This window comes from Nicotiana tabacum, chromosome 15 (assembly GCF_000715075.1).
Source record: "Nicotiana tabacum cultivar K326 chromosome 15, ASM71507v2, whole genome shotgun sequence".
NCBI lineage: Eukaryota > Viridiplantae > Streptophyta > Magnoliopsida > Solanales > Solanaceae > Nicotiana > Nicotiana tabacum.
Window position 1 is genome coordinate 133,463,314 of NC_134094.1, and position 72,089 is coordinate 133,535,402.

A 72,089-nucleotide genomic window follows, 5' to 3' on the forward strand; every position below is an offset into this window, starting at 1 on the left:
TTAGGATAGGTTTTAGAGGACCAAAAGTTTATAGATGCAATTATATATGTATAACAATACTAAAATTAATGAAATGCAAGCTCATATGTATGTTAATGCACCAGAAAAGTTACCTTATATCAGATTACTTAATTTATCATAAGCCTATCTAAAAATTATGGTAGAAGAATATTTTTTATGAAATATGCTAAAAGAACATGAAAATCACAATATAAGATGATGTATCAGTACATCTCATAAGAGTAATAAAATGGAGATATTGTTATCGAACCATACAATCAATAATAAATAGACAAAAAGGGAAAGAAAAAAAAGAAATAAAAATGAATACAGTTATTAAATTATTGTAAAGCTTAAAGAACCGAATAAAAAAATAAAAGAATAGAAATAGAGCAGACCAAAAATAATTTAAAATTTCAGACGGTTTCATGAATTTCTCAAAATTCCTTTTATCATTTGATTTATCGGGAAACTTTTACACATAACATAACAAGGTAAAATACCACTAATTAGTTATAGAATTAGTAAAAGACTATGGAAAGTGACTAAAAAAAAAAATCAATTAACCTGATTTGGCACTTGTAGTATGGTTTTTTGTGTAGCTGATGCTAAGCAATATGCATAATTTTGAAGAATGATGTGTTTAATGGATAATGGTTTGACATAAAGAATAATTATTTAATAAGTTAACTGTCCATTTTTTTTAGGTTTGAGTAGGATACAAAAGGTACTGAAAAGGTTCACCTTCCCATTTGTAGTTATTATAGAAAGTTGAAAAGAATTAAAATATTAAATAGGTATTCTAAAGATTGCAATAAGTATTGAAATATGAAAGCAGTTGCAACGCATTGAATAGGCTGTAGTAAGTGAGAACTGCACCTGGACAAGTATTGGTCTATTTATCTAATTTTATTTTAATACAATATTATTATTTTTTGAAAGGTAAATTTACTTTTAAGTACCAAAAATTATAAGAGTAAATGTGTAAGTTAAGGGCAAAATGGTCACTCGGCTTTTAATGAGTAATATGATCATTCAACTTTTAATTTGGGGCTTCCCGCTTATAATATAGTATGATTACTATGGATGTTGAAAAAGAGAGATTTTCACTGGCCTAGAAACGACTCGGGTTTTACATACCAAAAGATTAATCTCTGCATCGACTAGATTTTTAGATTGTAAAAATAAGAGAATTCAGCCGTCTTGTGAGGATTCCCGACGACAGGTGATACAAGTCGTAGTTGTTGCATATCTGCTTCCGCAAAGGAGAATCCATAAGTATGCTAAACTAGTCTTTACAGTAAAATACTTCAAGATTGATTCGTGTAAACAGCGTTAACTTATTATCAATGATACCATAATTTGACTTTGAGAAATATTTGGGTCATAAAGTTTTATTTCGTATCTCAAATTGATATTTACTTTTCAATATCATAACTGATAACCTCAACATGTAATCAGCTAATTAACAAACCTTAAACGATCAAGCGAGTTGGCATATATGTTCTTCTTTTCTCTTCCAAATAAAAACTTTAGTGGCGCCAAGATTTTGAAAATGTTAGACGTTTGGTAATTTTTTCTCCGACCAAAATAAAAAATCTCATTGAAGCAACTAATCTCATGCATAAAATGCAATAGAAACAAAGGCATAGAGTGAATTACCTAATCTGAACAAGCAACGTAAGTTTCTTTATTTTGAATTGGGAATTATCGCTTATAGATAAATTCAATATAATAAACGCCTATTGATATTCAAGCCTATGTCCTTAAATTTGGTCAATGTTTTAATATCACATTAATTGGATCAATAGCTTTCTAAAATCTCAAGCTAGGCCGGTGCAAGAATGGTAGATATGCTGATGTTTCTTTGTCTAGGATTGAAAAGGAAAAACGAAAAGTGGAGATAGAGATGTGTTGTATAATGCATCTTTAATTTTACTGCTAAAATCACGTTCTTACCGGCTGGAAAAACCTTTTTATAGTAAAATTTAATTATAAACATACATATTATATTTTGCCTTTTTTGTCCATTCCCATTTATCTCTATCGCAGGTAACCATGTTATGCATTTAAACATATTTATCAATCTTTAATTAGAGGTATCTGGTTTAAGTCTTGAGAATAAAATCATCTTTGATAGAGAACACTTTACCTCCAACTGAGATTTCTTAATATGAATCCAAATTAATAAGACAGAAAGTGGTAATAGATATTAGGTGGGAAACCAAAAATAAATAAAATTAACTTAGAATATTATCGACAAGAGAATATCTCCAAACTGGAAAATTGATGATTAAAGGTTAGTAATTGAGCTTCCCAAGTGATAAAGGCAAATATTTAATTAAATAACTTTTCTTTATAAAAATGACCTATAACTTAGAACATGCAGGTTAAAAGAAAATCTTACAATATGCTCAATAATACTTATGTATATTTCTCTTTAGAGAATATCAGTTGCTTTTATTGATAATTTTCAACTCAATTTTGCGTAATGTAACTCTTAAGGACCGGTTCAAGTCAAACCTTCTATATTAAATTTCTTTGTTTACAAATTAAGAAAAAATAATAATTAGTTGCTTCAATAAAACTTGGTTTACCACTTGATGTTCAGTTATTGGAACCCGACTAATCTGGTTTCGCTGTGCGTAAAGCCTTTTAAACGAAGAAACTTTCCTTACCAATTTATTTTTTTCATTCCGAAGGTTCAATTTGAGATATCTGGATATAAAGGGATTATATCAATCTTACCACAATCCTTAATACTTTTGTTTAACAAAGTAATCATAGAAAATATCCAAGAAAAAGTTTAGGACTCGTTCTAAAAAGATAAAAGAGAATGTATTTCATTAAAAAAGCTAGACATAATTAGTTAGAAGCACCTTTGATATTGACTTGTGTGTCTTTGTGAAGCAATGCATAAAGAGAGATAGGGAAATAAAGAAATCTTTGGAAAACCATTGCTATTTTCCTCTTTCCATAAAGAAAGGGAAAAGGGACAAAATGCATTTAGAAACAAGATATAGATTACCATTATGGAACCAAAATGCTTCCACATGAATGGAAATAATTCAATCTCCCAAAAAAGTCCTATTCTAAATAGTTATCCTACAAACATGTTTAACAAAAGGAAGACTTCCAATTGAACTATATATTATTTTTTTTGCATAAATTAGATAATTCTTTTGGACTAGGTGCTCGGTATCGTATTGCGGTCCCAATTAATTTGGATTCGCGGCGCGCACAATCCAGTTTATCGGAAAAAGTCATCCAGTCTATCAGAAACAATCATCTACTCTATCAGAAACAATCTCTTTATCTTCACAAGATAAGAGTGAGGTAAGGTTTGCGTACATACTACCCTCCCCATACCCCACTTGTGAGATTATATCGGATATGTTGTTGTTGTTGTTGCCGCGCAAAGCTCATTCAAGGAGGAAACGTTCTCTATAAAAAAAATAATAATAATTCACCCTCACGATTTGAATCGAAAATCTCAAATTAAGAGTGGACGGATCATACCCGTCCAATAACAAATATCTTTTGTGGTATAAGTTTTATGATCTTATCCAACCTTTGACATAACTTTTAAGAACTTTGTTGAACTATCAAAGCTTTATCCATCTACTCAGCTTAACACTTCTATTATTTTCTTTGCTTTTTTTTTTTTCCCCATTTTAATATACAAAAATTGCCATTGCCGTGGGCAGAAACAATAATTTGGGAATTAGGTGCCCTCTACGTAATCAAATTAAATCAAATTAAATGTACATTCATAAAGGACAACTCTTGTTGGACTTAGCTTTATTTAAATTATTATATGAGGACTTTATATTTGCTTAGAGATATTTTGGGGGGTCTATTTTCTTTTTTTTTTTTAATTTATAAATATTTGTCCTCTTAACATGAGTGAGAGCCTTAGCGTAACTGGTAAAGTTGTTTTCATGTGATCAGGAGGTCACGGGTTCAAGCCGTGAAAATAGCCTCCTGCAGAAATGCAGGGTAAGACTGCGTACAATAGACCCTTATGGTCCGATCTTTCCATAGACCCCCCGCATAGTGGAAGTTTAGTTCACATGATTGCCTTTTGTTTTTGCATTGGTATGTTCTAATAAAAAATAACACTATTGCATTAAAAAGAATACTTTTTCCATCCTAATTTTTTTATTAATATTTGACTAGATACATTCAAGAAAGAAATAAAAACTTTAATGCTAAGATAAATACACATAACCTAAAATTCATTTCAATGAGATCCATAAGAAATATATCAGTTATTATAAAAGTATAGTAAAGTAAAAATGTTAAAATAGACATTTTAATTTTCAAATATCAAAAATATCAATATGTACATGGAAAATGCTAAAAGGTCAGCAAAGTCTATGTTGAGATGAATAAAATATTTTCTTTTAATAAACCTCAAGGCCACAAATTTAAATTAATCGAATGCTAATGACACCCGATTAAAACTAAAAAAAGGAAAAGAAAAGGTTAAAGTGGTAGAAATAAAAAATAGCTAGATTTATACATGTGGTAATTGAAAAATAGTCACAGTTTTAAAAGTAATCGAAATTTAGCCACTTTTTATGTAAAGATAAATCTGAACGAAAATACTGTTCAAAATTCGAAAAATATTCCAACATAATATACTGTTAGTTCATACACAAGTGCTCCAATCTCTAGTATATTATGCTGGAACTTTTCGCGTGTTAGAGTATACTGGAAATTTATACATATGTAAACCAATCTCCAGTATATTATGCTGGACCGGTCCGTATTGTATCAAAATAGTGGCTATTTTTCAATGACTTTATAAACGCTGTTTATTTTTGAATTACCAATCCGAAAATTAGCAATGGCATGTCATTTTTACGGCAAAAGAACAAAAACAAAAAAAGAAGTAAGTACTCATTTTCACGCACATAGTTCTATCGTGAACATCCTCCACCATATAAGGTCCAAATATTATCATTATCATTGGTTGTTGTGGCGCGTTAATCAAACGCTCGTCATTTGAGAGTAGGATTAAGATCACTCGGCGGTCATAGCTATAAACAAAAATTCTGTAACTCAGTTGAAGGAAGAGAGAGAAAAAGAAGGCAATGAAAGAACAAAGAAAGGAGAGAGAAAGTAAGAAGAGAGAGAACGAGCTGAAAAGGGTCGTTTCTTGAGCTCAAAGGGTGTCCATTTATGTGCATTTTTCAGCTAGAAATGAACTCCAAGTTTGTTGATTTTTTATTTCTATATGATTACATAGAAAAAAATATAGTTGGGTTTTAGTGCAATTAGTCATAGATCCATACATAGAAAGTAAGAAGAGAGAGAGAGAGAGAGAGAGCTGAAAAGTTGGTGTCTTGAACCATAAGGGTAAGATTTTTGTGCATTTTAGCAAGAAATGAGCTCCAATTTTGCAAATATTGATTTTCTTATGGCTATATAGAAACAGTTATATAGTGGGGTATCAAGACAATTAGTCATAGGTCCATACCTAGAGAGAGAGAGAGAGAGAGAGATGAAAAAGTGGCTTCTTGCAAATTTCATCTACAAAATGAACTTGCAAATTTGCATATATTGATTTCTGTATGGGGTAGCAGTTGCAATTAGTCATAGATCCATACATAGAAAATAAAGTGTGTGTAAGAGAGAGAGCTGAAAAATGTGGTTTCTTGAACACAAAGGGCAACCATTTTATTCATTTTCAACAAGAAATGCACTTCAAGTTTGCAGATATTGATTTGTATATGGCTATTTAGACATATATATAGTGGGCGTCAGTGAAATTAGTCATAGATAAATCCTTTTGGTTTCTTTTGTTTTTTTTGTTTTTAGTATCCTATTGGTTCTTTAATCTGAAGTTGGTGTTTGATCAATCTTGGAATCTTGGATTGAAATGGATAGTAATAATAATACAGCATCAGCTCAAGGACCAACACCACCAGCTGAGGAGCTGTTAAAGAAGATTAAAGAACTGGAGGCAGGTCATGCCCAGATGAAGCAGGAGATATCTAAGCTCATGATTTCTGATGATCAGAGATCACATAGACAAAGGTCCCACTCTATCTCCCCACAGCGGCCGCCTCGTCTTAGGGGTGGTGGTGGCTTTGATGGTGGTACTGCTATGTGGAAAAGGGGTTCAACCTCTTTCCGCCATTCGTCACCATTGCAAAGAGAGAGTAGTAGTAAAGGTGAGAGAGACAATGGTAATGGTGGAAGCTCTGCTGCAGTGAAATTTACTGATAGACAGTATTTGAATATATTACAGTCAATGGGACAAGCAGTGCATATATTTGATCTCAATGGTCATATAATTTACTGGTGAGTAATTGAAATGTACTTCTTATCTTTTGCCTTTTTATTTTTCCTTTCGTTCGTTAAGACTTGAGTGAGAAAAGAAGTAGGGTTGGAGAGATTGAGCTTGTGTCCTGTGATTATCTGAGTTGACTTCTTAGTTGGCTAGTCCATCGTTGCAGTATTGACCACTAGAAACTTTGTGTAAATAGGTAAGAACATTTTATTTGGCCTTAGACTTTGATTGGTGTTTGTCATGTTTGTTTAGTGTTATCAATATAGGAATGTAATTTGAGCCTTTGTTGCACAGGAATCGAACCGCTGAAAAACTATATGGTTATTCTGCTGCAGAAGCTCTTGGACAAGATCTCATTGAGCTCCTAACAGATGCTCAGGATCACGATATTGCTAATAACATTGTATACCGAGTGCTAAGGGGCGAAAGTTGGACTGGACAGTTTCCAGTTAAGAATAAGAGAGGGGATAGATTCGTAGTCGTTGCTACCGATACCCCTTTTTATGATGATGATGGTACATTGCTCGGTGTTATTTGTGTATCGAGTGATATGCGGCCTTTTCAAGAAACAGGTCTTGCATCGATGGGAGTGACGCAGTTGGAAGCTGATACAAGATTTAGAGCCAGAACCCTTGCTTCTTCCAAACTTGGAAGTGATCCCCAGCAGCCTCTGCAAGTTTCAATCGCCTCCAAAATATCTAATTTGGTTAGTACTGTCTTTGTTTGGTTAGTTGCCTGGTTTTCTTTTGCTGTCATTTGGTTTCCTTTACTATCTGTATGGTGTATACAAGGGTCGAATATGCTGACATGTCGAAACCTCATAATAGGCCTCAAAGGTGAGCAACAAGGTTAAGTCAAAAATAAAGACAGGAGAGAGCATCGTGCTTCGTGAAGGTGGAAGTGGAGATAGTCATTATTCTGACCATGCATTTTCTGAGGCTGCTCTCTCAGTCTCAGATCACAGGGAGGATGCAAACTCAAGTGGAGCAAGTACGCCTAGGGGAGATGTTCACCCTTCTCCTTTTGGAGTATTCTCTGATCTTTCAAGAGATTCTGGGGATGAGGGTGAGGGCAAACAAGGGATTTCTAAGATCATCACCTTGAAGGCAGAGGCGTGGATGGCGAGGAAGAGCTTATCATGGCCATGGAAAGGCAACGAGCAAGAAGCGTCAGAAGCAAGGACTACACGATTTGTATGGCCTTGGCTAAACAATGACCAAGACAATGAGTTGAATCGCAGTAACAGTTATAATGCATTGAAACCAGAGAATCAGTTTATTGATACTAACCGGACAACCACCAATGAAGCTACTGGATCCTGGTCGTCTTCATTTAATGTCAACAGCACAAGCAGCGTTAGTAGCTTTGGAAGCACCAGCAGTAATGCTGTCAATAAGGTGGACATGGATACTGACAGTCTGGACTACGAAATCTTGTGGGAGGACTTAACAATTGGAGAACATATTGGAGAAGGTATGCTGAATTCCTTTTACAGGTGAATTGTCAAAAACAAGTCTATCAGTTATTCCAAACTTGATCATAGAATCTTTTGGTATCAGGCAAGGATATAATTTACTTTAAATTTCTATTTTCCAGCCATTATAGATGCTTCTGTTGTGCACAATAACCAGAAGTTAGTAGTCAACTGCACACGTTAATTTCACAACGAATAATCCATACCAGCTTTATAGCTATGATATTCTTATGTATTTGACAATTTTTATCGCCTTCTCTTTTACTTCTTCATTCTCACTTCCTTTTAACTGTGTTTCTCTAGGTTCTTGTGGAACTGTTTATCATGGGCTGTGGTATGGATCGGTATGTTCTTTGCCTCTTCTTTTGTTACTGTTTTTTCTTTGCCAAGAGTTTTTGGCCTCTGCCGTTCATTAAATTTCCCGCAGAAAGAATCTTATAAGCAATAATTTGTAAGTATTTCTAAACATACTACAATGTTGATTAGATGTCATTGTATAACATATCGTTTGTTCAAATATACATTTGTAAGTATCATTTGCTCCGGAAGCCTATGCCTATAGCCTGAAACACAAGGGCTAAATTCTGGCTTCTTGGTCCTCTCATATGGATGATGTCGAAGTATAAAATTTCTCTAAGCCAGTATTAGTGTTGTATATTACATGAGGTTCCTCATACACTGTTACTACTAGCTATTTTTCTAGAGGGAACACCCAGATAAAAGGTGACTGCCCTGGTTCTCCTGTGTACCCAGATGATGTCTGTATGCCTTACCTTATCCAGAAAGCATAATGATATCTTTGTTGTGTAGGATGTCGCTGTTAAAGTATTTTCCAAGCAAGAATATTCTGATGAAGTGATATATTCTTTCAAACAGGAGGTTAGTTTGTTTCTCATAAATATGTCATTAAATGCTTTCTTTTTTTCCCTGATCGAGTATTGTTTCTCCATAGAACTTTAAACTATATGACAGTCACAATGATGGACTTTCCGGTTATTTCACCTCTAATGAGGTCTTGGATTCTGGTAATGATGATGATATGAGTTGAGATTAAAGAAAGAATTGAGGATTCATATCGCCGACCCCAACTTGTTTGGGACTGAGTCATAGTTGTTGTTGTTGTAATGAGGTGTTGGATGCAGTGAACCAAGGTCGAACTCACCATTAATGCATTGTCATTATATGCCTTGAATTGTTGAAGAGGACAAAACAGGAAGATACTCACCGAGCACTAAGAAGAGCTTTTTGTTTGCTCTTCATCAATGAGATTTCTGGAAAATTTGAACTATTTTAGTGTATGAACCAGTTGGTGCAGCACTAATGCGAACAGAAATCTGCGATGAGAGCTAAATGTGTCTAAAAACAATACTGTCTTCCTAGCTCATTAGAACTGTCACAATTTATGTGAAACTAAGTCTATACTAGCACGGCAAGAGTAGTACGTTAAAAAGTGGTAAAATTATTTGTTAAATGCTAATAGAGAATCAAAGTCCTTCACCCCCCTGCCATTACGCTCCACATCACTTTTGAAGCCCTATGCACTTAAACAAGGTATACTGATTGGGAGCTGTCTGTCTTGGAGTTGTCTTGCTTGGGTCTTGGTTTGTCTGTAGAATCATATCATCCATTAGTCTGAGTGTATCTTTTGCATTCTATTAATTTCGATCAACTTCCACTTGGAGTTCCTCCTTGCTTTCTGATTTTGTATTAGAGGATAATTGCCGCAGAAAATAGTTCTACAATGAGAGGGCTCATCCATACTTCGTCTTGGGAAAGGTTCTTGTGCCTAATATTAGTGCATGGAGACTTAAGTTTAATGCTTTTTTCACTTTCTAATTAGTACAATGAAAGCATCTCTGACGGGCCTTGTGCTTACATTCTTTTGAAGGTTTCCCTTATGAAACGACTTCGACATCCAAATATTCTTCTTTTCATGGGTGCAGTAACTTCACCTGAACGCCTCTGCATTGTCACAGAGTTCCTGCCACGGTAAATCCTCTTCCTTCTTCGTACTGAATAACCTGTTCAAGTTGTTTTGCTCCTACTCCTTGTGACTGCATCAGTCTTGTTCGTGTGTAACTGATAAACCATTTCACGTTTTCCGTTATTGCAGGGGAAGTTTGTTCAGGCTATTACAGAGGAATTCATCCAAATTAGAATGGAGACGACGGGTCCATATGGCTTTAGACATAGTAAGTTCCTAGGAGATCTGTAATACCAGTTATATTAACTATTACCAAGAGTAGCATCCATTATTTTTAGCGGATTTGCCCATATCCTTTTCCTTTTTATTTTTTTGTTTGTCTTTTTTCCTTCATGTGTGACTGATCATCTAATTCTTTGTATTAGTACTATAATATTTTGTCTCTTAGGTTAACTATCATGTTTCTGTTTTGCTGCTTCTTTCAGGCTCGTGGTGTGAACTATCTTCATCATCTTAATCCTCCTATAGTTCATCGCGACTTGAAGTCTTCAAATCTTCTTGTGGACAAGAACTGGACTGTTAAGGTTTGGCTTCAGTTCATTTAACTGTCATTTCTTTCTCTTTCTTACCAATCTCCTGAATGTCTATTACTACAGAGTTTTTAGTACTTTGAAAAAATTCTCACCATGGAAATATCAATAGGTTGGGGACTTTGGTCTGTCACGTCTTAAACATGAAACATATCTAGCAACAAAGACGGGTAAAGGAACGGTATTCAGCTTGAACTCAGGAACTCTCTTTCTTACTGTATCAATATGAACTATTTTAGTTCACCTATTAAGCTATTTTAGTTCACCTGTGGTTCAACATCAAATGACCATCTGACTTTCTACCTTAATTCTCTCGCAGCCTCAATGGATGGCTCCAGAAGTTCTTCGCAGTGAACATTCAGATGAGAAGTATGCCAAATATGCTATATATCCGTTTTTATGCAGATTCTTGAATATTTAACTGATATCGATCCTTCTTTGGATGTGCATTTAGGTCTGATGTATACAGTTTTGGAGTGATTCTATGGGAGCTTGCCACTGAAAAAATCCCTTGGGATAGCCTCAACTCAATGCAGGTATTTTCTCATCTTCCTGAGATCTCACTTGGATACATTCCATAATATTCGGTTATCTGGATTCTGGCTCAAGTTGATGAAAAGCAGTGGCATACCAGGAATTATCATAAGCGGTGTCAACAGTTGAAAAAGTGAACAAATGAATATTTTACTATTACAGCAAGCGTGTCATTTTTATATTTGTACCCAATATTTTTATTTTTCTTATTATCTATACATACATATTTACAAAAAAGATTTGACGAAGACAAGGTGCCTACGCCCCTGGTGAAGAGGGCCCCGCTCCTTATGCATACGAAAAGTAAAAGATAAAAATGGATAATTTTTCATCATATTATGGTACATAAAGAACAACTTTTTGGAGTTGATTGCAGGTGGTTGGAGCTGTAGGATTCATGAATCAGCGGTTAGATATCCCGAAGAATGTTAATCCACAATGGGCTTCTATAATTGAGAGCTGTTGGCATAGGTTTGCATCTTTGTTCATTCTGCCATCATAATTTGTTTTGTTGAAGAAAATAGCTGGTTAATGTTGTGTTCACATTATTCTCCGTTTTCATTGTGCCGGGCCTTATTTACTGGGGTTATTGTTATTGCTTTTCATGTATTTTCCGGTTCTTATGATGCTATCATTATTTCTTGGTTTTCTGTTGATGGTACTGATATAGTGTTTCTTTTCATCGTCTTGAGCCGAGGGTCTTTCGGAAACCTCTCTACCCCTCGGGTAGGGGTAAGGTCTGCGTACACAGTATACACTATCCTTCCCAAACCCCACTTGTGGGATTTTACTGGGTTGTTGTTGTTGAAACAATTAGCCTTATGATGAATATATTGTCATGTCAAAAATGTGTGCCGAAGATTATGAATTATTCTTATTATCGGAAGGAAAGCGATAATCTAAACACATTAGATAGCGCATAAATCGTAAAACGAGAACTTGTTCTTCGTGAAGCGGAAGCGAAAATCTGAAACGAACCGCGGCTAGAATCATTAGTCGGTAGTGGTTGTCACAGTGTGTTGGAGCAACCCCTATTCCACAGTCTAAACCCTACTCTCACTTTAGGAGAAGACTAAGCGTAGGAAAATACTGTATTATGTATTTCTAGAAGTATACCATATGTGTACTTATATAGGGATAGCTAGGGTTACAGTAATTATTAAAATTACTGGGCTTTGACCTAGTGGGCCCTAAGAGCACCCCTTATAGGTGGACTCTATTTCCTACATTATCTTATGGAGAACTTAAGTTATAACGGAATAGTCCTTAGCAAACCAGACTGATGTCCGGGACATTGAAGTTTTTAATATGGTTAGGGATGAAACCATTTTAGGAAAAGGAGGTTGGAGTCCAATGCATTTTATTTAGAAGTGACGAATAAGTGTTATTGGCTGAATATGATTCTCTTGACTAAATTTTTGGGTAAGCTTATCCAATGACTTGATCAATTTGGCTGCAACCATTAATTTTTTTCTATTACTACGGCGTTGGGGTCAGCTTGTGCAGCTCGACTATTTCCGACTACCTGCCACCCTCCACCAGCACAGGGTGGTACTTTACCTACCAAACTTAGTCTAGGAAGAAATAACATACTTTTTTTTGTTTATACTGGAATTTGAACCCTTATCTCTCATGGTCTTCACCTACTTCGTTAGATGCCACGTCACTCCCTTGGATGCGGCAACCATTTTGCTTTTAGTCACGTTAACTTCACTCATCATTTGAACTGAACTGCTATCTTACTGATAAAAAAAACCATCTTTTCAACTGAGCTGATAACGACCTTACTGTTTTGTCCAACTCAGTGAGCCACAGTGCCGACCTTCATTTCAAGAACTAGTGGAGAAACTTAAGGATTTGCAGAGGCAGTATATTATTCAGGCGCAGACAGCACGTAACGCTGGAGGAGATAGCAGCCAGAAGGAACAGTAAATACATTTGTGCTCGAGTTTCATCTGATGATTACTAGCAGATGCATTGCTAACTCTTCAAAGTTTTATGGCTGTCGCATGAAAGTTTGTCACAGTACACAAATGGCTTGTGTTGTCGGATCCTAATTTCAGAGTAAAAAATGACAGGATGGCTGTTACTAATTACAGGGAAGTCTGGTAGAGAAAAAGCAGCTGCTCTTTATTGGATTAGTCGAGTCAGTCGGTAACTACATGAGTCTAACATGATTCTGTTCGATGGATTCACAGTTTGCATCGTTAAATATTTTGTGGTGAAGTGAATTCGGCTTGAAATCATTGTGGGTTTTATATGGTTAAGGCATTCAAATACTTGTATATTGAGTGAAAAATTAGTGTTCAAGGTAGCAAGTCTTAGAAGTTGTTGATTTTCTGATCTTGTTGTTGCTCCTTTGACCTTCGCGTAGTTGGTAAAGTTGCCGCTATGTGACCAGGAGGTCACGTGTTCAAGTCGTGGAAATAACTTCTTGTAGAAATGACTGGTAAGGCTACGTACAATACACCCTTGTTCCCTGGACCCTACGCATAGCGGAAGCCTAGTGCATGTTGCTCCTTTGAATGCAACCTTTAATTTAGTTTGTCTAGGGGACACCACACAAGGCAGTGGTCAACTAAGTGATGGCACTATTTTTAAGGCTCCATTGAAGTTAAACGAGGTTGAATCTGTAACAAAGACCCTCGTCATCCAAGTACCAACCTAAAGCATTTGGGGCTTCAGTATACGTTTTCTGTTTTTTTTTACCTGCAACCTTACACCAGTACAAGCACCGACTAAATCTGAATGCAAAAAGTCCTCCAAGCATTATTTTGGTCTGCTGGAATTTTTACTTAATTTCCCATGATATTGACCTACATTATTGATCCCATGGTATTTCACATATACTTCACAACATTTCAGCGTAGTTCTATTCCAAAAGCTGAATATGGAATGGAAAAAGGGCAACCTTAGCTATCAAGTCCTAAGATAACCAAGATTTCCCTCAAACTAGCTCACACGTTTAATTTTTCACTTAAGTATTAGGAATGACCAATCGACGTAGCATAAACATTTGATAGTCTCTTTGTTAATACATTTCAGAATGAAAACAAAAATTTCTCTTATCTTTTGCATTACATTAATTCAGCAAATGCCTTATTGCAGCTACAGCATCACCTTTATGCTCTCTCAAAGTCCTTTCAGCAACCTTCTTGTCAACCTATTCCACAATTAAAACAACATGAGACTCAAAATAAACCAAAAAGAAACAATAGGTGTAGATGTAAGAGGAAACCAACCTCTAGTTCATTTGCAATTATATCAATATCAGCAGCATTGATCTTAACAGCAGCTAGTTCCTTTTCCCTGTAATAAACACAAATTCTTGATGTCATCTAGTTTATCAAGGACTATGAGACTTCACAAGTAGGGGCGGATTTACATTGAGTAAAGTGACACCGCTTCCACATGACACCGCTTCGTCGGGAAAATTTAACTAAATATATATATCGAAATAATATCTGAGCAGTTAAAAGTGATAAAAAGTAATAGATGACACCACTTGACAAACTCATCCTTTTGGTCCAGCAGGATAGATGCCAGCTTATATCATGGATGTTAGGGATCGATCTTCTGTGCTGTGTTTTTCTTTTAGCAAATTAATTTAATTAATTTCTGAACTGGTTCAGCTTTACTTTTTGGCTTCAATATTTTTTTCTTTTTTCTTTCCTTCTTTGTCTTAAATATTTTTTTCCTTCTTTGCCTTTCTTTTTGAACATTAATGTCAATTACATTAATACTTCTAAATTGCCTTTATTATATGATCTTGTTTCAATGATTTATTTATGTGTCTATTTATTTAGATACGACACCACTTACGAACAATCTTGCACAAGGCACTGTTCACAAGAAGCATTAGAGACACTATCAGAATAGGAAAAAGACGCTGAAATAGATTCAAATGCTAAGTCACATATGGAAAGGTAATATCAATGTTAATATGACTTCATAAAAAATTATTGCTGTTTATATGAATGTCATATACTGGTGTCTAATATGTTTTTTTTTTTCTTTGCGGATCTGAGAGACAATGGACTAAATCTTAGTGGATCGTGGCAGCAGTTCCACTCTACTGTTCTGCCACTCTATCAATTTCAGTTTGAGCATCGTACTTGAAACAAATGAACTCATATTCACTATTTTGTTATTTCCATGATTGAGTAGTAGCTCTTCATTTCCCTCCAATGCACGTATTATAAGTATGAGAAGACATCTCAAACAAATTCACTTATTTATTTTGGATTAAGTCAATGTCCCTTGCACATATCAACTAAGTCCATGTGAAAAAACTTGTGGACTTCAAACTCATCTAGGTGGTTTGGTCATGTTAGGAGGAGGAGCACAGACGCCTCAGTGAGGAGGTGTGAGAGGTTGACATTGGAGGGCCTACGGAAAGGTAGGCCAAAGAGAAGTGGGGAGAGGTGATAAGGCAAGACATGGCGCAGCTTCAGCTGACCGAGGACATGACCCTTGATAGGAAGGTATGGAGATCGAAGATTAGGATAGTAGAGTAGGTAGTCTAGAGTGTTCATAACAGTAGTATTGGCACACAGTCTCGCTTTATGTTGGTAGTAGGTTAACCGTTGTTTTTTTTATTGTTGATCACCTTACTGTCTTGTTGTTTTTATTCTGCTTTTATATGGCTTTTTGGTACTGTCCCTTCTTGTCTATATTTTCATTAATGTGGTGCTTATATTTTTCTGAGCCAAGGGTCTATTGGAAACAACCTCTCTATCCTCACAAGATAAGGGTAAGGTTTGCGTACACACTACCCTCCCCAAACCTCTACAGCGTGGGATAATACTGGGTATGTTGTTATTGTTGTTGTTGACCTTTAAATATTGAACTATCACTATAGTAATCTTAAATTTTTTAGGTTTCTTAATTGTAGGTTTACAAGACTTTTTCACACAATTCAAGATGCATATACTTAAAACTTGATATTATCGTTCACTGGTTTTTTTTATTACGATTTGTGCAATTGATATTTTGATGCGGCAGATTTAGGTACCAAACAATCATGTCCTCGTGTCCAATGGACATGATTTATTCGAGATCAATTGTTGGGTTCAACTTTCAATTAAACGTATCAATTTTTTAATAATAGCAACTCGGATGAAGTCGAAATATACGTATTTGATTTTACCACCTGTTAATATTAAATGAAGATTTTTTCTTTTGAATAACATTGTAATTACAATCAATTTTGGGAGTTCCAAAGAAAACCCATTCAAGATGGGACTCAATTCTTTAACTTAACCAAAAATAGTAACGCTAAAAGTTTCAAAGCAATATTTCTGTTGGGACTGATTTCCTTCCGTTATGTAACCACTAATTAAAACATAAAGTTCCGAAGTCAAACTTTATTTTTGTACGGGCTAACTTAAGCAACGAGTAACTAAAACTACTAAGCTCTAAAGTAAAAACATTTTGTAGTGGAATTTAAAATACACAATTTCTTTCCTTTTTCTATTTGAACTATAATCCTTTTACGAGTCATGTATTTATTTATTTGGTGTAAATATTCAATAAAATAAATTCTTACCTAATTTTATATTGGTATTTCATTACCAAATTACTTCATTATATTTTCTTGTGTGTTTCTTCTCTATGAATACTAATATCTGGTACACCATTTCCTACAACTGACATTAGTGTTTCATCATAATGGAACATTCATGCGTCATAAGAGAACATACACGAAAATATTTATTTACAAAGAAGTACTTATTAGGTAATAAAGATACGAATTAGTACATATAATATCTAGCATAACTTAATAATATTTATCTCTGTTTTAAAAGGTGTTTCTGGGGCGAGCCCTGGGGCGAAGTGTACCAAAAACGCATCGGGACGATGCTGTGGGGCGAAACTCTCAAGAGGTGTACGCCCGGGCGTTCGGGGCGCGTTCTTTTAGTAAGGAGTAAGCCCCAGAGACTTTTTCAAATTAAAACAAAATTTATTGAATTAGTCCTTCATATAATACCCAAATTCTCAAAAGTCAGTTTGGTAATTACTCAAAAGGTTTAAAAAGGAACTCAAATGTATTAAATTTAAAAGTAAAGAACTTTTTTATTGATTTAAGCCTTATTCATGGTTTTTCCAATTTTTTATCTTGTCCGCTAGTATGCTAATATCTCCCAAAAGCAACGAATATTTAATTTTTTTTACAAATACAAAGAGAACTACATTTTTCTTCATAGCAACAAATTCAAAGTTCAAATTGCAGGTTAATCATCCTTTTTGTTCTTCCATATAGAAAACTTTATTCTTTTAGACTCAAATTACTTGTACTTGTAAGTAGCGTATAATAGATTGTTTTGATTAGTTTTTTTGTGGGGATGGAACACACATATATATAGTTTTCTTCAATTTTTATGCAATTTTACCTGTTTATAAATATTAACTGTCATTATATTATTTTATAAAATATTAAAAATTAAATACCTATGGGGCTTACGCCCCGCTGAGGCATATGTAAAACGCCCCGCCTTACGCCCACGCCTTTTAAAACACTGAGAAACATGACCTTCTTAACTGTCAAATCCAAAGCTCAGTTTATATATTTGAATGTAATAACATTTTTTCATTATTGCATTTTCTTCCACATTAATTGTTACATTTATATAAATAATATCTTCATAAATTTAATTTATTTTTCCACACGAATAACTAAGGCAAGATTTTGATACACTGAATATGTACGTACAATTGATAACGTGCAAAGCACGTTCATAGAAACTAATATTTAAAAAAAAGAGGAAATAACTTATGAATTTACTTCAAAGTTCAAATGATGTGATTCTTGTATTTGTTTCTGAGTGATAGAAACTATCTAAGACTTAAGAGTCAAACCCATCCACCAACTTTCCAACTACCAAGATTTGAAAAGGCTATAGCCTAATTATTAGCGCATCAATTTTAAAATATAATTTACATGGTTATAATCTATATAAGAGATACTACAAATGAGAAATTTCTAAAATTAAAAATATTTGAAACAGCCATTGTTAATGAAAAAAAAACTATTTGACTCTCCAAATTGTAATTCTCAAGATTCTCTCATTCTTTAGCACAAGTAACTAACCTTATCCTAAATTACACACCCATCCAACCCCTATCCCCCAAAAAAAAAGAAAGAAGAAAAGCAGATCTCATCCTAAAGAACAGCTTCCTTATTGATTCCATAGTTAATAATTCGTGAAATTTTGTGAAAATTCAAAAGCAGAGTGATCCATCAAAAGTGTACATTATGGTTAATTTAAAGTTAAATATACTTAATCAGATATGAGGACTAAAATAAAAAAAAAATCAATATTTCAGGGACTAAAAGTGAAAATTTCCCTTAATTAGTGAACAAACCTCATCCTCATAGCTTGAAGATCAGCTTCTTTGGATGCATAAATTGAAGCCATAGCCTAAAGGCACATTTTTTCAGAATTAAAATATAGCCAAAAAATGTCAATAAATACATAAATAGATATACTGAAGCAAATTCGAAATTGCATCTATTCGAGTAAAAAATGAATTTTGATGTGAAAAAATGTTACCGTTTGAACACGAGAGGAATCGAGCTGACGATCTTCGACATGGTCAGTGAGCTTATCTAAGGCTTTGCTTTGCTGCTGCAAATCCTTTGAGTCCACCATCTCTAGCGCTTCATCTCCAGCTTCCATTTTTACTTTTTTTTTGCTTTGCCTTTCAGATTCTGTTTCAGTTTTGTAGAGTGGAGAAGAAAGTGTTTCCCATTGTAATTGGAGCCCTAAGAATTTGTTATTCCTTGGGCCGGATCTGGTATTTGGGCTTTGAAAAGGTTCTTTTGGACTATTGTTGAACTTTGAGGTGTAATACTAAAACATTTGCAAAAATAGGATTTTGAGAGTTTACGTTTAAATTGTGGCCATGATTTTATAAAGTTTTGCAGATATATGACCAATTGGCATAAGGGAGAAATTCAAAAATAGCCATATTTTCAAGTGGTTATTCAAAAATAACCACAGTTTTCAAAAGTAATCGAAATTTAACCACTATTCATGTAAAGATAAATTTGAACGAAAACACTATTCAAAATCCGAAAAATACTCCAGCATAATATACTGGAACTCCAGCATAATATACTGGAGTTCTAGTATAATATACCGGCCCAGCATAATATGCTGGAAGTTCATATACAGGTGCTCCAATCTCTAGTATATTATGCTGGAACTTTCCGCGTGTTGGAGCTCCAGCATAATATGCTGGATTCATACACAGGTGCACCGATCTCCAGTATATTATGTTGGAACTTTCTGTGTTGCAGAAAAATAGCGACTATTTTTCAATGACTTTGCAAATGCTGACTATTTTTGAATGGTCAGTCCGAAAACTGGCTAACCCGTGCTATTTTTACGTGGCATAAACACACTATCAAAATCTACTTAAACATGGTACAAACTTAAATGGTAGCCTAAAATGATCCTATTTGTGCAAATCTTCATGCAATACTTAACTCATGATTGCTTCAATAGAAGCTTATTAGAAGTTACTCTTCGATTTCATTTTATATAATAGTATTTGGCTTGATATAAATTTTTATTTATAGATAATATGAGTTATACTATAGAAGAATGTATTAAAGTAATACCCCATTTGTTTAATTTATATATTAACATACATATAATAAATTGTTGTAAAATCTTCGACTTATCAAAGAGTTTCAATCATACTAAATAAAAATACTAGAATTTATTATATACATTGAAGCAATACATTGCAATTTTACCTTATAGAATAGGTTATCAAGTTATCATATCATGTTTATATGAGCATGTCTGTCAGTTATATGCTAAACCTGATAATGTAAAAATTGTATAAATCGCCCGTATATCGAACTTAAACTCATGTATATCACTATATAATAAACATGACTAATCCTTTTATACAAAATTAATGAGCTTCTTTTTCCATTTTTCCTAATCGAATACTTAGTTATTGGAGCTAGGGTGTTTACACTAACTAAAAAGACATCCCGATGCACTAAGCTCCCGCTATGCGCGGGGTCCGGGGAAGGACCGGACCACAAGGGTCTATTGTACGCTAACTATTTCAATAAATTAAAAGTTTAGCCAGAGACATCATAAAACACAACTACAATATGCACTTCAAAGCTGGACCCGTTTTTGTGTAGTTTGAGGTGATCCGAAAACCGTGTTGTCAAACTTCTGTATTAAATGATCAATTTTAAAGCCAAGCTGGAAGCCATTCCTTGCCTTGGATGAAATCTACGGAGAGGAATGGCATGGCTTCTTTGTCATTCAGTTGCTTTGACCATGGGGCACGACCTTCTGTACCAGACCCTGGTCCATAGCACTTGTATTCAGCATGATATAAATTCCTGCACCAAATTACATTATTAGAACTAGTCGGGTTCAGAATTTAAATTCTTATCATTAAATTTAAAAAAATTATAGGTTCAAAATTTAATATTTATTAAAATTTTAGTAAACTTTTACATATATTTATTCTTCATGTCAAGAAACTGAGTTCAGTTGAATCCAACAAAACCAGACTATATATATTTGCCTCTAGTTAGTATAATTGGGTATTAAGTACCACTATCTCAAATGTTTTATTCAAATAATGTGTTCCAACTTATTTGTTGGTAAAGTTGCTGCCATGTGATCAGGAGGTCACGGGTTCGAGCCGTGAAAATAGCCTCTTGCAGAAATATAGGGTAAGACTGCGTACGATATACACTTTTATTCCGGCTCTTTCCCAGACCCAGCGCATAGCGGGCGGAAGCTTAGAGCACCGGACTGCCCTTTAATGTGTTCTAACTTAGCAAAAGCATATAAGACTTAGGTTTCAGGACGAGAGAATCTTATAACACGAGCGGGGGTGTATCCAACTCTTTGGTACTGAGTTCATCTGAACCCACTTCTTTCGACATGAAACATCAATTTAGGTGTAAAAATTACTAAAATTACAATAAATAGTTGATATGAACACATGACTTTAACAAGATAATGAGTTCAATGCTAAAAATCTTAATGGTTGAACCCATAAAGTTTAAATCCTGGATCCGCTTCTGAATAGAAACGATAGTAACCGATCAAGCCATTAAACTTTAGTCGTCATTTTGTTCAAAATGGATGCAAGCAGAATCAAGGAAGGAGAGCCTTGGCGTAACTGATAAAGTTGCTACCATGTGACCAGGAGGTCATGGGTTCGAGCCGTGGAAACAAGCTCTTGCATAAATGCAGGGTAAGACTGCGTACAATATATAGGCTCTTATAGTCCGACCCTTCCCAAAACCCCGCGCATAGCGATAGCTTAGTGCACCGGACCAGATGCAAGCGAAATCAACAGGCCACTACATTAACGGCTCATAAATTATATATGTTCGTCCGTGACCAAGTAAGTCTAATTAGAGCTTATTAATGTATTTAATTTTTTTTATTTAAGATATGAAAAGTTTGTCTTACTTTGTTGATCCTGGAGAGCTCCAATTAGTCCAACCTTGAGGTACAATTGTCTTAGACAAATAAGTATGTGCAAAAATGACCCTGGAATAAGCCCCTTTGGCTCTTCCTAAGTACACACCTCCAATTCCATATACTTTTCCTTCTACAAACACAAAACCACTGTTTTCTTTGGCACTATATCTACTTTGTGCTGTCACAGAACCATGAATCTCTACTCTTCTATCTGCAATTACAAATATCTCACAGCTCTGCAACCAAAAAAAAAAAAAAGTAGATACATTTAAATCTCTATGAGAATTATAAATTAATAACTTGGTAAAAATAGTAAGTAACGTACGATCCCAGGTGATAAACATCTCACGATTTTTCTCAAAAGGCCTCGTACTACAAAGAGAATTTCACACCTTATATGTAGCTTCCCAATTTTTTTAGCTACCAATATGAGACTTTGTTCACACACCCAACAATAATTATTTTTAACCAAAAAAAAGAAGGAAAAAACTCGATCAAATCTACATTTATGGGTAGTTGTTCAGCATCTTTTTTCACCATTGTATTTTAACTGATTTCAATTTCTACACTGATAAACTGTCCTTAGAAAAGAATATTTGTAGGTCATCTAAAAGATAATTATAAATAAGTTACTTCTTGCAATAGTTTAAAATTTAATAATGTAATAATTAGTTATACTGTAAATATATATAAGTTAATAATTTGTGAGCATAAAGCAAAGGTTGTAAACTCACATGAAATAAAGATTGGCCACGGCCAAAAATGAAGTCTATGGAACCTTGAATGTAACAATCATCATAATAGTGTCTGCCTTTATAGTCAAAGAGAGTGTTGTGAGAACTCAAAAATGCACAATGATAGAAGGCAACTTTGTCTGCTCCCACCAAAGCTGCTACTGATGACTTGTTTTGTGAGGTAGAAGTTACACCATTAAGTGCTTGATTCTAGCCAAAGATCAAGTTCATAATAAACAAGATTAGAAAAACTTTCAAAAAATGTTAATGTAACAACACATTTATATTTTAGACAAGTTACGTTACGTAGGCTGCTTATATCACAACCCTTGGAGTGCGAACTTTTTTCGAACCTTGCATGAACGTGGGATATTTCGTGCACCGGACTGCCCTAGGCAGATATATGTATTTGATACGACGAAAGTCATTTTTCAGTAAAATAGGGTATTAAGCATGGTTGCCAAACATGTTTTTCCTTTTCTTTTCTAAAGATAACATTTTCAATCAAAAGAGATGTAAAATAACTTCCCTCGCTTATGGACGGAAGCTATTTTCCTTACAACAATTTTTAACTTTTAATTTCGTATTTCTTGCTTCAACCGGGACTTAGCTGGCCATTATTATCAAATTTTTGTTAGTACGCAAAATTTTCATTATAACACTATGTGATTTGCTAATATTTTTATCAATCTCTAATATTTTCTATAAATAAAATGACTTTCATCGTATCAAACATACAATAAGCTTAATGTTTAATATAGTAGTATGATGGCAAAAAAAATTGAAGAATATAATATGAGGATGGATAGGAAATTATTATACCTTGAAGCTAATGCCAAAGGCAACGAAATTAGGAGCTTCAACTCTGAAAGTAGCAGACTTGGAGTTGTCTGTGGAACTTTCTGCCCATACTATGGATGTTCTTCCTTTTCCATTGCCTCTCATGAAAATGTATGGCTTCTTTAGAGGTACATGAACTTTTTCTCTGCAAAAATATATAAAACACAATCTCAAACAAATTGATCCCTAGTTTTATATTTATGTTTTAATATGATAATCAAGGGACAAGTTTCTTTCGTTTTCTTTTAGACATTTACTAGTTATAAATGTACGAAGGTGAGCTTTAGAACAACGATAAAGTTATTTTCGTGTAACCTATATCAGGGGTTCGAGTCGTGAAATCAGCCACTAGTGCTTGTATTAGAGTAGGCTGTCTACATAATGCCCCCTTAGGGTGCAGCCCTTCCCTGCACCATGCGTAAACGCAGAATACTTCGTGCACCGAACTATCAATGTATGAAGAACATAAAGCAATTTTATGCTTCAAGGTGTCGCATAGCGATTAATAAAGTGAGCAAAAATTATGAAATACCCAAGGGTTCAAATACCACATAAAAGTAATGTGATAAATTTATCATACGTACAAAGTTAGGTAGACATATTTATTCTTTGTTCGTACCGATAAAGGTACATAAGTATTCGGTGAAAAAATCGAGGTGTGCGTAAGCTTATAAGATACTACCACTAAAGAAAAAAAAATATTTAGCGCAATTTTCTTGCAGTGAATTAACCAATATACCTATAGGTCCCTTTTCTGACATGGATAATAATCCAATCAGAATTCCCATCTGGAACTGAATTAATTGCAGCTTGAACAGATTTAAAATTCCCTTGGCCATTAACATCTACTATTATTGTACGATTGGTGTCAATCTTCTCTGTCAAAAGAGGAGAATCAATCACATTTTTCACAGACAAACCATGAACAAAATCCAAGCAAATGAAAAATATAACAAGGAAAATGGCCCAAATTGCAACGTTAATATTCATCTTAAAGAATGTTGAAGAATTTTGAAAGGAAGATAAAGGAAAATTGTCAATAGTACATAGTTAATTTCTAAGTTTACTTCATTTCCTAAGTAGATTGGATAAGATTAAGATTAAAGATTGAAGATTGTTGGAATTTGCTAATTTGGCGCATTAAAACTGGTAAAACTTAATTTTTTCTATCTATGTTAGAGGACCTCCAAAGGATTCTTTTGTGGTTGAGATGAAATTGTATAGCACTATGCAAGTTGGAATTTTTGATGGTTATTATTGTTTGTAATTTTAACTGCCTATATAACTTTTTCATTAAAAAAATCAATCATTTTATCCTTACATTTTTTTCTCTTTCATTTTATACTTTAACATACTAACTACATCCATATAAAAGAAAACAATAGTAAATGTTTTGTGTATATAGTGAAAAGTCTTGAGATCTTAATTAATTAACTAGAAGTCAAGTGCTCAGCAACAATTGAATTTAAATTGTGCAATGGTATTCCCTTTTACCGAATAAAACTATTAAAAATAAAACTGATATATATACAACGTACATAAGTAAATCTACTTTTATCCCTTAACAACTAATTTTTGAAGTTTTAGTACTATTATAATATTCAACTAGATCAATTTTTTGAAGTTTTCTCTTTTCTACTAGGACTAGGATATATGTTGAAGCACAAGTACAAAAAATATGTATGTTACATTTTATGACGTGCATAATTTTAAAAAAAAACATTAAAGTAAACCTATTATAACGCGACTTTAAATTTCTTTACAACTAGAGGTAGACTCACGATTTGAATGTGGCGGGAGCACATGAGTGAACAACTCAACCAATATTCCCATCAGACATCAGACTTTTGATCTTAAAGGTTCGAAGCAAAATAAATGACCGTTCTCAATATATATTCACTTATATATTCAGAATCTTTGCCGAAATTAACGGATTTCGGTGACCCCTCTTCTACAAGCATAAGTTTGCCTCTATTTACAAGTCTAAATTGAAACACTACATCGATATCACTTGCACAAATTTTGCGTATGTAGCTAAATATACATGCGATTATGTTATTAAATTTTGCGTATGCCACTACTTATATATGATATTATGGGATCGTATGGTACGCCGTCCACTTATATATGATATTATGGGATCGTGTGGCACGCCGTCCACTATATATATATATATATATATATATATATATATATATATATATATATATATATATATATATATATGTGTGTGTGTGTGTGTGTGATTATGTGATTCTAATCCATGCTCATTGAATGTGCACATTTTGAGTACAAAGATAAAGTGTGTGATTTTGGTCAAGCTCAACTTACACGGCACTCCATAACCATATTTGTTTTAAGCTTTTGCTTCTTAAAAGACTCGCAAATTCTCAACAATTGCTAAAAATCATTTAGAAATCTAAAGAAGGCAATAAAAAGGTAAATGTTTGATTTCTTTAAATAATGACGAAGAATTATGGAGAGACTTGTCAATGAAGCAAGTCCAATACTTCCTTTTTTGCCTTTTCTTTTGCTCCACTTTTTCCTTTTCCATTATTTTCCCCCTTTTTGAGGACCAAAATGAGAGTCTAAAATTAGAATGATAAGACACTATACTTAAGAGCCCTTTGGTTTAAGGTCTTAGGTGTGTTATTTTTGTATAAATATTTGGGATTAAATTTATTCCGTATTTGGTTGTAAGTATTAGTTAAATTAATATTTTTTTATACCATAATTTTGGCATAATTTATCTCAAATAAAAGGTGGGATAAGTTATTTAGGTTTTAATTGTAATTTTAATCCCAAAATTATAATTTTGGAATAAGGTTTTGAACCAAACAATCCCTAATACTTTGACTCGTAGTAGAGTTTTATGTGTACTAGGATTTCTAAAGCTACACGATATTTTACCTAGAAGAACAAGAACTCTTTATGGGGATGGAACACGATAATTAAATAATAACTCATATTAACTCATTAATACTTTTCAATTATCAGTCTTTAATATCGGATTACTGAAGAAGAATAAGAAGAGAAAGAAGTTTGACAAGGCTTTAATTTGCGTGTAATAAAAAAAACAAGCATGGCTTCTGCTTCAGGTACCTTTTCTTTTCTCTTTTACCAGAGTTTTTTTTATTTTTAGTATCACATTCAAAGCTCAATCAACTATCCATTAAGTGTCGGCTTGGAGCCTTGGGAACAGAAAAACTCTGGATTAGTCGGGCTCAATGCGGATGACAACATGTGGATAGCCAAAAAAAATATATGTCTCAATTTCAAACTAATTGGGGTCGATATGATTCCTCTATATTTGTTTGTAAGACATGAACATAGTAATATTCACCTTTAACAAGAGGTCTTGGTTCGAGCCAAAATAGAAAAATATCCTAGTAGAGTGTTTCCTCTTTAATGAGAACGTGGCGCGCATCTAAATTAGTCGGAACTCCAACATGGGCATTGGACACCGGGTGGTAAATAAAAAGAATTTATGTAAATCCTGTTTTCGCAGCACTCTTTTTTACAAGAAGTTTTCTTTTCTTTGTTGTTTGTGGAGAAATATTTGTAGCGGATTTTTCTATTAGAGTATTTCTTGTTCAATTATAGAGAGGCTCGGTTATAATAGAGTGAATAGATATGTCTTTTCTTTCTTTAATGGATATAAATAAGATGCCTTTTTTGTTTTAGTAATGGGAGTGATATTTTTGTATTTCCTGATTCTTAGATTTTTATTACTACCTAATTTATTTATGATTCGATTTTATTATTATCTTGTTGTTGCTACTTTCTCTATACTGTTGTGATTATGCATACAAGTTTAAAGGCGAGGGTCTATCAGAAATAACTAGAGGCGGATCCAGGATTTTAAGACGATGGGTGCACCAGAGGCGGATGCAATGCATGTGTACCGGGTTCAACTGAACCCATTACTTTTAGCGTGGAGCATAAATTTATGTGGAAATATTTTATTAATATTGCAATATATAACAATATGAACCCATAACTTTAAAAATACAATGTTTTCAATGCTAAAAACATTAGAGATTATACCCACTCTTGGGTGCATTAGTATATCTAGAATTTACATTTGACGGATTTAATTTTAGACTTTTACCATGAATCACTACACTTCTGAAATTGTAGGTTCAAAATTATTCTTTTTGATTCGTGCCGAAAATAAGACCGTCCGAAGTAAGATTTAAACCGCTAATTTTACTTGTAAAGGTGCATCCAGTAATTTCGTACCATATGAGTATTTAAGCATGAGCACACATACATATATTTAAGTAATTTTAACGAAATATAACATTGTTATACATGGTTTAAGAAGAGGAGCATGAGTTCACGTGAAACCATACCCCTTAACCTAGATACGGTCTTGTAAAAAGCCTTTCTACCTGCACAAAGGTAGGGGTAAAGCTGCCTACTTACTACCCTCCCAGACCCCACTTGTGAGATTACACTGAATTTGTTGTTGTAGCCTTTTTTTTGTTTTGTAAGCCAGATTGATATGCTTTGCTTTTGAAAAACTCTGTTTGTGCTCATGTTACAATATGTTGGTAATAAATGATTTCTGTTATCCCAATTGATTTTCTAATCCTAGTATTTGTTAAGCAGGTGAGGGGCAAAAGATCCAGTTCCCACATTTTGATGTAGTTTCAGATGAATCAGACCACTACTACCTCAAAACAAACCAATCCAAAAAGGCAAAAAATAGTTTCAAAGATGCAAACACTTCTACCTGCAGAAGCATTATGAAAGAATGGAAAATCCTTGAGAAAAATCTCCCTGAATCCATTTATGTTCGCGCTTATGAGTTGCGAATGGATCTGCTTCGAGCAGTGATTATCGGTGCTCCTGGAACTCCTTACCACGACGGACTCTTCTTCTTTGATATCGTGTTTCCTTCAGATTACCCGAGACATCCTCCCAAAGTTTACTATCTGTCTCGCGGCTATCATATGAATCCTAATCTTTATACTAATGGAACAGTTTGTTTGAGTCTTATTAATACTTGGAATGGTAGCAATCAGGAAATGTGGACACCTACAAAATCATCAATCCTTCAGCTTCTCGTTTCGATTCAGGGGCTAGTACTCAATTCCAAACCTTACTTCAACGAGCCTGGACACGAAAAATATAACACGTCTGAGAGTTGGAAGAATACTTCTTTAGCTTACAATGAGAAAGTGTTCATTTTGTCTTGCAAGACAATTTTATGTCATATTCGTACGCCTCCAAAGAATTTTGAAGCCTTTGTCTATGAGCATTTTCGCGAACGCTGTGAATTCATATTGGCAGCTGTTAATGCTTATAGTGATGGCAAAGCAATTGTTGGTTATTATCAAGGAGATAACCAGACATCGTCTCGAGTTAATGTGTCTGCTGAGTTTCAGAGAAATTCAAAGAAAATGTATGCTGATTTACAAAAAGCTTTCAAGAAGTTTAGTATTTCAAGTCCAAATCAGGTGGAGATCAAACCAAAGGAACCAGCTAAGAAGAAGAAAAGGAAAAATGAAGAAAACTCAAGTGGTCTAAAGCCAAAAGTAGCAAAGGAAAAACCTAAAGGTGGAATTATGCAGAAAGTAGTAGGCTTTATAAAGCACATTTTTGAATGAGAGAATTAGTTTTATGTTCTTACATTTCAATATGCTGGAAATATTTTGCACCAAATGGAACATTGACTTAGATTTAGTTGTCATTGTCTGTCTTATACTCAAGATTTACCTTGTTTTTGGTACATTATTGGTTATGAAGTCTGAGTTTGTGTTGTTTTCCTAGTTATTTTCTTTCCTTGATAGAGAATTTCTTGCCTCTCAGCCACCCAAAACCAGGTATCTGTATTTAGACTTTTAACTATGTAGTGGCTGAGATCACTGACGTACCCAGAATTTTATTTGTGTAAGCGTTGTGGATATATTATCTGCCATTCGGTTTGAATATATGAGTTTAGGTCAAGGGTTGTGGGGGTTTTAAAGCTTTTAATCTTATTCTAAATTGACGTTTATTTTGCATTATCTTTTAAAGTGTTGTTGACTTATTATATATATACATCAGTGTTAGGGCAGCCCGGTACACTATACTCCCGCTATGCGCGAGATCCGGGGAAGGGCCACACCACAAAGGTTCATCGTATGCAGCCTTACCCTACATTTCTGCAAGAGGCTGTTTCCACGGCTCGCACCCGTGACCTGCTAGTCACATGACAATAACTTTATCAGTGACGCTAAGGCTCCCCTTCATATATACATCCATGTTATTTTTCGAAAAAAAATTCATATGTAAAATTAATATTTTTCCTGGCAAAGCGGTTTGAATGATTACTACAAGTCCAGTCTGAAACACAAGAATTGCTCTTTAAAGCTGATAAACTGCAATTCTTACCTAGATGATTTTAGATTTCAGTCAGTTACTATTTGAATATCTTATTGGAAAATCCCTATCGAATATGTTTTTCAGGTTTTAATGTAATTTGTCAGTTCAAAATAAACCATAAACCAAATGAAAAAAGGCTACAAGTTTTATTTGATGCTCTAAGTTTTTTAGCTGTTGATTTATATAATTCTCAAGGACATCAGTTATTAACATACAGAGTATGTTTCAATAGTTCAGTGACGCAATTTCACCACCCCTTTTGAAATTGATCATCAAATCAACTCTCTATCTCAGGCATTTGTGGAAGCGTTTTTATGGTCGGTTTGTGACTTCAACTGAACTTATTATTTTTTGATCGAATCGACGCTTCGTTCTTCATTCCGTCTTCGATCTTTCAATTTCTTCCGGCATGTCGCTCCGCCAACAAGAAGGGAAAGAACTAAGTTTTCTGCGGAACAATGTAAACCTAATGCATAAAAAATTAAAATGTATGCGTATCACACTCATTTTAGAGACACTTTGACTCTAGATTTTGAATTCGTGCGTACAGACGAATTAATCATTCTTTTTATTAAAAAAGAGAGTACTTTAGTACAAAACTCTTTTTTTTTCATTTATTAAGTGACTCATACAGTTATTTAACCCATACTATTAAAACAAAGATACACAATGCCCATACTCTTACACATGGGTCAAAATATAAAACTGACCGGTCAGCTGAAACTAATTGCATTCGATAGTCGAAAAATATTTAAATTCTGTATATATTTTGTATATAATACTCATAAATATAAAAAATATACATTTAATCGACTATTATTTTTTTGGAATTGCTAAAATATACATTTCTCTTACACACATGCACCAATGAAAGCATCTACTGTTATCACCGAAATTAGTACGACTTAATTTGTCTTTCTTGAAATAGAAAACATCGATTATCGATAACACTAAAGTTCCTACAATTTTTTAATCATACTATAGAATATAAAATCCTATAAAAATCTGCTTTTCTATCTAAAACTGATACCAATTCTTTGCAATTGAAATCATAGTAACATGGAACCAGCCCAAGAAATCAGCTGGTTCTCCACAGGTATTGTATTGAATCAAGAAGGTGAAGAAGACATAACAAGTAAGAAAGAACTTCCTTCTAATGCAAATTTTGTTACATTTGATGATTGGTATTTTGATGTTGAAAACGAAACAAAAAATGCTCTTTATGTCACACCAGAGAATTTAATACATAACAAGAAGGCAAGAGCTTCGTTGATTTCTTCACTGAACATATTGAAAGACTTTGGAAATGGATTCAGAAAATTAAAGGGGCAAAAAATCACTATCCAAACTAGTGAAATTGAATGTGCAAATGATGGTAAATTGTCTACTGATGCAATTCTTCGTTTAGGCGGACAAAATTTTATTCAATCTTTTGAATCTTCAGTTTCTTCTTCAGTTGATCATGCATTTGTTAGTTCCTTGTTAAGTCTATCAGAGAAAGATTCTAGAAATGTTGAACTCGTCGAATGCCTTTTATCTTGCGCGGAGAAAGTGGAGCAAAAGCAATATGATCGCGCGATTAAGCTTTTAAATGAATGTGACAAGTTAAGTTCCAAAACAGGAAATCCTGTTCAAAGACTTGTTTACTATTTTTCTCGTGCTCTACGTGAACGCGTTGATAAGGAAATCGGGAAAAATAGCACGAAAAGTTTGGAGATATATGGAATGCGAGATCTTCAGGAGGCGTTAAGGAGTATAAATCAGTGTACGATTGCTGTTCAGGATATGCCTCTTTGTCAAGTGATAAAATTTGCTGGAATTCAAGCTATAGTAGAAAATGTAAGAAACTCGAAAAAGATTCATATAATTGATCTTGAAATTAAAATGGGGGTACAATGGACAATCTTGATACAAGCACTTGTAACTCATCAACAAGAATCTCAATCTCCCTTTGAATATCTCAAAATAACTGCTTTAGGAAATACTCAATCGAGGATTAAACTCGAGGAGACAGGTAAACGTCTAATGAGGTTTGCTGAGTCTTTAAACTTACTATTTTATTTCAAGAGCGTTATAACAGAAGATATCTTGGATCTCAAGAAAGAAGACCTAGATATAGATCCTGAGGAAACGATTGCAGTTTACGCGCAACATTTTCTGACTAACATGATAATGAAACAAGAAAAACTTGATTTCTTGATGAGATTTATTAAAGGTATAAATCCGCGTGTAATGGTCATTGCTGAAGTTGAGGCAAATCATAACTCTCCAATTTTTGTTAACCGTTTTATTGAAGCTTTATTCTATCACGGTGCTTTCTTCGATTTATTTGAAGATTGTATGAAAAATAATGAGTCAAACAGAACGACTATGGAATCAGAGTTTATGTGGCAAGGAATAAGGAATATTGTAGCAGCTGAAGGAGAGGAAAGGACTATTAGACATGTAACGATTGAATTATGGAGAGAGTATTTTAAGCGATTTGGAATGGAGGAAATGAAGTTGAGTAATTCGTCGTTGTATCAAGCGAAAATGGTGCTCGAAAAATTCAGTACTGGGAATTCTTTTACGCTTGAAATGAATGGGAATTTTCTAGTGATTGGGTGGAAGAAAACTCCTCTGATTTCACTTTCTGCTTGGAAATTTCGGAAAAGAAGTAATTCTCATGGAACCTATTTCTTCACTCTTTAACATTAACGAGCAGTCCGATGCACAAAGCATCCCGCGTTTACGTAGGGTCTAAAGAAGGGCCGCATCCCAAGACATGTTATGCAGGCAGCCTAGCCTAATGCAAGCATTATTGACTGCTTCTACGGCTGAACCCGTGACCTATAATTATTCTACTACTTATTATGTTGTTCAAACATATGTTTTGTTAGAACTCCTTTATTTTCTTTTAACAGTTAACAAGTCCTACTTGTAATAGAAGCTAAATATAGATTTTTCTTTGTTTTTTTCCCTTTTTGTATAATAACTTCAGGGTCCAAGCTCTGTTCATGTCTGCTCCTTAATTTTCATGTTCTCTAATTGCTTTATTGTTCTAAAATTACGTATAATGATATTTGTGATATCTGTTTTTCAAGTTTTTAGTAGACAGAGAATGTAGAATTTAATGATTCAAAATTTGTTAAAATTGTGTTCTTTTTTTTCTTTTTCTTTTTCTAATGGAATAACCCTGTTTGACACCATTTAATGTGATAATTAAGCCATATTATGGTCGAATTTGCAGCAAGTAAAAGTAATTTCCATTAAAGTTAATGGTCATTTGTTGGCTAAGAAGCAGATATATTCCCTTGTGGTTCTGGTGTTTTTTTTAATCCTCCATAACTATATACAGTTGAACAATTTTTAATTTTTGTATACAAATTAGAGTAAGTTACAGTATATGGATAGCTAGAAAATCTGACTATATATAGTTGAACAATTTTTAAAATGTGTAAACAATTAAACTATGTTTACAATATATATAGCTAAGAGATAGTTTTAGTATATCTAGTTAGTTTCCTATTCACTAACTTAAAATTTTAAATCCGTCTCTAGAAGTTTCGGGGTTTTCATTTCCGCCACTCTATGGAGTGGGCTTTGACCCACGATCTCTTGGGCCGGCCTCTATATTCTGTTTTTCCGTGGGCTTATAAGTACATTAAAAAATGAAAGGAATATGATAATATTTGAGATGGTCTTTAAATTTTGACACCTTAAGATCAAAAGTTAAAAGTGTTGTCTATGTGACCGAGCTCTACTCTTGGGCAGCCTCAATATTCTGTTTTTCCGTGGGCTTATAAGTACAATCCATTTGAAAACTTGCACAAATATGATACTTTTTAAGATGGTCTTCAACTCTCGGCACCCGCTTTTGCCTATGGTATAACTTTAAGGTCAAAAGTATTGTCCATGAGGCCGGCCTCTATATTTTGTTTTTCCATGGGCTTATAAGTACAATCCATTCGAAAATTGCAGATGGTCTTTAACTTTTGACACTCGTTTGCCCTATGGGTAGAACTTTAAGTCAACAATTAAAAATGTTGTCCATGGGACAAGGGAGGGACAACACTCGTTAAATTTGAAATTTTATCCGTGAAACAAGCGGGACAAAAATCTAAGACCGTCCACTTTAAATGTTATTTGTGCAATTCACCCCAATCCATTTGTCTTGTGCGGACCCGTACTATTTCCTTCCCGGTAAGGATTGGCCTACTATCAATTGACCATTGAAGAATTGAAGAAATAACCTAAATAGCCAACAACCAACCGTTTAAACATAAAATAGCCGACGGATATATGATATACGTGTAAATCCATATATAATATAAGTATAACCATATATAATTTAGATATATTAACTAAGAAAATTAAATAATAAATCCAACCGGCTATTTATGTAAAGCTCCCTTAGAATTCTACTTGGCTTTCAAAAGACGAGTAAGGGACGGGGAGAGAGAGGCTCTCGAAGCCAAACAAGACTAGAAAGAACATGGGAATTAGCACCATTCACATGAGAAGATGGAGAAGTGCCACACCTTCATGGATTGATCGAGTGTAGCGTACTGATTCTTATCGAGATTGGGTTGGTGTTCAGTGCGGGCAGTCTCCTCTATCAAAATAGTAAGAGGAAAAGAAGGACTTAGAGACATAACCAATGAAAGCTTATTTGCATGGTTAATGGAGAACGTACGTACAACATATGCCTTATTTCATTTAGTGACAGAGACATGAGTGAGGATTTCATTTTGGATTCCAGTTACTATATATAAACTTGGTGTGATCCTATTTATTTAAATTTTAGTGGACAAAATTAATTTGGAAATATGTGGTTCGCTTTGGGTAGACTGTACTAGATGAGGCTCAATTAAGAGAACGAATAAGATGGCGACACGTACAACTATTAATTCTTTGTCATATCATTTTCAAGACAAAAAACTTTACTCATCAATTCGACTTGCAATCAATCTACAACAATTACATGTGTGGCATTGAGCAAAAAATTTAGCTAACAGGAACAGAATAAATTTTTTTTTTTCTAAATGGCACTCAACCATTTCTCTCTGTTCTTTTTTCGGAATTCCAATTTTTTGCATTTTCCTCGTTAAACCTTTATATCCACGTTAGTTCGAACATTAAACCTTTTTTTAAAAAACTTTGCCCTTATTTTCTTTTGACTTTAGAGTTGCTAATCTCAAAGAAAAAATTACTACACGTGTAATACTTTTATACAATTGATATAATTTGAATAGCTGCAATTGCTTGTACCCAACCTCTTCTTTATGTTACCAATTTATAAATTTTTGTACAACTATATTTGCAGTTAAGTACTTTTAAGTAAACTGATCGAGAAAATACCTTTTAGTGGATAGAATTTAAATTGAAGAAAAAATAAGCAAGCCCTAGGACGAATTAAAAGAAAAGGAAGAAATCATAAAACTTCTACTGGTGGAAATTTATTTATATTAGAAGCAGATCTAATGTACAAATATATAGATTCACGAGCATCTAATCACAAACTCTCTATGTATATATATATATTAAAAAATTCACTAAATATTACAAATAAGAACCTAATTACTATTGTATACTCATATCAATTTTAAATCAGCTATAAAAAATTATTAACTTTAAATCTTTAATTTATATTTTTATCCAATACTCGCTTGGAATCCGACTAATTCGAATTCGCCGGTGTAATCGGGATATTTTCTAGTCGAAACATATATGACTAGTTGAATAAGAGTGTTACACGTGTGAATACACAGGCACATCATAATAAATTTCTGATCGATAATATTGTTACACTTGTATAAGAGTAGTGCATATATATCACAATAAATTTCTGACAATAGCTCTCCCAACATCAGAAAGTTCATGAACTGCTATATTTAATGCAGAAAATGGTGATTTACTACCCTTGAAATACTCCTCACATTCTTGTGCATCTCCAGATGAACCTACCATTCCATCTTCAGCAAATTTTGGATCTCCTTTTGTCAATGCTTCAATTGCTTCAGGCAAACTTGCTGTTAAAATTACCTGTTGAAATTTGAATTCGCATTAATTGAATAGCCTGAAAAGAATATATAGCCTCTTTGGTCAAATTTCTTTTTGGCTAAACCTACTTTTTTTATTGCTACAATATATTTTTTAAAGTAGTGTTTTGACCAAATTTGCTTTTGAATAGAAGTAGGAGTAGTTTCTAAGAAGCTAAAAAGTAATTTCTACTTTTGAAAAAAAAAACGCTCAAAAATATTTTTTTAATTAATTAGCCAAGTATAAAATGTTTCTTACCAGAAGTACTCTTTTAAAAAAATACTTTTTAAAAAAATTGATTTTAAAAGCTTGGCTTAACAAGATATAATCTAAGTTGTAAATAAAATACTGTAAGGAATAAATAAAGATATTATTATTATGCGTGGAATACCACTAACTATTGACAACAACGACGATTCAATAAAATCCCACAAAATTGAATTTTGAGAGGATAATGTGTACGCAGACCTTATCTCTACCCTGATGGGACAAAGATGCTGTTTTCGATAGACCCTCGGCTCACGAAAATAACTATTAATGATCTATGATGAAAAGATATTCTCTATAATTAGAGGAAAGTCCCCTTCTTTTTTATTTTATTTATTATAAAGGAATAATCATAACTTATTATGTTTCCTTGAGTACATCTGTAGTACGTAGTTTTATCGACAATTTGCTGCCACTACAACTAATCGATTAATTGTATTTAATTGACTATGAAGTTTAAGAGAATTTTATTTTTTAAAAATTTACAGTCTAAAACAAGCATAAATATTTGCATGGCTATAAATTATTTCATTTCAAATAGATTAGAAAATTTAAAGTTAAATATTATTAAATATAGAAAATTATCATTTTGGATTGACTAAAAAAGAAAGAATATCATAAATTGAGAGGGATGGAGTATATATAGATTTCTCACATTACCTTATATGAAAAGGCACAGTTTTTCAAAGGACCTTTCCAAGCTGCAGGGGGATTCGAATGCCGGAGTTTCGAAATTGTCACTGCAGCCTGATTAGCTTTAGCTTTTATTGCATCGACCATAATTAGTGCCAACGTTGTGATATCCCCTGTTGCACTTCGTTTGTCCGAAAGCAGAGTTTTCAGACAAAGTTGGTAATTTGGTGTGTTTTTGCATGTAGTTTCTACTAGATTATTGGCGTTTGTTTGTAGTAATATAGTCAGAAAAATAAATAGGAAAATCAAATTCTTCATTTTTGAAGTTGGAAAAGACAAGAGAGAGAGAACCAAAGTTAGATTTTCTATGGAGAAATTTGATGTTGGATTGTGTTTTGTAGAGGTATTTGGTTTTTATATAGATCCATTCTATTGCGTGCAGAGGCAGACCTCTGTGTAATTGTATACCGTTAAAAGCGAGCCCAATCAATTTTTTTTTTTATCTGAGTGAGACCAGGGAGCTGCTTCGAAGGTCGGCCTCGTAGTGGATCAGACCAAGGTACGAGGATTAGGGGTGTACAAAGGAAACCGACAAATTGTAACAATCCGATAATTCGAGTCATACCGAGAAAAAAAACTCGACTATGGTTCGGTTTGATTTGGTTTGGTGTTGAGAAAAAACACCCGACCATAAGTGGTTTGGTTTGATTTTAACTAAAGAAAGTCAAACCGAAACCAAACCAACCCGACAATACATATATAAAATTTTTAGATATATTTAATATATAAATATACTTATTGTGATGTAATTTATAAATATTTCTTAAATTTTTTCATAATTTTATCTTTTAAGGTATTATTTCAAGCATGGACTTAGAACTTTTGAATGTTCCAATAAGTTTTATAGCCATTAATATTAGTAACTCAAATAATGCTAACAAAAGCCCAAACTAAAATCAAATCAATACTAATGCTAACAAAACACATTCAATTTAATATTAGGAATGACAATGTATTGAATATCTATTTTCTGTTTTGCAATGTTTTACATAAAAATGCATAACCTATTTTTACTTTTTTTTAGCGTTCAGTCATGTAATTAACATTCCCTTATTAGTCGATTTATTTTAGCAATATTTAGTACTTTTAGATTATGTTTATTTTTATTATGACTTTTTAATTAGCAATATTTATAATACGTAATTTTATTGTCTTTATTGATGAATATTTTAGGATATTGTCATGACACATCTCATATTTTGTATTATTTTCTTGCAAAATACCTTATATAGTTGTATCTCGCTAGGATTAAAGAAATATTTGGAGCACAAGTTATATGTTTTGTGCTACAAAGATTTTACTGGAGAAAAAACCCGAACAACCCGAGAAAAATCGAGATTGAAAAACCCGAGTTTATTAGTTTGGTTTGGTCTTTAGATTTAATAACTCGACACAATTGGTTTGGTTTGGTAATTGCGAAACCCGAACCAACCCGACCAATGTACACCCCTAACGAGGACAAAGTACCAAGTTTGTTATTCGAGATATCTGTCGAGATCGAGGCCAGCAGCGATCGAGACCGAATAAGACCTGCATCGAGAAAGATCGAAGATAACATAATAACGGAAAGATAAAATATCCGTGATTGGTCGAAGATCATGGCGGAAATCTCGGAATGGATCAAATTGGGAACGGTTAATTAGCTAATCATGGGATTTTCTTCAGTAATTAGAGTTATGTCGTAAGTAGAATTCATCTACTATATAAAGGGGAGTATTAACCATTTGTATAGACAGATGGTTCACAGATATAAAAGTAATATAATTCTCTTTCTCGTTATACTATTGTTCATCAGCTTGTTATATTGTTCTTGCATCAACTAGTTCGAAGGTATCCAAACTCGAGGGCTGAGTTTCATTCTAACACTCGTTTGCTTTACTTTATAGTTCATTTATATTATTAATCTTCATATTTATCAATTGGTATTAAGTGAAATCACGTATCCTTAGAACCTCATTATAAGTTTAATTGTTATCCAATTTTAAAGGTAGTGGGGCTAAGGATAATAGTGATTGCTTAATACTGATTCCGATAACACACACTGCTTTATGTTCTCGTAAGAATCTTTATTTTCAGGATAAACATGTCAAACTCACAAGCAGTGCCTACACATGGTGACAACGACCTCGGATTTCATGGGAAAAATGACAATATAGCCGCCCCAGGAATCGAGGTGCCTCAGGCTGACCTCGAGGGAGCACCAATTGAAAATTCCGTCGATGTTAGTTCACATGTAGCCCTAAGTGCAAATTTGGGCATTGATCCCGAAGGTAGTGTACTCAGGGAAGTTCGATCAAGGTGGTCGAGGTACGTAGGGTGGAGAAGATGGTGGAGTTAGCCTCCAATTGATATTCAAAATGTTATAGGCTCAACAAGCCACTATAGAACAACTATAAAATCAACACCGAACACCGAGTAGGATCGAACCAAAAGTCGTCCATAGGACCGAGCCTGTGCCGGAAAGGTCGAATGCCAACGAATCGGGGACTGACCCTGCCATTATGAAAATGCTCGAGGAGCTCACTAAATGAATTGAATCAGGAGAAAAGAAAATCAACGCAAATGACAAGAAAGTAAAGACATATAACTCCCGGGTTGACCAAATACCGGGGGAATCGCCGATTCTAAAGGGTATGTATTCAAAGAAATTCATACAGAAGCCTTTCCCTCCAAGTGTGGCTCCGAAACCCATTCCGAAGAAATTTCGAATGCCAGAAATTACTAAGTACAATGGGACCACTGACCCTAATGAGCATGTCACTTCTTATACATGTGCAATAAAAGGGAATGACTTGGAAGACGGTGAGATTGACTCTGTTTTACAGAAGAAATTTGGAGAAACCTTGTTGAAAGGAGCAATGATTTGGTACCACAATTTATCGCCTAATTCTATCGATTCCTTCGCCATACTTGCAGACTCCTCCGTAAACGCACATGCCGGAGTAATAAAGGTTGCAACTAGGAAGTCGAACCTCTTCAAGGTGAAACAAAAAGATAACAAAATGTTGAGGGAATTCGTATATCGATTCCAGATGGAATGCATGGAACTACCACCGGTCACAGATGATTGGGTTATTCAAGCCTTTACTCAGGGTTTGGACGAACGAAGTTCGGTGGTATCACGACAGCTAAAGGAGAATTTAATTGAATATCCAGCGGTAACCTGGGCCGATGTACATAATCGGTACCAGTCAAAGATCTTGGTCGAGGATGATGAGTTGAGGACCCCTTTCAGTCCCGTTTATCCAAACAGGCCCGTCGGCAGAACTCAAAGGGATATTGACAGAGAACCCCGGTCGAATAGAGATCGGTATCAACCATACAACGCAGATCGTAGAAACGACCTAGGACGCAATCCCGTCCGAAATGATTGAAGGAACGATCGAGGACAGAGCTCTCGAGGGCTCATGAGCAAAAACGGTTTCGATAAACATGCTGATCCCACAGAAGCAACACAATTATCAGAATACAACTTCAGCATCGATGTATCAGGTATTGTGTCAGCCATTGGGAGAATTATAGATACTAGATGGCCCAGACCCCTACAAACCGATCCATCCCAAAGAAACCCCAATCAAATATGCAAATACCATAGTACACATGGTCATAGAACCGAAGACTGCAGATAACTAAGGGAGAAGGTGGCCAGTCTATTCAACGAGGGTCACCTTCGAGAATTCTTGAGCGACTGAGATAAAACCCATTTCAGAGATAGGGATGCAAATAGGAAAAACAAACAGGAAGAGCCACATCACGTGATTCACATGATTGTTGGTGGGGTCGATATTCCACAAGGGCTCGCGTTCAAACGCCCTAAAGTATCAATCACCAGGGAAAAACGAACTCGATACTATGTGCCAGAAGGCACTTTATCATTAAATGTTGAGGAAGCAGAAGGGATTTCACAACCCCACAATGATGCTTTGGTAATCTCTATCCTTATGAATAGAATTCATGTTAAACGTGTTTTAATTGATCCAGAAAGCTCGGCCAATATTATTCGATCGAGGGTCGTGGATCAGCTCGGCCTACAAGATCAGATCGTACCCGCAACTCGGATTCTCAATGGCTTCAACATAGTGAGTGAAACAACTAAAGGTGAAATCATCCTACTAGTAAATGTAGCTGGAACTATTCAAGAAAGAAAGTTCCATGTGATCGAGGGTGATATGAGATACAACGCACTGCTCGGAAGACCCTGGATTCACAACATAAGGGCGGTCCCCTCAACCCTTCACCAAATACTGAAGTTCCCAACACTGGATGGAGTACAAACGGTGTATGGGGAGCATCATGCTGCCAAAGAGATGTTCGCGGTCGATGAAGTAATACCAGTATCGGCGCTTTTGTCAACAAAATGATGAAAACAGGAAGCTAAATAGTAAACACAACCACTAGCCTCGACTCAATCGGAGAAGCAGGGAACGGACGAGGATGGTGACTACTGGATCCCTCGATCCTTCATAATCCCCGAGGATTCCGACGCCACCAAATCGACAGTCGAAGAGCTGGAGCAAGTCATACTGATCGAGCATCTACCCGATCGAAAGGTATACTTGGGTACGGGGTTAACCCCCGAGCTCAGGGAAAAACTCATTAAATTTCTTATCAATAATATGGATTGTTTTGCTTGGTCCCACCTAGATATGACAAGGATCCCGCCAGAGATCACTACACATCGACTGAGCTTGGACTCGAAGTTCCACCCGGTAAAACAAAATAGAAGGCCAAGTCCGAGGTAAAACAGGCATTGATTAAGGACGTGGTAGCCAAACTTTTCAAAATAGGATCCATTCGGGAAGTAAAATATCCTAAATAGTTAGCAAACGTAGTCGTAGTCCCTAAAAAGGGAAATAAACTTAGAATGTGCGTAGACTATAAAGATTTAAACAAAGGATGTCCTAAAGACTTTTTTCCTCTGTCAAATATCGATCGCATGATCGATGCCACGGCCGGACACAAGATCCTTAGTTTTCTCGATGCCTACTCCGGGTACAATCAAATATAAATGAACCCGGAGGATCAGGAAAAGACTTCGTTCATCACTAAGTACAACACCTATTGTTATAATGTAATGCCGTTTGGACTAAAATATGCTGGTGCCACTTATCAACGCTTAGTAAATCGAATGTTCAAAGAACAAATAGGTAAATCAATGGAGGTTTACATTGACGATATGCTAGTTAGGTCCCTGCGAGCAGAGGACCATTTGACACATTTGTAGGAGACCTTCGATATACTAAGGAAACACTACATGAAACTCAACTCGGAGAAATGTGTATTCAGGGTCGGCTCGGGCAAGTTCCTCAGCTTTATGGTATCAAATCGGGGGATTGAAATAAACCATGATAAGATCAAGGCAATCGAAGACATCACAGTCGTGTACAATGTTAAGGTCATACAAAGATTAACAGGGCGCATAGCCGCCCTAGGCCGATTCATCTCAAGGCATTCGGATAGAAGTCACAGGTTCTTCTCACTGCTCAAAAAGTGGAACAATTTTGCATGGACCCCGGAATGCCAACAAGCATTGGAAGAATTAAAGCGGTACCTCTCGAGCCCGCCACAACTTCATACTGCGAAAATGGACAAGTAACTCTACTTATACTTAGTAGTCTCAGAAATCGCGGTAAGTGGGGTCCTAGTTCGAGAAGATCAAGGTATGCAATTTCATGTTTACTATGTTAGTCGAACTTTAGGTGAGACCGAGACCCGGTACCCACACTTAGAAAAATTAACGCTTGCCCTAATAAGTGCCTCTAGGATATTAAAACCATATTTTCAGTGTCACCCGATCTGTGTGGTGACTACTTATCCCCTTCGCAATATTTTGCATAAGTGCGAACTTTCGGGCCGATTGGCTAAATGGGCCGTCGAGATTAGTGGGTACGATATCGAGTATCGACCCCGAACGACCATCAAGTCTCAAATCTTAGCGGACTTCGTGGCTAACTTTATGCCAGCCCTCGTACTCGAGGTCAAAAGGGAACTATTATTAAAGTCGAGTACATCATCGGGGGTGGGGACCCTCTTCATAGATGACACTTAGAACGTGAAGGGGTCCGAGCTAGGCATCATTTTGAAGCCGCCCACGGGTAATACAATTAGACAAGCTATCAAAACATCCAAGTTAACTAACAATGAGGCCGAGTATGAGGCCATAATTACAGGTCTCGAGATAGCTAAAGGTTTAGGAGCAAAGGTCATCGAGGACAAATGTGACTCCCTGCTTGTGGTAAACCAAGTCAACAGAACATTCGAGGTTCGAGAAGATCAAATGCAAAGGTACTTGGAAAAATTATAGGTGACTCTACATCAGTTTAAAGAATGGACCTTACAGCATGTGCCTTGAGAACAAAACAGCGAGGCCGACGCCCTTGCAAATTTGGGGTCATCAGTCGAAGACGATGAGATTAGCTCGGGGACTGTCGTACAACTTTCAAGGTCAATAATCGAAGAAGGCCACGCCGAAATTAACTCCACAAGTATGACTTGGGATTGGAGGAACAAATATATCGAGTACCTAAAGAACGGGAAACTTCCATCGGATCCTAAAGAATCGATGACTCTACATACGAAGGTTGCATGATTCATATTGGCCGAAGATGAAACACTATATAGAAGGATGTTCGATGGACTATTGGCAATATGTTTGGGACCAGGAGACACCGACTACGTCCTATGAGAAATCCATGAGGGCACATGGAGAAATTATTTCGGTGCCGAATCATTGGTTCATAAACTCATCAGAGCAGGATACTATTGGACTGATATGGAAAAGGATACAAAAGAGTTTGTTCGAAAGTGCGACAAATGTCAAAGGTATGCGCCGATGATTTACCAACCCGGAGAGCAACTCCACTCAGTCTTATCCCCATGGCCATTCATGAAATGGGGAATGGATATCGTCGACCCTCTTCCATCGGCCCCAGGTAAAGATAATTTTTTTTTTATTTATGACTAACTATTTCTCTAAGTGGGTTGAAGCACAGGCTTTCGAGAAAATTAGAGAGAAAGGAGTCATAGACTTCATATGGGACCACATTATATGCCGATTCGGGATGCCTGTCGAGATTGTATGCGACAATGGAAAGCGATTCGTCAGTAGCAAAGTGACAAAGTTTCTCAAAGATCACAAAATAAAAAAGGATCATGTCAACGCCATATCATCCTAGTGGTTACGGATAGGCCGAATCGACAAACAAGACCATCATTCAAAATCTAAAGAAAAGATTGAACGACGCTAAAGGAAAATGGAGAGAAATATTTCCCGAAGTACTTTGGGCATATCGAACAACGCCAAAATCCAGTATGAGGGCAAACCGTTCTCTTTAGTATATGACGCCGAAGCTCTAATCCCATTTAAAGTCGGGGAACCCAACATCAGGTTTCGATATGCAACGGAAGAGTCAAATCACGAGGCTATGAATACAAGCCTCGAATTGCTAGATGAAAAATTAGAAGCCGCCCTCGTTCGAATGGCCACACAGAAACAGCAGATCGAAAGGTACTACAATCGAAGAGCCAATCTTCGACACTTTAAAATTGGGGACTTGGTTCTGAGGAAGGTCACCCTCAATACTCGAGACCCAAAATGTAGGAAAACTTGGCCCGAACTGGGAGGGACCGTATCAGGTCCTCGATATCATCGAAAAGGGATCCTACAAACTTGGCACGATGAACGCCGAACAATTACCAAATAATTGGAACATATCCTTCTCAAACAATATTACTGCTAAGGTACGACCTTCTCCACTTTCTTCAAACACAAATTCCTTAGGTATGAAAGTACGCGTTGCACTCTTTTTCCCTTAAATCAGTTTTTGTCCCAAATGGGTTTTTCCGGCGAGGTTTTTAATGAGGCAACCATTGTTCGTGCTAACTTAGTGCAATTCAACTGTATCCGAGGCTCATTTACAATCAACCTCAAATACTGGGAGGCATGACCCTCAGATAGTTACAAGGAAAATACTTCATGCCGACAGGGTCTCGATAGGTAAATTTTGTAAGGGTCAAACAGTCGAACGAACCATGCCCATGTAGATTACTCAAGCCCTAATGGCAAACATGTACGCATGTTAATCTATTGAAAAAAGTATTTTTCCTTGACAAATATTTCATGCCTTAGAGAAAATTTTACTTTACAATGTCGTGCTTATGATCTATTATGGAAACTAGCTTAAGGGCCAGTCATAACTAAAGTTCGAACAATTGACCCCGCACTCGGGGACTGCCATCCAAAAAATCGACATGATCGAATTACTAAAATCTCGAGATCGTAAGACCTTAAAAAGGCAACCCTCGATTTTATAGGCCAAGGCCACCCCACTCGGGGACTGATACTTCGAACAAGTTCGAAGTATAACAGGGGAACAAGCCCAAAAGGCGAATCCCAAGCTAAAGGCTACAGCCAAATTAACACGATTCGAAGACATCTGATTTCCGTTATAAAATAGGCCTTCGAATATTTTCATAAATCGGGTAAAAATGCTACCCTCGACTGAATTACTAAGGGTCTCAATAATATCGACCCTCGAAAACCCTAATGGGTACAAAGTCGCCCGAACTCTCGAACAAATTCATTATTTTATGCTAAGGCATTATGAAATAAAGGGTCTCGATAATATCAACCCTTGAAAACCCTAATAGGTACGGAATCGTTCGAACTCTCGAGCAAATCCCTTATTTCATGCTAAGGTACAACAGATTTTATATGATTAAACAATAAACTTTTCAAGACGAAAAATGAGAGAAAGCCATTCTTTTTACTATGGCCGTATCGGCCTAATTTAATAGCCTAAAGGGTCATTTTATTTCTGAGTTCGAGAAATCATCCTCACTCAATTAAAACCTAAGAGTCACCCTACTCCGAGTTCGAGCAAGTACTCACTCAATTAAGACTACACTAGTCCGGCTTCGATCAAGTTGCCTAAGCCTCGAACTTATGAGCGAAATTTTCATAATGTATGAATGAAACAGGAAAAAGATCTTTTATATATACAAAGATATTTACAAGGACCGATCAGGGCCCCGCACAAAAAATAAAAAAAGAAAAGGCGTAAGATTCCTAATTTTCCTCAGGGGTAACTTCTCCTCAATCGAGGTCCTCCCCATTCTCGGACCTGCTCTTGCTGACATCATCATCATCATCATCATCGGAAGAGGCCAACGCTCCAACATTAACTTCATGCTCTCTAGCCTTTATTATATCATCGGTAAGATCGAAACCTCGAGCGTGGATCTCCTCGATGGTTTCCCTCCGAGATTGGCATTTGGCGAGTTCAGCAATCCAATGTGCTCGAGTTTGAGCGGTCTTGAATGCCTTTCTTGCTTGGACTTGAGCGGCTTCAGCATCGATCCGGTAGACGACCGCGATCGCCTCTGCCTCAGCCTTTGCCTTTTCGGCTTCAGATTTGGCATTTGCAAGTTCGAAAACCAACCGATCCTCGAGCTCCTCTATTTTCTTTGCTTGAGTTGAGCTTTTCTCCTTTATGCCTCGAAGCTGACTTTCGACCGATGAAAATTAGGCTCGAGCAGCCTCTTTTTTAGCAGCAAAGCGGTCCATACTTTCTTGCCACCCCAAGGTCTCCGCCTTCATCATGTCGAACCCCTCGCGAAATTGCTCGATCCTCTCGACCTTCTGCTGCAGCTGTGAGATTGAAATGTTAGCCACTATTCCCGAATCGAACCCATGAGCTTTTAAGATTTTCATTACCTGCTCGATCAGGTCGGTCCGATCTTTGTGGGCTGTGGACAACTCTGCTCGGAGGTCTTTGATCTTTTCTTCTTTTTGCCCACCGAGAAGGTTGAGGGCATTCCTCTCCTCGGTAAGCCTTTGAATGTCGGCCTCGTACCGACTCAGCTTAGCTCGAGACCGAGAAAATGCTTCCCGATGAAGTGCTGAGGCCTACACATAAAGAAGAAAAGAAGTTAGACAGAAAGAGAAAAATGAACACAGGGGTAATACCAACAAAGAGAGTTAAGGTTTACCCGATTCAGAGCTTGTTGTGCTTCATTGAAAAGGCTCGATACCTCTCTCGAGTCCTTTCTCGAGACCTCCAAGTCACTCAGGCCGATAGCATCTTCGACCCCAGTAAAGTAATCACAGAAGGGGTCCTCCCTTCCGTGGGCGCCTTCGATGGAGGGGGTCTTCAAGGCCCGAGCCTCTTGAATCATCTCCTCAGAAAACGAGGGGAACAACGGGGAGCCTCTAATTTCTATTGCCCCAAGTGGATCACTTGGGGCGTTATCTCCATCTCGAGGGGCCTCGACACCAGCCCCTACAGCCGTACCCACCGTTGTCTCATTATGGTGGGAGGCATCTTTAATCCTCGATGACTTGGGGACTTCGCCCAAGTCTCTTCCTGAGACCCCCTCATCTCGAAATGAAGTCTTTACATCCTTCACCGATTCAGTGGCCTTTGGGTCCTCGGTGCTCATTCCCACTAGGGCCACCAGCCCGGAGTCGTCTTCTTCCACTTCTTCATCTTCCTCCCTTAGACGCCGAACAGAGTCTTTGGTCAGAAGGATGATGTTCTTCTTCGGCTTACGAGCCGACTTCTTCTTAGGTTCTGGATCCTCGGAGGTTGAGGTCTTTTTTCTCTTTTTGTCCTTCCCTGATTTCGGTGCCAAGATCGAAGTCTCCTCCTCACAAGAGAGGGGCCTCATGACCGCATCCTTGCCCAGGCATGTACATGAGAAAATTGAATAAGTAGAAGAAAGGCATCTTAATCGAATCATCAAATACACAAAGAGTGGGATTACCATGAGTCTTGGTCTCCTATTGGCCCTTTGATAAATCGCGCCATGAGCGTTCAACATATGTAGAGGTCGAGGCCAGGTTCTGAACCCAGCTCTCGAGGTCGGGAATCGTATGGGGCATCCAAGCGACCACTACATCATGGAAAAAGACATCAGTGAGAAAAGACAAAGGAACAAATAATACATGTATGCTAACAGTAAGACGGTACTTATGATTCATGTTCCATTTATCAGGAAATGGCATCTTCTCGGCTGGGATTAGGTCGGAAGTCATCACTCGAAAGAACCGGCCCATCCAGCCTCGATCCTTGTCTTCATCTATGCTCTAGAACAACACTTTGGTAGCCCGACGTTGGAGTTTTATTAACCCGCCTCTATCGAGGTGGGGGTTATACAATCTGATAAGGTGATCGAAGGTGAAAGGGAGCCCCTTGATTTTGCTCACGAAGAATCGAAGCGGAATAACAATTCGCCAAAAGGAAGGATAGATTTGGCCTAGGGTTATTTGATATTGACGGAAAAAATCAACAATGACGGGGTCGAGGGGGCCCACTGTGAAATGGTTAGTGTCGACACTTAGAAACCCTTCCACATGGGTGGTGATGTCTTCTTCGGGGGTCGGGATCACCACTTCTTTGCCCTCCCAATTGCAGTCTTTCTTTACCTGCTTAAGGTATTCCTCAGTTATCGAGCATATATACCTCGATACTGGCTCGCATCGACCAGGAATCGACATGCTTTATCGATCTTGAAATCTGAGTTTAGCGCGCACCCCCGAGGAATGCATTCTCAAGACGGGGTTACACCAGCGTTTTCTCGCCGGCCGGTTGAGAAAATGAAGCATCTTCTTTTTGTGGTACCGTTTTTGATATTTTTGCCATTTTTGTGTAAGTTTAAATGAGAGAAAGATAATAGGACTTGGCGTTTGAGAAAGGATTAACAGCAAAACCTGAAGATTTGTAAAAGGGAAGAACTTAAGAGATGTAAAATCTTTGGAGATTAGAAGGAAGTGAAAGTAAAGTTTGAATCAATGAGGAAGGGATCTATTTATTAGATTCACGGAGACGGTTCAAAGGCACTAGTGGCCGACCACCAACTGACACTCATTAATGACTTGGGGAACAGTACCGGCGGGACATTTCAGTCACTTACGTCGTGACGGTGACGTCATGGCAGGTCGAGGTAAAAATCGAAGGCTCAATTCGTTTCTTGTCATTACACTCCAAAAAATGAGGGGACTATCTGTATACGGTTAAAACTGAGCCCACCAAATTATTCTATCTGACCGGAAACAGGGAGCTGCATCGAAGGTCGGCCCCGTAGTTGATCAGACCAAGATACGAGGACAAAGTACCAAGTTCGGGATTCGAGGTACCTATCGAGATCGAGGCCAGCAACGATCGAGGCCGAATAAGACATGCATTGAGTAAGATCGAAGATAACATAATAACGGAAATGCGAAATATCCGTGACTGGTCGAAGTTCATGGCAGAAATCTCGGAACAGATTAAATTGGGAATGATTAATTAGCTAATCATGAGATTTTCTTCTTTAATTAGAGTTATACCATAAGTAGAATTCCTCTACTATATAAAGGGGAGTATTAACCATTTGTATAGACAGATGGTTCACAGATATAAAAGTAATATAATTCTCTTTCTCGTTTATACTATTGTTCATCAGCTTGTTATATTGTTCTTGCATCAACCAGTTCGAAGGTATCCAAACTCGAGGGCTGAGTTTCATTCAACACTGGTTTGCTTTACTTTATAGTTCATTTCTGTTATTAATCTTCATATTTATCAATTGGTATTAAGTGAAATCACGTGTCCTTAGAACCTCATTATAAGTTTAATTGTTATCCAATTTTAAGGGTAAACAGTAATCATTGTGAGATGCAATTTTTAGCCATTAACTTTTAGCTGCTTCTCCCAAATAAAATTATTATATCCAACAACCGATTTTATTATAAAAGTTACCTCAAGTTTTCGTTTGAACTTTATTTTCATGTTACGTTATAATATATGTTCTCTATAACAACACTTCAGTGAAGGGAAGCATTGTCATAACTGATAAAGTTGTTATTATGTGAACAAAAAGTCACAGGTTCGAGCCGTGGAAACAGGCTCTTGCAGAAATGCAGGGTAATGTTGCGTACAATAGACCCTTGTGATCCGGCCCTTTCCCGGACTCTGCACATGGCGGAAGCTTACTGCATGAGACTATTTTTTTTTATAACAACACTTCATTATAGGAGCCAAAACATATCGGAACAAATGAGGTTGTTATAAAGAAGTTTGTTTATATATGTATATGTATAAAATTTAAAAATAATTAATTTAAATCACATGGTATCCTGAACGCTAAAATATTTTAGGGATCACTGATCGAACAAAATACCGGTTACTTCGTCGCATTAATTAAAATTCTGAATCTATATCTGATTGTGTGCATATCTCTTTCTCCTTTTCGTGGGTCCTGTGGGGAGAGAGAGTTTCTAAAGAAGACACGCTGCTTCTGAACATCTTTAGATCATTAAATCAGACTCTATCTGATAAGACTTGAAACTACCAAAGTGTACACAAACCAAAAAGCATCACTGGCCCTTCTATTTGAAAAGGTGTGGATCCAATAACTTTAAGTTAGTGGAGTGTAGAATGTTATTCCCTTCGATTCCTTTTTTTTTAAGGTGGGAAATCTGGAGCCGTTAGTCACAAGAGCACTCTTATAAATAATGGCTGAAAGTATGAAAACACGTAAAGGCACAAAGCAATTCCATATCAAGTAGTAAAATCACTTAAGGCAGTAAATCAGTGAAGAAATCAATTTTTTTACGCGATGCGTGACGCCCAGGCAGACGTGCCCTCGGCCTAATGGCTTCGGGCGCAACTTGCGTTCAAAGACTCGATGGTTCACGGGATTCTGCAATTCACACCAAGTATCGCATTTCGCTACGTTCTTCATCGATGCGAGAGCCGAGATATCCGTTGCCGAGAGTTGTTTATGATTCAAAAGAAGCACAAGTCCCCCCGCGCGCACCGCGAACTCCATCATTAACTAACCTTTTAACTCTTTCGATAGAGAGGTGTGATATTAAATTTGATATTTAAAATTATAAGAACATACTATTAAGGCTAAAATCATATAATATAGAACATAGAAATAGAGATAACGCATGATTCCTTTCATTATCGTGATCGTGAAAGTGGGATGCATCATTTTATTCCCTTTTTCTTATCTCTTCTTTTTGGGTTGATTTTTTGGAAGCTTTGAATTATTGGCTCTTCTTATTTGATTGAATGATATTATTAGATCATGGAGTGATGCAATACGTCTAGTGGTCGATAAAATTGCGTAATATTATTGGCAATGCATTTCTTTCTTTTGAATGCTTGCTTATATATATTATCCTTCACTATCTGTTTTCTAAAGATGGCAATACAAAAACAAAAAAAACGATTTAGAGATAATAACATTTTTTGATAATCCCTTGTTAAATAGGATTAGCTAGATTTTTGTTGTTTAAAAAGGGCAGTCCGGTGCATAAAGTATCATATATTTACGCAAGGTTTAGAGAAGGGACGCACCCGAAGAGGTATAATGTAGATTGTCTACCTAAGTATTAGTGACTGCTTCTACGGCTCGAACCAGTGACCTATATATCACACGAAAATAATTTTACCGTTGCTACAAAATTAGTAAGACTTTTGTTGTTCAGCAAAAAAAAATTGTTCACCGCAATTTTCTGTTTTTTGTAGATTGTTCGTCAAACTTATTCAATCGTACTAGGTAAATTTCTCATGTAATAATTAATCCTCTCTCTCTCTCTATATATATATATATATATATATATATATATATATATATATATATATATATATATATATATATATATTTTATATTTTTTTAAAGTTTCTTATATTTGCAACATGCTAGATCTTTAACATGAACATATAGAGATTTTTACCTTCCTAATACTACATATAAAACTTTATTACCCTCCCTAATCAAGTTTTAACTTAATTACATGGTCATATACAATTTACTAATTATATACTTTAAATGAGTATCCTTTTATATTAGGAATTGAATAAGTAATAAGTTATTTTTCATCGTTGTTCTCTCTCTCCTGCGCTCTTTCTATCTGTCTCTCTCTCCCTCCTTCTCTCTCTCTCTCTCTGTCTCTCTCTGTCTCTCTATCTCTCGTTCTCTGTTCTTCCACCAATTCTTTTTCCTCTGATGTTCTTCACTTTTTATCCTTTCATGTTGTATATATTTTTAATGGAATTCATTAATGGATTTCAATCGTTTTACTATAGAGTTTTAACTTAGCAATTTTCTTTTATGTTGCACAATTGGTGTTCAAATTGAAATTGTCAATCAATAAATTTTGAAGTTGTTTGACTCTCCACCATTGACAGCCATTAAAAAGCTTTGAAGCTTTGAATTCGAATTTAGGTTTTTAAAATCCATTATTTGTTTGGATTGGGTATTATTGCAAACAATTGGGAATATTGTTTGGAGTTTATATCTCAATTTTGAGGGTGTTTGGTGAAGATTAGACTTGATTTTGGCTGAATTTCAGATTGAAACTCGAAGAAGAAGAAGAAGAAGAAGAAGAAGAAGAAGAAGAAGAAGAAGAAGAAGAAGAAGAAGAAGAAGAAGAAGAAGAAGAAGAAGAAGACATGACATACAATATATTTATGAAATTGTAGTAAAGTTATATTATACATAAGTGTATGTAAATTGTATTCTGTTATAGTTATATGTATTTTTTATTTGAATGTTGCATGAAAAATTGAAAAATAATTGTATAATATATGAATCATTGTATAAAATATATATTTAAGTGATCAATACTATCTTTTTACATAAAGTTATTGATATGTATCAAAATTGTATTAAGAGAGAAAGTTTTGATCGGAATTTCAGAGAGAAAGAAGAACATGCCACATGCAAAATATATACAAATCACATACAAAATACATACAAAAGACATATTGTTTAAAATTTGTATGAAAATTTTACTTAAGTTATATGATGTTGTAGATGTATTTAACTGGGTAAAAATAATGTATGAAAGTTGTAGATAAGTTATAAATAAGTGTATACTATATAATTAGTTATATGAAATTTATTTTTAGTATATATGTTGTTGTAGATTGTTAGGATCGGGAACCCGGGTAGTGCGGAATTTAGCCAAATAATGGTATAATGACAATAACAAAGATAATAAAAGTTGATAATAACGGCAATTAAAGAATATAAAGAAGACACAAATTTAACGTGGTTCGGTCAAGGTGACATACGTCCACAAGCAGAGATGAGCAATTTCACTATACTAACAAGAGTACAAAAGAGAGTACAAAATTAGAGTAAATACTCTAATTAATCCCAAATACCCCAAGAGAATAACCTCACAAGATCACTCCAAAGAAAGGGTTCACACAAGTGTTTTCCAACACTCACTCTCTTACGAAATACTCTATAATGAAATAAAGGAGGAGAAAGAAAGACAAGAGTGAAAAGCTCTTGAATTGGTATGTTTTCAAATGAGGAGAAACTCCTCTATTTATAGAAAGAAATCCTTGGCCTAATAATAGATATTATGTCATGGTAAATGTCATGATCCACAAATTTGTTATAATGAATATTATGTCATGGCAAATGACATGAAAATTTGGCCATATTATAAATCTCCACCTTGGCCTAATTTCGGCTTATATATAGTAAGTTTGCTTCACCTTCTCCGCAAAACTCCCAATGGGCAAAATTATTCTTCATAAATGCCAATCAAGTCCAGGCAAAGCTTAAACTTGGACACTGGAAGAGGTTTTGTGAACATGTCAGCAGGATTGTCTCTAGTGTTGATCTTCTGAACAGAGACTTTTCTTTCAGCAATGGTTTCTCGGATGAAATGATACTTTATATCAATGTGCTTTGTCCTCTCATGATACATTTGATCTTTAGTCAAGTGAATGGCACTTTGACTATCACAGAAAATGGTAATACCACTTTGGTGTAAACTGAGTTTCGCAAATAGACCTTTCAACCATAAAGCTTCTTTGATCGCCTCGGTCACTGCCATATATTCTGCTTCGGTAGTAGATAAAGCTACTGTATGTTGTAATATAGCTTTCCAATTAATAGCGCAACCACCGATGCAAAATACATAGCCTGTCAGTGATCTTCTTTTGTCAGGATCACCTGCATAATCTGAGTCTACAAAACCAACCAAAGTGTTAGTATTTCTCCCAAACTTCAAACATGTATTTGAAGTACCTCGCAAGTATCTGAGAATCCATTTCACAACATGCCAATGTGCTTTACCAGGGCAAGCCATATACCGGCTTACCACGCTCACTGCTTGTGAAATGTCTGGACGTGTACAAACCATTACATATATAATACTGCCGACTGCACTGGAATAAGGAGCCCGTGCCATGTACCTCTCTTCTTCCTCTGACTGCGGAGACTGAGCAGCTGATAACTTAAAATAAGCAGCAAGAGGGGTACTAATTGGTTTAGCATCTTTCATGCCAAATCTCTCCAAGACTTTCTCCAAGTACTTCCTCTGGGTCAGAAATAGCCTGTTGGCTTTTCGATCTCTTTTGATCTCCATGCCAAGGATTTTCTTAGCTGCTCCCAAATCTTTCATCTCGAATTCACTTTTCAGCTGACTTTTCAAATTGTGAATTTCTGTTAAATCCTTAGCAGCAATGAGAATGTCATCAACATATAATAATAGGTACACAAATGAACCATCATTTAACTTTCGGAAGTAAACACAACTATCATACATGCTCCTCGAATAACCATGACCCAACATAAAGGAATCAAACCTTTTATACCATTGCCTTGGAGACTGCTTTAATCCGTACAAGGATTTCTTCAACAAGCAAACATGATCTATTTTTCCTTCAATTTCAAATCCTTCGGGTTGATACATGTATATTTGTTCCTCAAGTTCGCCATGTAAGAAAACTGTCTTAACATCAAGTTGTTCTAATTCCAAATCATACATGGCAACGAAGGCAAGCAAGACACGAATAGAGCTATGTTTAACAACAGGTGAGAAAATATCATTAAAATCAACTCCTTGTACCTGACTATAGCCCTTTGCAACTAATCGTGCCTTATACCTCGCATCTTCAACCCCTGGAATGCCATCCTTTTTCTTGAAGACCCATTTGCAACCAAAAATTCTTTTTCCTGATGGCGGCTTTACAAGAGACCAAGTACCATTCTTGTGGATAGACTCAATTTCTTCATTCATTGCAATCAGCCACTTGGCTGAGTCAGTACCAGAAACTGCTTTTGAATATTTTGATGGTTCTTCAATTTCTTCAGTTTCCTGTGCAACTGAAAAAGCAAATGCAACATAATCTCCAAACCCTAATGGTTGTTTACCTTCTCTTCTTGGTCTATGTTTGGCTATAGAATACTCCTCTTCTTCTGGTTCAACTTCAGGAGTCTCAACTTCAGGAATTTCAGCTTCTGTCTCAACTTCAGGAGTTTCAACTGTATTTTGCTCCAAAGTTGATGAGCTTGGCTCAGAAGGAATGCCAATCTCAATCTCCACCTGGTTCTGTGTACACTTTCCTTTATCTGTATCACAAGAACTAGAAGACTCTTTTCTAGAATGTAACATAGAGGATTCATCAAAGGTTACATCTCTGCTAATTATAAATTTTGGTGCTATGGGATCAGGATACCATATTCGGTATCCTTTCACCCCAGATGCATACCCAAGAAAAATGTACTTTTTAGCCCTTGGCTCTAATTTTCCATCATTTACATGCATGTATGCAGGGCAACCAAATATCTTTAAATCAGAATAATTAGTAGAGGTACCTGACCATACTTCCTCTGGAGTCTTAAAGTTCAAAGGTGCAGAAGGAGCTCGGTTGACAATATAACAAGCTGTAGAGATAGCTTCTGCCCAAAAGGTGTTTGTCAACCCAACATTTGAAATCATGCAACGAGCCCTTTCCAAAGAGTTCTATTCATCCTTTCTGCCATACCATTTTGCTGAGGTATCATTCTCACAGTACGATGTCGAGCAATTTCTTCATTCTTGCAAAATTCATTGATTTCATCATTACAAAATTCCAAGCCATTATCTGTTCTAAGCTGCTTAACCTGCTTTCCTGTTTGCTTATCAATCAAAATTTTTCATTGTTTGAAATTTAAGAAAACATCACTTTCATTTTTCAGGAAATAAACCCAAACTTCCCTTGAATAATCATCAATGAAAGTTAACATATACCTGGCACCACCTTTTGATGGGGTACGTGAAGGACCCCAAAGATCTGAATGAATGTAATCCAAAGTACTTTTTGTTCTATGAATCGCTGGAGATTTGAAGCTAACTCTTTTCTGTTTCCCGAACACACAATGTTCACAGAACTCCATATTTCCGGTACTTTGGCCATATAAGAGACCTCTTTTGCTGAGGATGGAAAGATCTTTTTCATTCATATACCCCAATCGTATATGCCACAATTTGGTGATGTCAGAATCTGATTTATCTGATATTGAAACTGCAGCAGCACCTGTAACAGTAGATCCCAAAAGAGTATACAACGTACCAGATCTGCGTGCTTTCATGATCACAAGAGCACCATGAGAAATTTTCAGAACTCCACCTTCACCTGTGTACTTGCACCCAAGAGATTCTAGAGTGCCCAAAGAGATGAGATTTTTCTTCAAGTCAGGAACATGTCTAACATCGGTGAGAGTTCTCACCACACCATCGTGCATTTTGATTCGGACTGTACCTTTTCCAATAACTTTGCAGGCAGCATTGTTGCCCATCAAGACAACTCCACCTCCAATAGATTCATGTGTGGTAAATAAATCCCGACTGGGACACATATGATAAGAACAACTTGAATCTAAAATCCACTCATTGTTAGATTTGAAACTATTATTAGTTGCTAAAAAAATAGTTCTCTCAGTCTCATCAGCAACTACACTTGTTTCGGCATTGTCAGTATTTTATGCTCATTTTTCTTTTCTGTATGCTTTTCTTTGTTTTTCAATTTAAAGCATTCAGAAATAATATGACTTTTCTTATGACAATATTTGCACATGATATTTCTGTATCTGGATTTTGACCTTGATTTAGGTTTCTCACTACTTGAATCTTTCTTATTGGATCTACCTCTTATGAATAAGCCTTCCCTTGGTTCCCACTAGTTTTTCCAGTAATATCTCTATCTATTTGTTCTTTTGATTTCAAAATAGATTTGATATCTTTATAAGAGATATTATCCTTTCCATAAAGCATAGTATCTCTTATATATTTAAACGACTGGGGTAAGGAAATAAGCAATAACACGGCTTGATCCTCATCTTTGATTTCAGCATCTATGTTACTTAAATCTATAAGAAAAGAATCAAAAGTATTAAGATGAGTAAGTATAGAGGTACCTTCAGCCATACGAAAAGTGTAGAGTTTTTGCTTTAGGTAAAGTCTGTTTTCTACTGTTCTTTTCATATATAAGGTTTTAAGCTTTTCCAATATGCCTTTGGCTGAGCTTTCTGCTGCAACTTCACGCAAAACCTCATTTGAAAGATTTAAAATAATACCTGCTTTTGCCTTTTTGTCTATGACGGCAAATTCTTCATCCGTCATTTTATCCGGCATCTTCTTCTTTCCTTGCAGTGACAAATCTAAGCCATCCTGAATTAGGATAGCTTTCATCTTTAATTGCCACATTCCGAAGTTTGCACTTCGGTCAAATTTCTCAACATAAGACTTTGTTAGAGTCATTTTGGCTATTTAAACTAATCCGGTTAGATCTGGCTCTGATACTAATTTGTTAGGATCGGGAATCCGGGTAGTGCGAAATTTAGCCAAACAACGGTATAATGACAATAACAAAGACAATGAAAGTTGATAATAACGGCAATTAAAGAATATAAAGAAGACACAAATTTAACGTGGTTCGGTCAAGGTGACCTACGTCCACAAGCGGAGATGAGCAATTTTACTATACCAACAAGAGTACAAAAGAGAGTACAAAATTAGAGTAAATACTCTAATTAATCCCAAATACCCCAAGAGAATAACCTCACAAGATCACTCCAAAGAAAGGGTTCACACAAGTGTTTCCCAACACTCACTCTCTTACGAAATACTCTATAATGAAATAAAGGAGGAGAAAGAAAGACAAGAGTGAAAAGCTCTTGAATTGGTGTGTTTTCAAATGAGGAGAAACTCCTCTATTTATAGCAAGAAATCCTTGGCCTAATAATGGATATTATGTCATGGCAAATGTCATGATCCACAAATTTGTTATAATGGATATTATGTCATGGCAAATGTCATGAACCACAAATTTGTTATAATGGATATTATGTCATGGCAAATGTCATGAAAATTTGGCCATATTACAAATCTCCACCTTGGCCTAATTTTGGTTGATATAGTAAATTTGAAATTTGTATATTGTTGTACCATATATTGTTCGAGATGCCGAATTTGAATTCAAAATTTTTAACTTTTTAATGACTGTCAATGATGAAAAATGCCGAATTTAAATTGTATGTTGTTGTAGTTGTATTTAATTGGGTAGTACATTAGTCACAGTTTCTTCATACTAATTAAACTGACTAATATAGAAATTATAGTTTAATATCATATGATCATGATTAGCATTTCTTCCTCTCTTGTGTCGTTTTATTTGTGACTTTCTCATTTACCAAATTAATTTTCGTTTAAGGATTAGTGTTACACTAACCTTCTCTTATATTGACGATTTTTGGTCCTTTTTACTTAATCTCTCGTTGGAATAGTGTCAGCTTCAAAGTTCGAAAAGGAAAATGCAATATTACATGGCTTATTATCCCTATCTAGATTTTGAGAGGTACATTGCCGTCAAGTAAACTTAACAATTAAAGGCCATATATTGATTGAATGATAGTATTGTGTTTTCTCCTTTTTTCTGTTTTTAATTTTTGACAGTCGCGATTGACTAGTACTAATTCAAAACGTAATCTCTTGTATCGTTTTATTTGTGACTTTCTCGTTTGATCTCGTTTTAATTTGCTTGTGATCATAACTGAATATTTTTGGTTTATAAATTCTGGTGTAACAAAATTCCCTGATTTAATGTATTAATAGTGGATCGAAAAAGGGTCAAAATTGTCCTCGAACTATCGAAAATAGCTCAAATATACCATCTGTTTATTTTTTGGTATCAAATTTATTCTCGCCGTCTAAAAATTAAACCATTATTGCTCTAAAAACTAACGGCTGCCACATCAACTTTTGGACATACTTAAATATTTCAGAAAAATGGTCAAAATTGCCCTCAAACTATCTAAAATAGCTCAATTATATCATCCGTTTGTGTTTGGTACCAAATATGTCCTTGCCCTAAAATCTAACGGCTGCCACATCAGCTTTTGGACCTATTTAAATATTATAATCATGTTGACATGCCAGTACAACATGACCAAAAAAAAAAAAAAACTTCAACCGCAAGAACCCATTTTCTGCGAGGGGTTGCTGCAATTTCTCGTAAAGGCGCAGTGAAGCACTTCAGGTGGCCTGCTAGCTAGGCCAATGAGGAGGGGAAGGATTAGGTGGTGTCTAAAAAGTATTTCTTTTTATGAAGTTTTGGGTCTATGTCTTATTTGCGGTCGGTCTTCTTTTCTTTTCTGTTGATGAAGGCCGGAAGTGGAAGGGTATAGTATTTTAGATGATGGTCTCATTCTAATGATTTTCGAGTTTTTTATGAGAATTATTTTTAAAAGGATATATCTCTGCAACTAATTTGTTACCTTTTTGAGCTATGAGCTTGGATAACTAGTCATGGGAGTACTGCAATATGCAACTTTTGTTGTTCTCTTCCATTTTTGTGATAAGTTTTCTGATTTTAAATGATAAAAGTTGGTATTTTATTTCTTGTATAGTATATTAAATTTTTTTACAGATTTGTGAATCTTAAGAATAGCCCAACTAAATTTCTCATAATAAGATTGGTGTAGCTTTAATTATTTGGAAGGAGCAACACTTAGATGAGTCAACGAATGAAAATGGAGAAAGAAATTTTATCCGTGGAGGCTTTTGTCAAGATGGAGGACCGTCTGTTGGAGATAGACTTTTGTTGTTCACATGAGCTCATATGACGACCGTTAGTTTTTAGAGCAGTAATGATCCATTTTTTAGACGTCAAGGACATATTTGGTACCAAACACAAACGAAGGATATAATTGAGCTATTTTCGATAGTTCGAGGGCGATTTTGACCCTTTTTTCGTAATATTTAAATATGTCCAAAAGTTGATGTGATAGTCGTTAGTTTTTAAGGCAATACTGGTCCAATTTTTAGACGGCAAGGACAAATTTGGTATCAAAGACAAACGGGGGTTATATTTAAGCTATTTTCAATAGTTCGAGAACAATTTTGACCCTTTTCTAATAGTGGATTATACATGGAGAGAGGCAGAGAGAATAGGGAAAGAAGGTAGGAGAGAAAAAAGAAAAAAGGAATAACCGAATCCCCTACTTTAAAACACTAATAATGGATTGTATATAAATGGTAATCAATTCTTATTTAGAGCGGGTAATATACCAATTTAAAATAATTTTAATAAATAAGTTTCAAATATTATATAGGAACAAAAAAAACTCAAAAATATATACAACGTAAGACGGCTAATTAAAACTTTTGAAACCACGCACATGGGAAAATATTGAGATCTATTACCATACGGGGTGAAACAACTACATGACATTTTTCTTATTATTAAAAAAAGTTTGCATGATGTAATACTCTTATCTTATACGATTTTCTTTACATCGTTAACCACATAGTGGAGACACCTAGTTTATCCTTTAGAAACGATAAATCTGTAAAATAAATGGAAAACAACGGATGCTCAGTAAAAGAAATTACAATAATAAATACTCTCTCCATAGTAATTGATTAAATACTGAATTTAATATCGATTGTTTCAGCCACTAAAGTAAGACTTTGTTCGTACTGTATAGGGTAAAATATGTTATATTAAATGATCGCATGAGCAAGTGACATGTGGAGCCAAATACAGAAGATAGTTGAAACCGAAGGCAACGATTCCGTCTGTTATCGGAGAGAATGATACTCATAAAGATGAAATAAGTATCTGCCACCCGCTAGTATTTAATGAAGAATATTCTACAGCATTAAGTACACTACCCGTTACAAGAAATATGGCATTCACTGCCCGCCGTTACACATTCTTCAATGAGGAATTTTCATAAACCACTATTGTTTAGTGGCTATTAACTTCATACGGCTACCATATACATAATTACTTCCTATAGCTATTATTCAGTTGTTACGGTAGTGTATTCGCTATATTCGCGCTTGAATACAGTAGCAAAAGTCGCCTAAAAACAGGGGGTTACAGCTGTACGCGACTGTATTCACATGTATTCGCATGTATTCGCGTCATGTATTCATGAATACAGTAATGACAATCACCTTAAAAATAGGTCTGTCAAGCTGTCTAATAACGAAAATAGGATCAATTAGCGTGTACACTCCTAATATAACTCAACAACATCAATTCTAACACGCCTCATTATCAACCCAATTAATTAGAATAATTTTTCAATTGTATATAACTGTTGTATTTAGTATGTTTCAATATTTATTTTTTACTGTTGCATTCATTTGATTCAATGTTTGTATTTACTATGTTCACTATTTTATATTCAATGTATTCTAATGTATTTGTATTAACAGTATTTTAGTTATTCCTAATACTTGTTATTACTGTTGTATTCATTGTATTTATATTTATATTCAGTGTATTTTACTGTATTTTAAAATTAAATGTATTCACTATTTATATTCTGTTCAATTTCAATGTTTGTATTCAGTGTATTTTAATATTTATATCCTGTATTCATGCATATTGTATGTACAATATGCATGAATACATGTGTATTCAAATGTATTAAAAAATACATACCTTCGAAATACATAAATACAGGCAAAAAATATATTTATACAAAAATACAATGTGTTTGAGTGAATTTGTACAGAATACAATGTATTTGTATCATTGTATATGACTAAATAGCAAAGAAGAGAAGAAAGTTCGTTGGAGATGGCATTTTCCGACCAAGAAAAATACTATATACATTGTATTAAAACTAAAAATAGAGACCAACAAAAACTTTATCCTTCAAATCTTCTCCAGCGTAGAAAATATTGCAGTATTCGTCATTCATGTTACAGTACCCATGCTCTACTCGGTTTATTCCGATATCGTTTTTGCTCCCCGCGTAGTGGCCCTAACCTCAGAGCGACGAGCCCCTCCTTACTATGGAGGAATTTGATTATGAAGAAAAGATACGTCTTTTCCCTCTTTCTCCCAACAGTTTAGAAGTATTTTCAATTGTAGTAAACCTAGAGGATTCGGCCAGAGAATTCACGATTAGAAGCAGGAATTTGCTCGGAGAGAGAGAGAAGAAAAATTCTGAGAGAGGATCGTGTGTTAATTGAAAGAAAGAGAGCGGAAAAACATAAATAGCGTATTTCACGCCTCAATGGTAGTATACACCATAAATACATATTTTACTATACAATATAAAAGGTAGCTATAGAAAATAATATTTTAAAATAATTTTGTTTATAATAAATAGGGTATATACTTTTACTATAGGAGGTAAAATTTACTTCTTCAATGGCCCTCATAACTAACATTAAAGAAGGGCTTGATCCTAGGACCTTATTTTCTAGGTGCAACTATAAATAGTGAGCTCTATTATCATTGTAAAACACATAAATTTTCTGGCAAACATACAGTACACTCTATTCAAAGTTTAATATAATTTTATATTCTTGTTTTTTGATATCATTGTTGTTGTGCCCGGAAGCCCTGCTCCCGGAACTACTATTTCTACTATTTCGTCTCCATCTCAAGGCTAAGTATTATATTTTTATCTAATTCATCTATTGTTTCAGGATCAATTAATTCACTTGTTTAGAAATGACGTATAAATTTAACTGTACCGTTTGACTGATAAACGCATATAAATAGAAAACATCATAACATTGGAAGGATGAAGTAACATATTTCACTTTCATGCATGATCATATCATGATATTGAAGTTGCTGTGGCCCAATTTTGATTTAAAAGCGTTTTGCACCATACATACTTTTTGACAATTTGCACTATATCTTTTAATATCTACTACTATAATAATTTACTATCTAGCAAAAGTTCAAAATACACCAATGTGAAACTAGTGTCATTTTCAGGGTGGAAAAATACAAATGTTACTCAATAAATAACAATAATCTGTTATCTTGCCCCACACCCATGCGCTGAGAGCTGCGCAATTTGTCTAAAGCGGCCACTGGATTTGGTTAAGAAAAGAAATCTAATAGTATTTGCCAAGAACGGCCAAAAATGAAAAACCGACTAAAATAGGGTGAACCATGAACCAACAAGAATAATTTAATAAACCAAAATATATAGACAATTAATACATGAGACAAGGGAATATCACTATACAGTCAAAGTTTTATTTGTTCTGATATTTTTTTACGGTTATAATAACATACTATTATAGAATACATATATTATAATATAATATTAAAATTAGTTTTAAAAAATAGCTTTTATTATAAATGGTTATTATATAAAAATATTGTTATAAAGATGTCTGACTGTATTTGCTTTTGCACCACGATGATCTAACTCGAACTATATGGACCTACACACAGAGGCGGAGCCACAATGTCGGCTGTGGGTTCCGCCTAGCCCAGTCATTTTGGTTCAAATCATGTATTTGTCTTAAAATTTTTATTAAATAGGTACAAATTATTAATTTAGAACCCAATAAGTTAAAAGGATTAGGATCTTGAACCCATAATTTTGAAATCTTGGCTCCTCTTTTGCCCACACATATAAATTAGTGTTATTGCTAGAGGCGGATTTAAAATTTAGATTTTATGAGTTTAACATTTAAGGTCTATAGAGTTGGACTTATTGTATTTTAAAATTATGAGTAGATATCTATTATTTGTTACAATTTTAGCAAATTTTTACACGTAAATTAAATATACTGGGTTCAGATGAATTCATTGCTACAATATTGGATCTGTCTCTGATTACAGTATATGAGTATAGACTATAATGTATGTAACATATACTCCATCTATTCCAATTTATGTGCAGTACTTTCCTTTTTAGTCTATCCAAAATAGAATGATATACTTTCTTATTTGGAAATAAATTTAATTTTAAACTTTCTACTTTACGCTTAATGACAAGATTTATATGCACAAAAATATCTATAGCTTGTTTTAGATATAAGCTTCAAAAGTTTTCATTTTTTCTTAAATTTCGTACCAAATTAAATATTTTCATATGTATCGAGACAAAGAGAGTATCACATACAAAGACGATTTAAATCATATGAATTCGGGATTGTAATTCTTTTAAATTACTAGATTAAAAATTCAAAAAATTATACATATTCAATAAAAAAAAAAATTATTAAATTAAGCCGAACCCGACATTCCACACTCCGGCTCCGCCCTGAATTCACATAATACTCTTATATCGGCGCCCACGTAAGTGAGGACAGCAGAAAATAAGCCAAGTAGACATGTATTATCCACCGAAGTAATTGAATCAACGTTTACAATGTAAGGAAAAGTCATCAGCATACCTAACAGATAAGAACGGAGCTAGAATTTGCGTTTTATAGGTTTAAGATTATAATATTTTTAAGTTATTGAGTTTTAAATTAATAATTTATATATATTCATTAAAATTTTTAATATAAATATAAAATTTGAACAAAAACTATCGAATTCGACCGAATTCGACACTAATATCGAGGCGCCGCACCATTAGTGACACCTGTTCGTCCATTCTCATCACATCTGCTCCAATTAAGAGTGACAAATAACTGTTTGATTTGAAAGATGAAGCCTCTCGATATTGTGGTTGCTAGGAATGAAATTTAGATGGATCCTTATTTATGCATTCTAGTTTTTTCCCTGATTAATCCGATTTTACGTCAAAAAGTCTCACTTTATTTAAAGGTAAAATGCTTTGTACCAAATGCAAATTCATTTTCAAAGTGAATTTGAAATCTCTTATTAATATGGAATAGTATTTACCGATTAACCGCAATCTTTAAAGCAAAAACCTCTTAGATTGTTACTCTTTAACTTTAAGTAAGCGTACTCTATGCTAATAAGAGGGTAAAGATTAAAGGTTAGGCATTAAGGAATTAGTATCTAATCTTACATGATTGTTATGTATTATATTAGTATTCATTAGTCATTACGTACTGTCAATGAATTGTGGGCTTTTTTCCAACAATTATGGGCTTCATTTGCTTTATGGGGCGGTAGGTGTAAAAATTGCATGGGGCTATTTGGTCGCCCTTTTTAACTTATACCCATTTTATTTTTTTATTTGCATCCGTACCTATTTTTTTTTGGTTAAAAGTATTTTAAAAAGATGATTTTACCCTTCTTTAATAAAAGACTATTGACAAACTGCAGGACAAAAACTTAATCATGTTTAGGCTGAAATTTTAGCAAATAAACTAAAAAATTTCAGCTTGTTTAGACTGAAGTTTCGTATAAAACTCAGGACAAAACTGTAGACTACATTACAAAACTTCAGCATGTTTTGGTATAAAATTTTAGTAAATGAACTAAATAACTTCAACATGCATTAGCAAAAACTCTTTAGAAAATTACATACTGCAAGACAAAAACTTAAGCATGTTTAGTTTAAAGTTTTAGCAAATGAACTAAAAAACTTCAGCATGTTTAGTCTGAAGTTTTAGCAAATGAACTAAATAACTTCAGCATGTTTTATCTGAAGTTTTAGCAAATGAACTAAATAACTTTAACATGCATTAGCAAAAACTCATTAGAAAATTACATACTACAAGACAAAAACTTAAGCATGTTTAGTCTAAAATTTTAGCAAATAAACTAAAAAATTTAAGCATGTTTAGCTTGAAATTTTAGCAAATGAACTAAAAAACTTCAGCATGTTTAGTCTGAAGTTTTAGCAAATGAACTAAATAACTTCAGCATGTTTTGTCTGAAATTTTTGCAAATGAACTAAATAACTTCAACATACATTAGCAAAAACTCATTAGAAAATTACATACTACAAGACAAAAAACTTAAGCATGTTTAGTCTGAAGTTTTAGCAAATGAACTAAAAAACTTAAGCATATTTAGTCTGAAGTTTTAGCAAATGAACTAAATAACTTAAGCATGTTTAGTCTGAAATTTTAGCAAATAAACTAAATAACTTAAGCATGTTTAGTCTGAGGTTTTAGCAAATGAACTAAATAACTTCAGCATGTTTAGACTGAAGTTTCGGATAAAATTCATGGTAAAACTGTAGACTATAGGATAAATAACCTCAGCATGCATTAGCATGAAGTTTTAGCTTCAATTTGAAACAACTTCATGTTATATTAGCCTGAAGTTTTAGTTTCAACATGAAACAATTTCATGCTACATTAGCATGAAGTTTTAGCTTCAAGGTGAAACAACTTCATGCAAGTGTGATTCTGAAGATGAATATGGACAAGTTTATGATTTTTTTATAAAGTTGCTGAGAGGAGAGGAGGAGATCATTTTATATCTTTTGTCAGGGGTATAATTATCATATTATTACGGGTTTTTTGTGAGATGGCTACCAAATTAATAATTTTAAAAAAAATAGGGTACAGGTTAAAAGGTGGCACAAATATAGGGTTCGACTGTAAATCCCCGTTGTAGGTTAATTGGTTTGTGGACTTCATTTGTTAAAATCTAGAAACAATCATTCTTGGGGCTGCTATTTAAAGATTAGGCAGTACTTATTTTGTCCTGAAAATTTGAATTAAAAATTTTAATTTCAGTATAACTCAGGATATTTTGTGTCCCGAAAAATTAAACAGAAAAAAATTAAAATTCAGGATATATTAGCTAATTCTTAAGTAACAGTCCTTTAAAGTGACTACATGGTGTCATTTATACGTAGGTTAATTGGTTGGTGGGCTTCAACTTACATAACTCATTATACTTGTTCTGGGTCAGTCCTTAGTGATAAGGAATGGTTAAGAATTCTTGACAAATGATGAAATATCACATATCTTCCTTTGGGGAGCTTTATATTATTAGAGAAATATATAATTTTTAGCCGCTTCAAAAAATAATAGAATCTCTTAATTATTGATAAATTTATGATTTTGATCTGCTATGTAGAAACTATATTATATTTTGATTATTTTTAATTAAAAAATGTTACCCTAAATGCTAGAGTAACAATATAAATTTAACACAATAAATGAATAATTATAATGGTTTAAAAGCTACTAAATAGCTTTATTAAAATTATGAAGATTCACAAGCACATGAATCAATATACACTTTGTATACGGGTAAAAATTGAGCTCATGATACACTCCGGCCTCCAATAGGATAAAACGAGCTCGAGATATGATTGCGAAGGATCGGAATCGAAGCAAAGGTCTCATCGAGTCAGAATCCGGGGGCACGATGCCTACTCTCGAGAATATCGGGGTTATGATTCGAGATCGATCCAAATCCTGAAAGACTTCGGAGAACATTGTCGGGCAATCAAGCACGACCAACAAAAAGCCGTAATATCCGTGACCGGCTCACGGCGTGGATCTCGGCACGTATCGATGAAGAACCGACAATCAGTTAAATAGAATTTTTTTTTATCTTTTATAGAATTGTACTTAGAGTAGAATTCTCCTACTATATAAAGAGGGGTCTGATAATTCATTAGGCACATTGTAACACGGAATCCAAAGCAATATACTACTATTTTCACTATTATTGTAAGCTTTTTCTCTCATTCATCAAAATTATCCACTGTGAGCCCAGATCGAGGGTGAATGCTTCACTAAGGCCGGAATCATCCTCCTCGCGTGGTTTGAATTTACTATATCTTTACTTGACTATTCTAACTCAATTTATCATTTTGTATCAAATTAATCCGTATAACCTTAAAATCACTTACAAATTTAATTGTTATTCGATTTTGAGGGTAAACAGTTTGACACCCACCGTGGGGCTAAGGATAATAGTGACAATTTGATACAAATTTCCATAACACACCCTATTTCACACTTGTTCTTTGAAGTGTCTTTGATTTCAGGTCTAAGTTTAAAATGTCGAACACCTAATCTGCCCCTCTAAACACGGATGCAGAGTCTTGCCATCATGACGAGAACAACAATATAGTGTCCGGTAACGAGGTGCCCCCTGCCGATCCCAATGAAATTCTGGTGGCGGACTCGATCGGCGCCAACTCACATGTGGCTATTAACGCGAATTTGCCTATCAATCCTGAGAACAGTGTACGCGGGGGAGTCCGATCGGTAGCCCAAAATACACATAACGATGAAGGAGATGGGATCAACTTGCGGGTGATTTTTGAAATGCTGCAGGCTCAGCAGGCAGTGATAGCCCAACTGCAGAACCAAAGTCACTCTCCAGCAGAGTTGAGCCCAAACCATCTCGGGAAAACACTCATGAACCAGCCACAGATAGGCCAAATGAAGCTGAACCCAGGACCAATCCTGAGATAATAAAGATGCACGAGGAATTGACAAAACGGGTATAACCGAGAGAAAAGAAAATCAAAACCAACGACAAGAATGTGGAGAGCTACAACTCCAGGGTCGACCAAATACCTAGATCACCATCGATACTGAAAGGCCTAGATTCCAATAAGTTTGTTCAAAAATATTTTCCTCCAAGCGCAGCTCCGATGCCGATCCCAAAGAAGTTCCACATGCCTAAAATTCCTAAGTAAAACAGAACAACTTATCCAAATGAACATGTGACCTCATACATGTGCGCCATCAAGAAGAACGACCTGGAAGATGATGAGATCGAATCTGTCCCGCTGAAAAAGTTCGGAGAGACCTTGTAAAAGGGATATATGATATGGTATCACAACTTACCCTTAATTCTATTGACTCATTTTCTATGCTTGAAGATGCTTTTGTAAAAGCGCACGCCAGATCCATCAAAGTCAAGACCAGGAAGTCGGACCTTTTCAAGGGAAAGAAAAGAGATAATGAGATGCTCAGGGAGTTCGTGTCAAGGTTTCAAATTGAACAGATGGACCTACCGCCGGTGGCGGACGATTGGGCCATTCAGGCCTTCACCCAAGGACTCAATACTCAAAGCTCATTGGCTTCGCAACAATTGAAGCAAAATCTGGTAGAATATCCGGATGTAACTTGGGCCGATGTGCATAACCGGTATCAATAAAAAATTAGGGTCGATGATGATGAGCTTGGGGCCCCTTCCGGGTCTGTTTATCCTGTCTGAGCTAGTGACAGATCAAAAAGAGACATTGATCGTGAACCAAGGTCAAGTAGAGATCAGTATCAACCATACAACGGTAATCGTAGGGGTAACAGGTCTGGATGAAACCGTGTGAGGAATCATGAGCAAAAACTATTTCGACAGGCCCATCGGGCCTAAGGAAGCGCCGAGGTTATCGGAGTACAATGTCAACGTCGATGTCGCCATCGTATCTGCCATCGGAAGCATCAAAGACACCAAGTGGCCTCGACCTCTACAGTCTGATCTAGCCCAAAAGGATCCCAACTTAATGTGTAAATATCATGGCACTCACGGCCACAGAACAGAAGATTGCTGACAATTAAGAGAGGAAGTAGCCCAGTTGTTCAACAACGGACATCTCCGGGAATTCCTGAGCGATCGAGCTAAAAACCATTTCAGGAATAGAGATTCTAGTAAGTAGATCGAGAAGGAGGAGCCTCAGCACGTCATTAACATGATCATCGGTGGGGTCGACGTTACCCAGGGGCCGATGTTAAAGCGCACTAAAGTATCCATCATGAGGGAAAAACAGACTCGAGATTACGTACCAGAAGGAACATTGTCTTTCAACGATGAGGACGCTGATGGCATCGTGCAGCCCCACAACACTGCACTGGTAATATCTGCACTCATAAATAAATCTCTAGTTAAGCATGTGTTAATTGATCCAGGTAGCTCAGCCAATATCAATAGATCAAGGGTCGTGGAACAACTAGGTCTACAAGACCAAATTGTGCCTGCAGTCAGAGTTCTAAACGGATTCAACATGGCATGTGAGATTCACAATGCTCTGTTCGGGACCGTGGATTCACAACATGAGGGCAGTACCCTTGACGCTGCACCAAATGCTGAAATTCCCGACACCAAGAGGGTTAAAACAGTTTATGGAGAACAATTGGCCGCAAAGGATATGTTCACGGTCGATGAGGTGATCCCATTATCCACAGTTTTGACATCGAATGGTATAAGTTCGATTGCCAGAGGGGAAACCAAATAGAAATTACTGACACCAGCCTCGATCGAACCAGAGAAGCAGGGGACGGGTGAGGACGATGACTACGGAGTTCCCAAGTCTTTCATAGTCCCCGATGATTCCGACGCCACCAAATCAACGGTCATAGAACTAGAGCAAGTCATATTGATCTAACACCTGCCCGATCGTAAGGTATACCTGGGCACGGGGTTAAGTCCCGAGCTCAGGAAAAAACTTATTCAATTCCTTATAGCTAACATAGATTATTTCGCTTGGTCCCACCTCGATACGACAGGGATTCCGCCGGAGATAGCTACTCACAATCTGAGCCTAGATCCAAAGTTCCATCCGGTCAAGTAGAAAAGGAGGCCTCACTCTGAAGTCAAGCATGTATTCATCAAGGACGAGGTATCTAAACTCCTTAAAATAGGGTCCATCCGGGATGGTAAGTACCCGAATTGGTTAGCAAATATAGTAGTAGTCCCTAAAAAGAGGAATAAATTAAGAATGTGTGTAAACTATAAAGACTTAAACAAGGCATGCCCCAAGGGCTCTTTCCCTCTGCCAATCATCAATCGCATGATCGATGCAACGACCGGCCACGAGATCCTCAGTTTTCTCGACGCCTACTCCGGGTACAACCAAATTTAGATGGACCCGGACGACCATGAAAAACGTCCTTCATCACTAAATAAGGTACCTACTGCTATAACGTAATGCCATTTGGACTAAAAAAATGCCGGTGCCACTTATCAACGCCTAGTAAATCGGATGTTCGAAGAGCAAATAGGAAAATTAATGGAGTTTTATATTGATGATATGTTAGTTAAGTCCAAGCGAGCAGAGGCCCATTTGAAACATTTGCAGGAAACCTTCAACATATTGAAGAAATATAATATGAATCTAAACCCGGAGAAATACGCATTCGAAGTCGGGTCCGGGAAATTTCTCGGATTCATGGTGTCCAGCCGGGTAATAAAGATTAATACCGATAAGATCAAGGCCATCGAGGACATCACTATTGTGGACAATGTCAAAGCTGTTCAAAGGTTAATCGGGCGTATATCCGCTTTGGGTCGATTCATCTCGAGATCCTCCGACAAGAGCCATCGGTTCTTCTCACTGTTGAAGAAGAAGAATAACTTCTCATGGACCCCGGAGTGCCAACAAGCCTTGGAGAAACTCAAGTTGTACCATTCGAGCCTACCTTTGCTTCATACTCCGAAGGCAGACAAACAGTTGTACCAGTACTTAGCGATATCCGAGGTAGCGGTAAGTGGAGTCCTAGTCCGGAAAAAGTAAGGCACGCAATTTCCTATCTATTATGTTAGTAGAACTCTAGACAAGGCCGAAACTAGGTATCCTCACCTAGAAAAATTGGCGCTTGCTTTACTAAGCGCCTCTAGGAAGCTAAAACCGTACTTTCAATGCCATCCCATATGTGTTGTGACTACTTACCCATTAAGAAACATAATGCATAAACCCGAGCTCTCGGTAGGATTGGCCAAATAGGCCATGGAGATCAGCGGGTACGATATCGAATATTGACCCCGAACCGCCATCAAATATCTAATTTTGGCGGACTTCGTGACCGACTTCACGCCGACCCTAATTCCTGAGATCGAGAAGGAGTTGTTGTTGAACTAGCGGACCTCTTCTGGAATCTAGACCCTCTTTACGGACGGTGCCTCAAACGCAAAGGGGTCTGGGGCTTGGTATCGTGTTACGGGTAATATAGTTAGGCAATCTATTAGAACTGTAAAGTTGACTAACAGCGAAGCCGAGTATGAGGCCATGATTGTAAGTCTTGAACTAGCTAAAAGCCTCGGGGCCGAGGTGATCAAAGCTAAGTATGATTCCATCATCGTGGTGAACTAAGTCAATGGAACGTTCAAAGTCAAAGAGGAACGAATGCGAAGATACCTGGATAAGCTACAAGTGACGTTACATCGGTTCAGGGAATGGACTCTACAACATGTACCTTGGGATAAAAACACCGAGGCCGATGCTCTTGCTAACTTGGGATCGTCGGTCGACGATGATGAATTCAACTCGGGAACGGTCGTACAACTCATGAAATCGGTAGTGGAGGAAGGCCATGCCGAGATAAACTCGACAAGCTTAACTGGGACTGGAGAAACAAATATGTAGATTACCTGAAGACCGAAAAACTTCCCTCGGATCCTAAAGAATCAAGAGCTCTGTGTACGAAGGCGGCCCGGTTCAGCTTGTCCGAAGACGGTACCCTATTCAGAAGAACATTCGATGGCCCACTCGCCATATGTCTAGGACCGAGAGACACCGAGTATATTTTGAGGGAAATCCACGAAGACACCTGCGGGAATCATTTGGGTGCCGAGTCGTCGGTTCGGAAGATAATCAGAGTCGGCTACTACTGGATCGACATGGAAAAAAGACGCAAAAGAGTTCGCGCAAAAATGCACTAATGTCAGAGGCATGCTTCGATGATCCATCAGCCTGGGGAACTGTTGCATTCGGTCTTGTCACCCTGGCCGTTCATGAAATGGGGAATGGACATCGTTGGTCCCCATCCCTGGGCGCCCGGTAAGGCTCAATTTATCTTATTTATAACTGATTATTTTTCTAAGAGGGTGAAAGCCTAGGCATTTGAGAAAGTGAGAGAGAAGGAAGTTATCGATTTCATATGGGACCACATAATATGCCGATTCGGAATGCCGACAAAGATCGTGTGCGACAATGGAAAGTATTTCATCGGCAGCAAAGGATCCAAAGGA

General features: G+C 35.7%; 6 protein-coding genes and 1 non-coding gene across 9 annotated transcripts; 3 read left to right on the forward strand and 4 right to left on the reverse strand.

Moving 5' to 3' along the window:
• The first annotated feature begins 5,061 nt into the window (after positions 1-5,061).
• LOC107808321 (uncharacterized) lies at positions 5,062-13,163 on the forward strand. 3 transcript variants are annotated; one of them, XM_075231358.1, is made up of 14 exons: positions 5,073-5,364; positions 5,896-6,312; positions 6,596-7,007; positions 7,129-7,774; positions 8,079-8,119; positions 8,586-8,654; positions 9,664-9,764; positions 9,889-9,967; positions 10,185-10,283; positions 10,402-10,470; positions 10,609-10,658; positions 10,744-10,825; positions 11,200-11,294; positions 12,629-13,163. In XM_075231358.1, the coding sequence occupies exons 2-14, from the start codon at positions 5,987-5,989 to the stop codon at positions 12,753-12,755; spliced, it is 2,196 nt and encodes a 731-aa protein (XP_075087459.1). In that variant the 5' UTR covers positions 5,073-5,364; positions 5,896-5,986; the 3' UTR covers positions 12,756-13,163. The 3 variants fall into 3 exon arrangements, with proteins under 3 accessions (XP_075087457.1, XP_075087459.1, XP_075087458.1); XM_075231357.1 differs by having other exon boundaries at positions 5,074-5,364; positions 5,910-6,312; XM_075231356.1 differs by having other exon boundaries at positions 5,062-6,312.
• A 620-nt stretch (positions 13,164-13,783) lies between these two features.
• Positions 13,784-18,570, reverse strand: LOC107808320 (uncharacterized). The gene is made up of 4 exons (XM_016632831.2): positions 18,377-18,570; positions 18,189-18,244; positions 14,066-14,132; positions 13,784-13,986 (listed from the first exon to the last, which is right to left on the reverse strand). Exons 1-4 carry the CDS (start codon positions 18,500-18,502, stop codon positions 13,906-13,908), a joined length of 330 nt encoding a protein of 109 aa, XP_016488317.1. The 5' UTR covers positions 18,503-18,570; the 3' UTR covers positions 13,784-13,905.
• A 1,126-nt stretch (positions 18,571-19,696) lies between these two features.
• LOC107808319 (putative pectinesterase 67) lies at positions 19,697-23,946 on the reverse strand. The gene is made up of 5 exons (XM_016632830.2): positions 23,615-23,946; positions 22,858-23,020; positions 22,036-22,245; positions 21,290-21,537; positions 19,697-20,199 (listed from the first exon to the last, which is right to left on the reverse strand). Exons 1-5 carry the CDS (start codon positions 23,863-23,865, stop codon positions 20,046-20,048), a joined length of 1,026 nt encoding a protein of 341 aa, XP_016488316.1. The 5' UTR covers positions 23,866-23,946; the 3' UTR covers positions 19,697-20,045.
• Positions 23,947-25,297: 1,351 nt separating this feature from the next.
• On the forward strand, positions 25,298-28,629 carry LOC107808318 (putative ubiquitin-conjugating enzyme E2 39). The gene is made up of 2 exons (XM_016632829.2): positions 25,298-25,973; positions 27,490-28,629. Exons 1-2 carry the CDS (start codon positions 25,958-25,960, stop codon positions 28,488-28,490), a joined length of 1,017 nt encoding a protein of 338 aa, XP_016488315.1. The 5' UTR covers positions 25,298-25,957; the 3' UTR covers positions 28,491-28,629.
• A 1,677-nt stretch (positions 28,630-30,306) lies between these two features.
• On the forward strand, positions 30,307-31,938 carry LOC107808317 (scarecrow-like protein 18). The gene has a single exon (XM_016632828.1). It carries the CDS (start codon positions 30,307-30,309, stop codon positions 31,936-31,938), a length of 1,632 nt encoding a protein of 543 aa, XP_016488314.1.
• A 3,039-nt stretch (positions 31,939-34,977) lies between these two features.
• LOC107808322 (cell wall / vacuolar inhibitor of fructosidase 1) lies at positions 34,978-36,575 on the reverse strand. Its single transcript, XM_016632833.2, has 2 exons — positions 36,196-36,575; positions 34,978-35,271 (listed from the first exon to the last, which is right to left on the reverse strand). The coding sequence occupies exons 1-2, from the start codon at positions 36,484-36,486 to the stop codon at positions 35,062-35,064; spliced, it is 501 nt and encodes a 166-aa protein (XP_016488319.2). The 5' UTR covers positions 36,487-36,575; the 3' UTR covers positions 34,978-35,061.
• A 13,257-nt stretch (positions 36,576-49,832) lies between these two features.
• Positions 49,833-49,988, reverse strand: LOC142169981 (5.8S ribosomal RNA). The gene has a single exon (XR_012699600.1). It is a non-coding gene; the product is annotated as a 5.8S ribosomal RNA (ribosomal RNA).
• Positions 49,989-72,089: the final 22,101 nt, after the last annotated feature.

What these genes read in the sequence shown, in the direction of transcription:
- LOC107808321 (XM_075231356.1), top strand. Translation starts at nt 5,888, where the DNA reads ATGGATAGTAATAATAATACAGCATCAGCTCAAGGACCAACACCACCA. An exon ending in ATGGGCTGTGGTATGGATCG is followed by an intron (nt 8,120 to 8,585) that starts GTATGTTCTTTG and finishes TTTGTTGTGTAG; the next exon opens with GATGTCGCTGTTAAAGTATT. An exon ending in GTCACAGAGTTCCTGCCACG is followed by an intron (nt 9,765 to 9,888) that starts GTAAATCCTCTT and finishes CCGTTATTGCAG; the next exon opens with GGGAAGTTTGTTCAGGCTAT.
- LOC107808320 (XM_016632831.2), bottom strand. Translation starts at nt 18,502, where the DNA reads ATGGAAGCTGGAGATGAAGCGCTAGAGATGGTGGACTCAAAGGATTTG. An exon ending in CTTCAAGCTATGAGGATGAG is followed by an intron (nt 14,133 to 18,188) that starts GTTTGTTCACTA and finishes TGTTTATTACAG; the next exon opens with GGAAAAGGAACTAGCTGCTG. An exon ending in TAATTGCAAATGAACTAGAG is followed by an intron (nt 13,987 to 14,065) that starts GTTGGTTTCCTC and finishes ATTGTGGAATAG; the next exon opens with GTTGACAAGAAGGTTGCTGA.
- LOC107808319 (XM_016632830.2), bottom strand. Translation starts at nt 23,865, where the DNA reads ATGAATATTAACGTTGCAATTTGGGCCATTTTCCTTGTTATATTTTTC. An exon ending in GTCAGAAAAGGGACCTATAG is followed by an intron (nt 23,021 to 23,614) that starts GTATATTGGTTA and finishes ATATTTTTGCAG; the next exon opens with AGAAAAAGTTCATGTACCTC. An exon ending in GTGGCCAATCTTTATTTCAT is followed by an intron (nt 21,538 to 22,035) that starts GTGAGTTTACAA and finishes TTTTGGTTGCAG; the next exon opens with AGCTGTGAGATATTTGTAAT.
- LOC107808317 (XM_016632828.1), top strand. Translation starts at nt 30,307, where the DNA reads ATGGAACCAGCCCAAGAAATCAGCTGGTTCTCCACAGGTATTGTATTG.
- LOC107808322 (XM_016632833.2), bottom strand. Translation starts at nt 36,486, where the DNA reads ATGAAGAATTTGATTTTCCTATTTATTTTTCTGACTATATTACTACAA. An exon ending in ACTGTGCCTTTTCATATAAG is followed by an intron (nt 35,272 to 36,195) that starts GTAATGTGAGAA and finishes AAATTTCAACAG; the next exon opens with GTAATTTTAACAGCAAGTTT.